The sequence below is a fragment of the Coccidioides immitis genome, assembly GCF_000149335.2.
Source record: "Coccidioides immitis RS genomic scaffold supercont3.1, whole genome shotgun sequence".
In the NCBI taxonomy this organism is placed as follows: Eukaryota; Fungi; Ascomycota; class Eurotiomycetes; order Onygenales; family Onygenaceae; genus Coccidioides; species Coccidioides immitis.
In genome coordinates, this window is record NW_004504310.1 from 375,750 (window position 1) to 436,697 (window position 60,948).

The window sequence follows — 60,948 nt, forward strand, 5'->3', positions numbered from 1 at the left end:
ATCAGCAAATCCATCAATAATCAATCTAACTAGGTAATCAACTTAGCAAATCTCAGCAGCTAGGTAGGGTGGTTGATTGGTAGGTTGGTTGATTTTAGAAGGAAAAATCAACATGAAAGGACAAACAAAGCCCTTTGATCTTGAAAGATTTTCAAAGCTATACCATATTTAGTTAGGAAGCCTGATCAAAAACCTGAGCTGGTGCATGATACATTCCAAATTTTATATGTTTCAGACCCTTTATACATATATGAGAAGAAATGGTTGCTATACTGTAGATCTACAGTTCTCAGTTGAGAAACTGGTGGTTGTCAGATAAATGCTTTCTGAAGGTTGTCCAGAAATCTCATTTTTCCGGTATGGCTTCGCATGTATATCACGTGACTATACTTGTATTACGTAATTTTTTCTCTTGGCAGACGGTGCTTATCAGCCAACAGCATTATTTGGTTCTTCAGCAACATACTGAGTTACATCCGGGAAGCAAGACTGAGATAGCATTTAGAGTTCCTGAATATAAGGAGAGTCAACTCAAAATTTGACTTAGCAGAATACAAGAGACATGTTGCTACACTACAGGAACTACAGGGATTATCCATTGACATTGTCAGCTTTTTTAATGTATATTTCAGAAGTATATCTAGCTTCAATTCCACTGTGCAAGCAGTGTTTTAAAACACAAGAAGATGGACAAGCTTTTTATAGTAATGTGAGGATCATACATGTGGATCAGCATGACAATGAATCTATAGGAGGAATTGTACATAGAAAAGAGTACACAAGATAAAGCTTCTGGTATTGGCAACTATATAAAACTTGTAGACAGGTGTTACAAATGTAGGTCTAGACCAACCTTGCATCAGACAACATTGGATATTTGGAATGCCATGTGGCCATACTCCTGAATGTATAAGAATTGTATGACTCTTATGAATTATAGAAACCTTAGTGTTCAGTCTCCTAGTTAGAGAATCCCTACATTCTACACATGACTCCCTCCCATCAGCTGCAGGCATTGTATCTATCTAGCTCTTTTGTATCTCTAACTCTGGGAAAACCTACATGATCTATAACTGGTTCTTCTAATATTCTGAACACTCCAACATACAATTATCTAAGTTGGTACAATACCACCAAGACCCACAAGATAAACCACAACAACATCTTACATTACAGATCTGACAGAGGTAGACACCAATGTGGAGAAAACAAGCATTAATGAAGATGCTGGTAGTAGTGGAACCACCACCAGTGAGACACCAGCAAATAACACAGACAATAGAGATGCACCTCTTAATATTTTAGATGAAACTCAAAGAGAAGAAACTTTTGAAGAAAAGAAGACACATTTGCAAAAGAATCTAGCAAACATATATAAATAAAATAAAATATATAGACTGCAGAAACAGATTGAATATAAACAGAGATTGACAAATAATAATTTTCTCTCAGAATTTCTCTTGCAGACACAACTGACAGAGAAATCAGATAATTTTGAAAATGTGAAATCTTCAAAAGTATCTTATTACCATGACAAATTACTTGGTGAGTATAAAAGGTAGCTAGTCTTAATAAAACAGTATTTTCATCTGAGAAAATCACTATAAAAAGTGACAGATGCTGTTAGAATTAACTGGACATCTAGTCATTTTTGTGATAAATCCCAGATGCATTAGCAGATGTTGGAAATAGAAGAAGAACAAATATCTATAGTATAAAAAAAGTTCAAAACATGATATAAGAATAATGTTAAATTCAAGATAACTTGCTGTCAAGATATAATGCAACAATATTATAATACTACTCAGTAGAAAGATCAATTAATATCTTCATTTTTCATATATATTACTGAACTTAAACAAGATCTGAAAAATCTACTGAATGAATTCTTCTGTGTACTCTTTCTACAGATAAAGCTCAAAACAAGTATTTGAGCTGAACTTAATAAGTTGCAATATTAATTAAAGATAGTTGCAGAACTATAAGAACAAGTAACTCTTATTAAGTTCATTCTAGAAAAGAAGAAGCAAAGACAGAATAACAAGAACTTGAACAAGAAGAAACAGAAAATCTCAATCTTTTAAGAAAAAGATGTATCTCAACAAGATAATAAAGAAAAACTCTTACAGTTAAAGAAGACACCTGCAAAACCACTTCTGAAGATATCTAAAGAGAAACACAAACAACAAATAGAGAAGAGACTCTGTCTAAGATGTGGTCAATTAGATTATAGGACAAAGTTTTGTTCAAACAGCTTCAACAAGTTCCAGCAGACAGATGAAAAGAATAAGAACCAGATAAAGACTAGAGCTGCAAAGCCCATGCATGAACCAGATCAAATATTAGAAAGATGGGGTGTCAACTCACTAAAGAAGATAAGCAGGTGCAGTATATGTCTGTCAATCATACTGACTATATCATTGGGTGGTTTTATGGAACAAGCTATACTGTTGGACTCAGATACTACAGTGGACAGTATTTTCTATAAACTAGTATTCCAATTGGACTGAGATCAGCTGGAGATGCTTATAGAAGTCATTGAGATGTTGAATGAAGCTGAGGCTGACTGGTATGGTATCTATAAGATTCAACTCACTATAATGAACTCTATGGAGATCACAAAGATAGTAAGATGAATCTTTGCAGTGATTAATATAATCAATATGAATATAGTTTTATGCATGCTGTGGTTGAAAGATTTCAATCTGGATATTGACTGGAAGAACAAGATGTGGTATTATTAATCTTTAGAGAAAACAGTGAAACTTCTGAGTGGAGATAAATTTTTTCAAGCAGTATACATCAAGAACAAACTCTTCTATACTATTTTTGTATCAGATAACAATCAAGTTCTAACAGAGGTGCCTGAGTAGTTGAGGGACTATAAAGATGTTTTCTCAGAAGAAAAAGTGGCAGAATTGCTGGAATTAATAAAGATCAGTTATCTGATTGTTCTTAAAGATGGCTGTGAACTCTTATACATGCCAATCTATAAACTATCATTCAAGCAGACAGAGATTCTATAAGAGTATATCAAGAACAAGCTCTGCAAGAGTTGAATACATCTGTTATAAAGTCTGGCAGGGGTTTTAGTGTTGTTTGTGCCCAAGACTGACAGAGAACTCAGGCTCTGTGTTGATGATTGTGATCTTAACACAGTTACAGTAAAGGACTATTACTTTCTGCTGTTGATAGATGAAATATTAAGGCAGTTGGCAGAAGCATATTACTTTTTCAAGGTGAATTTATGTAATGCCTACCATCAGATTAGAATCAAAAAAGAGGACAAATGGAAGATCACATTTCACACAAAGTTTGGGAGTTTTGAGTACCTTGTCATGTCTTTCAGATTATCAAATCCACAAGCAACCTTCTAGTCCTATATTAATAGAGTGCTGGCAGGCCTGGTTGATGTATGCTGTATAGTTTATCTAGATGATATTCTTATCTTCTTGATCTCAGAGAAGGAGCATCAGAAGTGTATTAGATTAGTTATGGAGTGTCTAAGGAAATATCAGTTGTTTGCAAAGCTTCCTAAATGTGCTTTTAAAAGACAAATAATCTTGTACCTTGGATATATTATTGATACCAAAGGTATTAAGATGGACCCAAAGCAGATAGAGACAATCATGAAGTAGTCTTTACTATAAAGCTTTCATGATATCCAGGTATTTCTGGGCTTTGTGAACTTCTATAGAAGATTCATATGTAAGTACTTAGTTATTGTGATACCATTGACAGATCTCTTGAAGAGTAGTAAAAATAAAAGAAAGAAAGAATCTTTTCTTCTGATATCTGCTGCCAGTAAAGTATTTTGTAAGTTGCAAGCAGCCTTCTCTAGAGAGTCTGTCATCTGGCACTATGATTTAGAATATAGAATATATCTGAAGATGAATGCTTTAGAACATGCTGCAGGTACAATATTGCTACAGCTGTTCAAAAATAGGTGGCACCCAGTTATCTACTGGTTATTCAAGTTTGATCAGGCCTAACAAGCCTATGGCACACCAGATAAAAAAATGTTGGCCATTATTCAAGTATTTGTTTATTGGTGGCAGTACTTAAAAGGAATGAAGTATTCTGTAGAGATTATTACAGATCATGTAAATCTTTGTTTATTCATAAAGTCCACAAACAAGATAGCATAATGACAACATGTAAGATAGATTGAGATTCTTAAAGTGTATAACTTTGAGATTGTCTACCACTCTGAAAAGTATAACCCAGCTGACACACTATTACAAAGACTGAACTATGTCAAACTAGAAGAGGACATTGGTCTGCTGATGTATATACTCAAACAACATGATACAGATAGTGTTCCAAAGTGGGACCCATTCAAAGGAACTTTCTTTGATAAAGAAGGTATTCAAAGATAATATAATACAGATAGTGTTGTAGAGTAGAACTCATTTAAAGAAACTTTCTTTGATAAAGAAGGTATCTAAAAACAACATGATGTGAATGGTGTTTCAGAGTGGAGCCTATTTGAAGGAACTTTCTTTGATAAAGAAGATATTCAAGAACATGCTGCTTGTGCTGTCCAAAGCAGCAGAGTAGAGATAGTGCAGAGAAGATCTGGCGGTATCAAGATAACACTTGAGTCAGTTCAAGAAGCACCAGTCAGAGATGCTGAGGAGACTCAATATAGAAATTGCAGGAGACTCTGGATTCCCTGTGTGTGTGCAAATATAGTGACAAAAGACAAAAAGGCCTATAATAAACTAACTGTAAGTATGTTGGATCTGTTGCTAGAAGCACAGAGAAACAATCTCTCTATACAAGTGAGATTTGCTGAGGCAGAATTCCAGCAGTCAGAGTAGAAGATAGATAAACAAGATCTTTTAATGAAGGACAGCAGAATCTATATTTCCAGTGATCCAGCTCTTAGGCAGGAACTACTATAAGTCTATCATAATAATTTATTTGCTGGTTACTTTAGTGTGATGAAGACATTTGTCTTGCTCTGGCAAAAATACAAATGACACTTAATAAGACAAGATATTCAGATGTATGTACATGAATGCCAAACCTGCCAACAAGAAAAGTCTCTGATGCACAAACTATATGGGCTGCTTGCTTTGTTGCTGACATCCAGTGATCTCTGGCATTCAACAGCCATGAACTTTATAATGAATCTTTCTTCAAGTGAAGAGGAGAGAAATCCATACAATACAGTTCTGGTTATTGTGAATTGATTTACAAAGCTTGCATGTTTTCTTGTGTGTAGAAAGAAGATTGATGCACCAGAGATAGCAAATCTCTTGCTGAAAAAGATGTTCAAGAACTTTGGATTTTCAGATGATATTATCTTGAACTAGGGATCTGTCTTTACAAGTAAATATTGGTCAGAGCTATGTTTCCATATGAAAGTTAGATGAAAACTTAGCATGGCTTTTCACCCATAAACAGATGGCCAAACAGAGGTACTGAACAAGATCTTGGAGAAATATCTCTGTATCTATTATGGTCATAGGCAAGATAATTAGGAGAAATGGCTTGTGTATGCAGAGTTTGCATACAACAAATCAGTACACTCTATAATGCACATGTCTCCATTTAGAGCAATGTATGGCTTTAAATCTAGAGAACCAGACAAGATCCAGAAGTCAACCAACAACACACAAACAATGCTTGATGAGAGACTGAGAATAATCTCTGCATTAAGAGATAGTCTGGTAGAACATTTGATAAAAGCAAAAGAAGACCAAGCATGATTCTATAATTACAAACAACAAGACAAGGTGTACACATTTGATGATGAAGTGATGTTGTTATCAAGAAATTTACAAACAATACATCTTTGTAAAAAGTTAGACAACAAGTACTATAGGCCCTTAGTGATAGAGACTGTAGGAAATAACACATATCAACTGAAGCTCTCTTCAAGCTATCAGATTCATGATGTCTTCTATGTCTTATTGTTGGAACCATATTGCATGAGAAAGAGTAAGGCATCAATGTGTTCTTCTGTGGTACTAGTGAATGACTATCATGAGTGGGAAGTAGATGAAATCTTGGATGACAAAGTGCACTATTGTAAGAAACATTACCTAGTGAAATGGAAGAGATTCCCTATTGAGGAATTAACATGAGAATCTGAGAAAAATCTTGAAAATACACAAGAAGTTCTTAAGAATTATCTACAAAAAAAGTAAAGTCATTCTAAGATAAATAAACCTATATACAAAAAGAACATTAGACATGCTAAAGATTATCACATGTAATAAAACCAAAGAACTAGTAATGAGAAGGGGTACCACAAGAGTGCCTGAAATATGGCTGTGACAGAGATGAACCAGTCAAAGACAGATGTGGTTCTGAAGTTGCTGGAACCAGTGATATGACAATGGATGGTACTGCAATAGAAGTAGGCTTAACAGACAAAGAACCACAAGAAAAATGAATTGTGTCTGCAATGTTCTGGAAACCAGAGGAGACAACATTAGCCAGACAGTTGATGGAAGACATAAGATTGGCCTAGACAGAGAGCTTTGGCTTCATCTGTTAAACAAGTGGTGAAATGATCAAGTGAAACTTGAATGTTTCTGATTTCATTTTCTACCTGAGACAGAATGGTACAAACTGGAGTTGTTGAATGAAGAAGCTCAGATGAACTATCTTTGATAGATTCTGTTTTGAACATAAGGTTCATGGTTTTGGTTTCATAATGTAATGCAGAATAACAGCATTTTATAGAAGATTCTTTGAGACAAGAAGTAGCCTGGTGACAACAGTATTTGGCAGCTCCAGAGTTGAGCTCACAAAACTCTTGCATGAGTATACTCATGCACTTTACATTGTACAGGTGATGTGAATCAGCTATGTCAAAACTATAATATTTCTCTCAATGTCTCAAAAGCCAACAAACAAGCCTGATGGTGGATTCTGGAACCTATACTCATGTCAGAACAACAAGAGAGACAGATGAAGAGATACATATATCACAACAGATTCAAGTCTGATATTCTAAGCAATGTGCACATGATTCTTTACTGGCATTCCATGTACATGATGTGAATTCATCTAAGTGGTCTGTAAATATCAAGTATATACAGATAGAATACAGAAGAGCATCTTTCTTATTATAAGAAATAGAATCTTTTGACAACAATATTGTGATGAGCTAGACTGAAGAGATAACAATGCCCACATTCAGATAAAGTAGAAGAAAGAGAAGAAGAAAGAGAGTGAAGAACTCTCTATTTATACTCACACAGCAATGCACTAAAGTTACTAGTTCTATGACTTGTTGATAAACAAACACAACAACAGACAACAGACAATATAACAATCAGACAAGCAAACAAATAAAGAGATAATAACATGATGAAACACTGGACTTTCATAATAAAACAATTAATATTCTATAATGAAGAATACAAAGAATGTCTACTACAACCAGTAGCAATATGTATGTGGGATGTCTATATAGACAAGTGATAGAGATGCAAAAGCCTGCACATTCAAGAACCTACAACACTCCACCAATGATAGAGGAACTATGATGATGTATGAAAAAACCATCTTGATAGCTCTATGTCTTGGAGTCTGAGGCCTCTGAGAGAGGAGATAGTATTATAAACATAGGTCTAGACCAATCTTGCATTAGATAATATCAGATGTTTGGGATGCCACATGGCTATACCTCTGAATGTATAAGAATTGCATGACCTTTACAGATCATGGGAATCTTAGTGTTCAGTCTTCTAATTAGAGAACCTCTATATTCTACACACAACTCTCTTTCATCAGCTGCAGGCATTATACCTATCTAGCTCTTTTATATCTCTAATCCTGGGAAAATCTACATGATCTACAACCAGTTCTTCTAACAACAGGATTGCCACTGACTTTTAACAAGAGATTTACACAGTGATAGTCTTTTATGTGTGCTTGCAAGCACATGACTTAGTATCTTGTAAGAATATATATACTTCCAACAGCTCACAAGCTAAAACTCTGAACCCTTATAGATGTTGTTCATTTATATAAGAGGTTCACAGGCAAATTCTTACAGATTTCCCTCTCTTGTAAGTCTTGGTCTCTCAAGACAGCTGTCTCATTAAAAATCTTCATAAGTAGAAAAACAAAATCTCTTGAGAAAAATAAAAATTTTCTTATAAGAAAAAGAGTACAGCCTCACTAGAGATGTGATATCAATATAACTCTAATAACATAACATAACAATACAACAGAGCTCAATAACACAATAATATATAGAGAGTCTCTATTGTTCTCACTAGCTCTATGTCACTATTAAATAATAAACACTAGCTTAAGAGAGAGTTTTCTCTTACTTTTTCTTTCTTTTCTTTTCTTTTCTTTCTTCTCTAATCTATATTATTATTATTCAGGTAAGTGAACGCTTCAAGCACTTCTTTGTATGAGAGACAGGCTTGCAGAAGATCTCTAATATTTGAAAGAAAATTATGACTTTACTGTAATATTCTGTGTGTTTAATCTTACAGCTACAAGCTGGTGAGTTTACCTCTGATTGTATCTTTACTTTGTGTAATTATGAAGTTTTACCTTTATATAGAGTTTGATTTATAGAGAGACTGATGCTTGCTAAAAGTTTCTGCTGATTTGAAGTCTTTCCTCTTTCTCTTTCACAAGTCACCATCACTCTTCCCTCTTGAAAGAACACCTACACCATCTTTTTTTAAAGAAGAGATGTCCAGGTCTTTGATAAGTAGACTTTAGAGACTGAGAATTGTTCATAACTAATAGTTCTAGAGCACTACTGTTTCTCTCTCTTTTTCTTCTTCACTAGCTGTTGCTCTCTCTCTGCCAGCTCCAGCTGTAAGTACTTTTTGTGAGCTGATATTTAATTCATATACTGGTAAAGTTTAGAGTTCTGCTGCTCTGTCTTTCTTCTCTGTGGTTGTTGTTACTCCAGCTTCAGCTGGAAATGTAAGTATTCTCTATTATATTTCAGTTTGTAGCTAATCTTCTATAGATTATTGTTGCTATTTTGTCTGCTTCAGCAGGGTTTGTGGGTGCTGTGTACAAGACAAGTTACAAATTAACAGACACATTATTAGAAATAAACAAGATCAAGCAGTCTACATGAACTTATAATTAGAGAAAGATGCAGCTAAGATAATGCCCTTCTGGGTCAAAGCTCACTATAATATAATAAACTACACATCCAAAAAATTCTTCAAGCAGATAAGACTAATCTTCAGTAATTGTACATACTGACAAAACACTTTGTAAAGTTTATACTTAATTTAGCCAGAACAGATCTCTTTCATAATCTTTTTGTCTGAGTTCAATGATTTTCTTCTCAAATCAGACATGCCAATGAACAACTGATTAAGAAAGAAATATCTATAATCAGCCAAACTAATAAAAAGAGCTATTGAAATACCTACAGCTGAGATCTTCAAGAGATACTGCATACAATTCTGTCAGATTGACCACTAGATACAAGAGCTAAATTAAATCAAATCTTATGCACATGTGTATTTCTTCACCTCCAGCTTCAAGACTAGATTCTACATCTCAAAAGAGTCTGCTCCACTTTCTGCTGGCAATTCCATAGATCTTTTCATCAGTGTCAGAATACAGCTCCAGCAAGCTGAACTAATAGACAACAAGAAGATAGAGCTATAGCAGTAAAAAGAACTCTGCCTACATTGTAACATGCTTCAGTAAACTGTTGTTCTGATCTCTTTTTCTGAATATGTTGATGTATTCTCACAATTCTTCTGGTAGAGTCTTCTTGATTTTTTCATTCTGATTATTCTTTCATACTTGCAGCTGCATCAAGTCATTGAGGTTCTTTGTAACTTGATCTGCTTTGTTGTCATGGGTTAGATTTCCATGAATTTCTTCTGTATTGATTAATTATTCTTTATGCAGTATTTTTCTGTTGACCTGACTTATTACAATTAGTGTCTCACTCAAGTTATTTCTGAGTATGGGTCTCTAATCATGATGTACTAGTTCAAGAGAATATTTACAGTTTGTCAGTCTAATCTTTTCTTCTCACCAGTTAATTTCTGGATTAGATTACATGATATAAGTCTGCTCTTATATTTTATCTCAACACCCACAATATCAAGCCTAACCACAATTTATAACCACTGCCTACATCACACCAAGACTGGAAAAAGAATATACAATAAAGAATGACAAGAAGAAGAAAAAAAAATAGCTTTTGTTAAAAAGCACTGGCAGAAGCATTACAAGAAGCTTATATAAGAGAAGTAAAGAAAGTTTGAGAAGATATCTGCTACAGAAATCTTTATCATGCATGTAATTATTAATAATACAGATGTTGCTAAGACTATAATAAATAATAGATGTCAAGATTACTTTCTTATTACTTTCCAAGTCATACAGAAGTATAAGCTTGAGCATATACTTATCTTCAAACAAATACTGAAGAGATTCAATGCAAAGAACCACAAGATAATAAGATATATGATGAAAATAAATCTGAATAATGGGGGGCATAAAATACAAGAAGTCTTTGCATATAAAGTCCCCCAGTTAGATAGATGTAATATAATACTAGAATAACCCTGGCTGCAGTCCAAAATGGCCATACTGAATAAAGAAGAAGACATTCTCTGATTTAAGCTTTTTGACATCACACTATTTACCAAATATCTAGAGCAGGCAGGTTGAGATCTGGAAGTGTTACAAATCTCAGCCAGCAGCTTGATAACTTAACATCAGAAACAGAATATTAAACAAGCTCATATTTTTGCTGCTAGTTTAACCAATATTAACAAGACTCTTTATAGGAAGAATTATCCAGATTGTCAAGTGAAATTATCAAGACACTACCACAAATTTCTAGATATTTTCAGTATGAAGAATGCTAACAAGCTATCTCTCTATTACAGACTCAGAATCAACCACCAGATCAAATTAATAGCAGAAAACAGAAAGAAATCTTAGCTGTTATAGAGATCACTATATAGCATGTTACAGAAGAAGCTTTTAGTTCTACAGAAGATACTAATAGATCTACTAAATAAGAGATTTGTTTAAGTCAGCAAGTTTAGTGCAGCTGCACTAGTTTTCTTTATCAAGAAGTCTGATGACAGTCTATATTTCTGTATAGATTATCAAGAACTAAATAAGCTGATCAAGAAAGATCAATATTCATAGCTTCTAATTAACAAAATTCTGAAATAGATTGGACATGTCAAATGATTCACAAAGCTAGACATTATTCAAGCATTTCATCAAATACAAATATCAGAAGACAATAAATGAAAAACAGTCTTTCAAACATAATACAGACTCTTTAAATAAATAATTACTCTCTTTAATCTTGTAAATACTTCAAGCATCTTCCAGAAATATATTAGTTAGATGCTTTATAACTATCTGAACAAGTTCTGCTCCATCTATATAGATGATATCTTAATCTTCTCTACCAGATTCTGCAAAGAACACCAGAAGCACATATAGAAGATACTACAACAGTTATAGAAAGCAGACTTATATATTAATATTAGTAAATACAAGTTTGAAGTCACTTCAACAAAATATCTGGAATTTATTATTGAGACTGGTAAAGATATACAAATGGATTTCAAAAAGATGCAAGCTATACTGAAATAGAAAGCCTTTACAATAGTCAGAGATATACATGACTTTATTAGATTTATAAACTTCTATCAGCAGTTTATAAAAGACTTCTTCAAAATAGTGATACTACTCACAACACTAACTAGAAAAGACAGTAAATTTAAATAAACTAAGAAATGCAATAATATCTTCAAACTTTTAAAGAATATGTTTACCACTGTATCTATTCTCTTATAGTTTGATACAAGCTGTGAAACAGTGATCAAGACAGATTTCTCAGACTATATAATAAGAATTGTGCTTCTGCAATACAGCAGAAAGAGCATGCTACAATTCTATATCTATTTCTCAAGAAAGAACATATCTGCTGAATGCAACTATAAGATTTATAATAAAGAACTGTTAGCTGTAGTGAAGTATCTACAAGAATAGAACTCCAAGCTCTATAGTGTTAAGAAATTCAAAATTCTTACTGACTACAAGAATCTAAAGTACTTTATAATACAACAGTGTCTTAATAAGAAGCAGATATAATGAATGAACATTCTGAACAACTTTAATTTCCAGATTGATTATCACTCTAAAAAGCTTAATACAGAATCAGATGTACTTTTACACTACAATTAAGATATGCTAGTCAACATTAACAATGAATAGCTGAAGAATCAAGAAGCACAGCTACTAAAGTTTTATATAGTTACAAACAGTGCAATGATCTGCCACATCACTAGGGTGAACAATACAATAGAGCTATTATTAGTCAAATACTGGAAATACACATGTACTACAGACATACAACTTCAAGAGATAGAACAAGTTCTTAAGAATAAATACTTATAATTTCTCTCTGAGCTTCTAGTAAAGATACCTATATCAGACTGTTTACTTAATAATAATAATAAGCTCTTCTTTCAGGAATAGCACTGGATTCTGGATTTCAAAGAGTTATACAAATTATGTAAGAAACTTATGATTCTGTAATAACAAACCATTTAGATAGGGAGCAAATAATCTCTATACTTATATGTGAATATTTCTGGCCTGGATTTGCTAAGAATATACAGCACTTTATACAGAACTGTGATCTCTGCTCAGCAACAATAATATAGAGAGATTATCAGAAAGAGATGCTAAAGCCTCTGTCTATTTCTGATTAAATCTCATCAGAACTCTTAATGAACTTCATTATTAATCTATCAGAATCAGAAAAATATACAAATATTATAGTTATTACAGATTAACTCACCAAAAAAGTTATCTTTAAACTATGCAAGAATATTAGAGTTGAAACAGTAGTTCAAGTCTTTATACAAAGCATATACCACCACTATGGACTATCTACAGCTATTATTTCTAATCAGAGATTACAATTTGTAGATAGCTTTTGAATTCATCTGTGCCAGCTGTTGAAAATCCAGAGATATCTCTCTACAACTGTATACTCTGAAATCAATAAGTCCACAGAATGCATGAACTAAACATTAAAGACTTATCTTAAAAAGTTTATTAACTTTACACAGAATGACTAGGTCTAATAACTGCCACTAGCTAAATTAGCAATCAATAATTATAATACTATATTAACAGAAGTGAGCCTCTTCTTCCTGATACATGAGTATAATATAAGTTCTCTGAATCTTAAAATCAATGTCTTATTTATAAGTCAGTCTCCATGCAATTCTATTGAACAAGCAGAGATTATTATACACAAAATATGGACTGCTAGCAAATAAGCCCAGTCTGTAATAGCTGCTGTTCAACAGAAACAAGAGAAGTACATCAACTACAACTGTGAATCTTTATAGAACTTCAAGATAACAAATAAAGTCTGGCTAGATCTGCATAATATCAAGACAGATCATGCAAGCAAGAAGCTAGATGCAAAGAATATCAAGTTTATAGTTATTGAAATGATTAGCTTATATAGCTACTATCTAGATATATCATCAGAGATTTACAATGTCTTTTATGTGCAGCTTCTCTATCTAGCTGTTATAGACTCTTTCTCTAGCCAGCAACAGTTAAATTGGCAGTTACCAGAAATTACCACCAAGAAAGAGAAGAAGTATGAAATAGAAAAGATTCTCAAGAAGTAGAAAAATCATCAACATATTAAATATCTTGTCAAATGGAAAGAATATACACACCCAACATGAAATGATGCCACACTTATAAAAAACACAGTAGCTCTTGACAGATAGAAATGCTGTAAGTATTAAGACAAGATCTCTAGCACTTGTAAATACTAACAACAGCATAATGCCTAAAGAGCAGGAGAGAGATATTCTAGAAGATTAGACCTCTACTCTTCTTAAGCTGAACTCTCAATGGTATACTGTGTAGGAGATCTCCATGCTATTTCTCTTTAAGCTTAGTGCCATGTACTAATATTGTGAATATATCATACATATGCTTGCCTACCATCCTTTCTCTCTCTTTTTAAGTAGTATGTTTGTATATATAGAGCCTTAGCTAGCAACTTCAGCTAGGCCCATAACAGTTGGTCTAGACCTATATTTGTAACATGCAGACATATTTCAATTATATTTGATCATACATGACAGCCTCTTGTATAATATAGAAGTGAGTATCAATATGTTTGAATTCACCAGATGATATGGAGTTCAATAGAGCTTGAGTAAATTGAATTACACTCTGGTTATTGCTGTATAAAAAAATAAAAGAGAGAGATTTAAGTAGAAGTTCAACATAATTCAGAATTATTGTAGAAAGAATTAAGTGAATATAATTAAGCTTGTATGTGGCATTTGCTAATCTGATATATTTAACATTGTAAATTAAGCAGATAATAAGAGATTGCTGCTTGAATTTTCAAGTAATTAAGACTTTGTGATTTGACTACAAAATCAGAGTTACTATAACTAATAAGAATAGTGCTTCTATTCTTTAAGATTATATAGATAATTGGAAAGTTCTTAGCTCTATTAATATATTAAAGAGCTTAAGTTAACATCTGTAAGTTCTTCTTTGTAGAATTTGAAGCAATACAGATGAACAACACCTGCAAGAGTTTAGAGCCTCAGCTTGCAAGCTGTTGGGAGTACATGTATTCTTATGAGACACTAAGTCATGTGCTCACAAGCACACATAAAAGAATGTTACTGTGTGAATCTCTTGTTAGAAGCCAGTGGCAATCTTGTCTACAAGTTGTATATAGTTACTAATACCAGATCTTTACTCTTGTGTACTCTTTTCTATATACAATTTCTTCTATAGATTCATTGTCATGCTAATCCACACATACAATTCTCACACTTAGTATCACACATAAATGTTGTGAATATATTATATATATGCTTATCTACTATCTTTCTCTCTTTCTTCAAGCAATATATTTATATATATAGAGTCTTAACTAGTAACTTCAGCTTGGCTTATAACATTACATATTGCTTTCTTTCACTCTACAAGATAGATGCTCATCAACAGAAGAATAGAAAGAACAGAACTACAGAGATGCATCTCAGAAGTCTTTACACACACTAGTAATTATAGCTGTATCAAAAGTACAATACCCCCCAACAAAATAACTATGGATTTATATATACCTTCTGATTTCAAAACAATGACCAGCTTGAATCTTCAAATAATTTCTAATACCTAAAAATAATCAGTTTTATCTAATTGCTATTTACATCCAAGCTTTAGCTTTAGTCTCTTGGAGAATACCAGTTAACAAAGTCTTTACTGCTTTAAGAATTCCTGCTAGAACTCTCTAGATAATCGAAAAACAAGCTAAAGACTACAGCTATAAGTCTCAAGAGAACCAGCAAATTGACATTTCATTTGTTGAAGATGCAAAGCAATCAGGACACTCTAAAAAGATAAATTCCAGTAAAAAATCTAAGATATTGAATTTGATTTGTAAGAATAGAGCTGGCTGAGAGAAATCCACTGAGATTCTTGTCTTTGAATATAATATATCCCACTCAAGTGTTTGGTGAATTCTGCAGCATTATAACTTTATTAATGCTAAACCTACTTGGAAACCTGGTCTAACTAAGTCTATAAGAGAGAAAAGGCTGAAATTTGCTACTGCTTACAAGAATTGAACTCTAGATAACTGGAAAAATATTATCTGGACAGATAAGACTTCAGTTATCTTGAGACATTAATAGAAAGTTCTTTATATATGAAGAACAACTTTGGAGGCTTATGATTAAATCTATATCTGGTAAAGATAGAAGAAGACTTCAACTTTCATATTTTGAAGCTGTTTTATCTATAAAAAGAAGACTTCTTGTTATATTTGAACTGCAGAGACTTCTGCAGAGAAGCAGCAAGCTTCAAAGAAATTGAATAAGTTTAATATTGCAAGAGAAGCTGAGACAAAAGAGAAATAAGAGCTTAATACTGCTATATAATAAATAAAGCTTTATGAAATCTTTGAAAGAAGACCGGTCTTTTGATTTACAGAGAAGAATGGAAAGCTGGTTTGCAAAGATAATAAAAAAGTAGATTGGTATAGATATCAGAAGATCTGAATATTTTCTGAATTTCTACTGAAATAAAGACTAATTCCTTGCTTTATTCTAACTAGAAGATTCTTATTCCCAAGCTTATTCTCTTTGCAAAGAAGTGTCTTAAAGATTGACTGAAGACTCTAATGCAAAAAGATGGAGCACCAGCATATATTTATTTTGTGCAGAGAAAGTTATATAGTTTACATGGAAGAAAGCAGCTGCTTTAGCCAGGGAATTCACAAGATTTAAATACAATTAAGCCTGCTTGAATATAGATGAAAAGACATACAACTTCTTATAAAGCTTCACATGAAATCAAGACTGCAAGAAAGATTTGGCTGCAAGTCTGGAATAAGCTTTTGCAAGAAAAGATTTAACAGTAGATTAAGTGAATTCCACATTACATTAAAGAGATTATACAGCTTGAGATAGAGAATAAGTATAGAGATGGTGGTTATAAGGGTTCTCAAGAGTATAAGGATCAGTGTTTAAAGGGAAAGATCTCAAAACACCAGAATCTAGAAAGAAATTGCTTAGCTAGTAGATTAGAAGCTACAAACTGAACAAAACTACATTTATTTGAAAGATATGTCTTTCTCTAACAAGCTTTCCAATTTTCATGTGAATTATCTTGCTGGTTGTTGAGATATAAGTGGAAATAAATAGTGCCAGCCTTATGCCTGTCAGTAACACTTCTCATACTATTACTCAGCAACCACATGATCTTTTTATCTGAATTTTGAGAGACAAGCTCAATAACACTTTTTAAACAAACTACCAAATTCTCTTTACTATATCTTTCCTATTTGTTGTGTTATTACACTCTTTTTATCTGAAAAATCTCTTAGCACACACTTTCTTATTTTGATTTTTCTTGCCAAGACTCTTGCTTACTCACATTTGTTGAGATGTGCCAAGCTAAGCTAGAGTTTTTATCTTATCTTATCTACTTCCATCTTATCTCTCTGCCTCTTTTCATCTGATCTTTGCTCCCCAGGCTTCACACCAGCACTAAATCAGCTCTATCAACTTGATATAGAGAGTTGGACCCCTACCCTTCTCAGGCCAAACTCTTAATAGCATGCTGTGTAGGAGACCTCCATGCTATTCCTGTTTTAGCTTAGCACCACACATCAATATTGTGAATATATCATACATACACTCATCTACCAATTTTTCTCTCTCTCTCTAAGCAATACATTTATGTATATAGAGTCTTAGCTAGCAACTTCAGCTAGGCTTATAACATTACATATTGCTTTCTTTTTCACCATACAAGATAGATGCTTATGAGCAGAGAAATAGAAAGAATAGAATTACAAGAGACAGTACTAAAGAGCCAGTTTTATACTTATATTTTAAGATATCAACAGTAGCTGTGAGAATCACAAACTACAAACACAACCTGAATGCTTATGTTTGAATCTCCAGAGTCTCTTCCAGACACCACAACTAGCTACAAAACAATGGAAAAGTTAGAGAGAAATGCACTGGCATGGTTCTTAGATTATCAACATGTCTAGAACCAGATAAATAAGAATCTGCATCAGCAGCTGAAAGTTATTCAGAATAATACTGACTTTAATTCAGCTAGCACTAGCAAAACTTCTGTCAAGTGCTCTCATTACCAGCTCTCTAATTACATCTGATTTAATAAAAAGAACTTGAGTCTGTATTCAAGCTTTAAAGTAAATCTACAAGACAAGTTATAAATTGACAGACATATTATTAAAAATAAACAAGATCAAGCAGTCTACATGAACTTATAATTAAAGAAAGATGCAGCTAAGATGATACTTCTTTAAGTTAAAGCTCATTATAATATAATGAAGTACACACTTAAAGAATTCTTCAAGCAGATAAGACTAGTCTTCAGCAACCCTGCACATTAATAAAAAGCTTTGCAAAGTCTATACTCAATTAAACAAGAACAGATCTCTTTCATAATTTTTTTGTCTAAATGTAATCATCTTCTTCTTGAATCAGATATGCTGATAAATGACTAGTTAAGAAAGAAATATCTATAATCAGCTCTGAGCATCAAACTGATAGAAAGAGCCATTGAAATATCTACAGCTGAGATCTACAAGAAATACTGCACATAACTTTATCAGATTAATCATCAGATACAAGAGCTAAATCAGATCAAATCTTGTGCATATGTGTGTTTCTTCACCTCCAGCTTTAACACTAGATTTTATACTCTGAAAGAGTCTGCTCTGCTTTCTGCTGGCAATTTCATGAATCTTTCTATCAGTGCCAGAAGGCAGCTCCAGTGAGCTAAACTAGTAGATAACAAGAAAATAGAGCTATAATGGCAAAAAGAACTCTGTCTATATTGTAATCAGTCAGATTACATGATATAAGTCTGCTTTTATGCTCTGTCTTGACACCCACAACACTAAGATAAACCACAATTCATAACTACTGTTTATGGCACACCAAAACTGAAAAAAAAATATACAATAAAGAATAATAAGAAGAAGAAAAAAAAGTAGCTTCTGTCAAAAAGTACTAGCAGAAGCACTGCAAGAAGCTTATATAAGAGAAGTGAAGAAAGTTTAAGAAGATATCTACTACAGAACTTTTTATCATGCATGTAATTATTAATAATACAGGTGTTGCTAAAACTATAATAAATAATAAATGCCAAGATTACTCTCTCATCACTTTTCAAGTTATACAGAAGTATAAGCTTGAGTGTATATTTATCTTCAAATAAATACTAAAGAAATTCAATACAAAGAACTACAAGACAATAAGATATATGGTGAAAATAAATCTGAATATTGGAAAACACAAAACATAAGAAGTCTTTGCATATAAAGTCCCCCAGTTGAATAGATATGATATAATACTAGAATGATCCTGACTGCAGTCTGAAATAGTTATGCTAAATAAAGAAAAAGACACTCTCTAATTTAACCTCTTTGGCATCACACTGTTTATTAAACATCTAGAGCAGGCAGCTTGAGATATGAAAGTATTGCAAATCTTAGCTAGCGGCTTAATAACTTGGCATCAGAAACAGAAGATCAAACAAGGTCATGTTTTTGCTACTAGTCTGACTAATATTGACAAGACTGTCTGTGAGAAGAATTATCCAGACTCTCAAGTAAAATTACCAAGATACTATCACAAATTTCTAGATATTTTCAGTATGAAGAATGCTAACAAGCTATCTCTCTATTATAGATCTGGAATCAACCATCAGATCAAATTAATAGCAAAGAATGGAAAGAAATCTTAGCTGCCATAGGAGCCACTATATAGCATATCATAGAAGAAGGTCCTAGTTCTATAGAAGACACTAAAAAATTTACTAGACAAGAAGTTCATTCAAGTCAGCAAGTCTAGTATAGCTGTTCTGGTTCTCTTTATCAAGAAGTCTGGTGATGATCTATATTTCTGTATAGACTATTGAAAACTAAATAAGCTGATCAAGAAAGATTAATATCTGTTGCCTCTAATTAATGAAACTCTGGAACAGGTTGAATACACTAAATGGTTCACAAAGCTAGATATTATTTAAGTATTTCATTAAATATGAATATCAGAAGATAATAAAAACCAGTCTTCTGAATATAATACAAACTCTTTGAATTAATGATTACTTTCTTTAGTCTTGTGAATACTTCAAGCATCTTTCAGAAATATATTAATTAGGTGCTTTGTGACTATCTGAATAAGTTCTGCTCTGTCTATATAGATGATATCTTAATCTTCTTCACTGGATTGTGCAAAGAACACCAGAAGCACATATAGAAGATGCTACAATAATTATGAGAAGCAGGCTTACATATTGACATTAGCAAATATAAGTTTTAAGTCACTTCAACAAAGTATTTGGGATTTATTATTGAGACTGGTACAGATGTATGAATAGACCCTGAAATAATGCAAGCTATACTGAAATAAAAAGCCTTCATAACAGTTAGAAGTATGTGTAACTTTATTAGATTTGCAAACTTCTATCAGTAGTTTATAAAGAACTTCTTTAAAATAGTGGCACTGCTTACAATACTAACTAGAAAAGACAGCAAATTCAAATAAATCAAGAAATATAATAATGTCTTCAAGCTTCTAAAGAATATATTTACTACTGTACCTATTCTCTTACAGTTTGATACAAGCTGTGAAACAGTAGTTAAGACAGACTTCTCAGACTATATAATAGAGAGCATGCTCTTGCAATACAACAGAAAGAGCATGCTATAATCATATATCTATTTCTCAAGAAAAAATATATCTTCTGAATGCAATTATGAGATTTATGATAAAAAACTGTTAGCTATAGTGACGTGTCTACAAGAATGAGACTTCAAGCTCTATAATATTAAGAAATTCAAAATTCTTACTGATTACAAGAACCTAGACAACTTCATGACTCAATAATATTTTAATAAGAGGCAGATATCATGGATAGACATCCTGAACAACTTTAATTTTCAGATTAATTACTGCTCTGGAAAGCTCAATACAGGACTGGATGTGCCCTTATAATGTAATTAAGATGTGCCAGTCAACACTAATAATGAACAGCTGAAGAACTAAGAAGCACAGCTACTAAAGTCTTATATAGTTATAAATAGTGTAATGGCCTGCCACATTATCAGGGTGAACAATACAATGAAGCTGTTATTAGTCAAACACTGGAAACACACATGTGCTACAGACATGCAACTTCAAGAGATGGAACAAGCTTTCAACAATAAATGCTTATAGTTTCTCTCTAAGCTTCTAGTGAAGATATTTATATCAGACTGCTCACTTAATAACAATAATAAGCTCTGCTTTCAGGAACAGGACTTGATTTCAGATTCTAAAGAGTTACACACACAGATTATATAAGAAACTCATAATTTTGTAATAACAGACCATCTGAATAAAGAGTAAATGATCTCTATACTTATATATGAATATTTCTGGCCTGGGTTTGCTAAGAATATATTGTACTTTTTACAGAACTGTGACCTCTGTCAGACAACAATAATATAAAGAAGTTACTGAAAAAAGATGCTGAAGTCTCTGTCTATTTCTAATTAAATCTGATCAGAACTCTTAATAAACTTCATTATTAATCTATTAGAATCAGAAGAATATACAAATATTATAATCATTAGAGACTGACTCAGCAAAGAAGTTATCTTTAAACCATGCAAGAATATTAGAGTTGAAACAGTAGTTCAAGTCTTTATATAAAGCATATACTACTGTCATGAACTATCTACAGCTATTGTTTCTGATCAGAAATTACAATTTGTAGATGGCTTTTGAATGTGTCTGTGCCAGCTGTTGAAAATCAAGAGATATCTCTCCATAACTGCACACTCTGAGACTGATGGATTTACAGGACACATGAACTAAATATTAAAGACTTATCTTAGAAAGTTCATTAACTTTACATAGAATAACTGGGTCCAATGACTGCTACTAGCTAAGTTAGCAATCAATAATCATAATACTGTATCAACAGAAGTGAGCTTTTTCTTTCTGATGTATGGATATAATATAAGCTCTCTGAATCTTAAAACTAATATCTTATTTATAAGTCAGTCTCCATGCAACTCTACTGAAGAAGTGGAGATCATTATGCACAAAATATGGACTGCTACTAAATAGGCCCAGTGTTAGAAGAACTGGTCATAGGTCACATACATTGGCAAATCCCCATCAGGCCCGCCACACCCCACAAATTTTAGTATAATTTTTCGCACTGTAGACAGTCTTAGTGCCCTTGGCACCACATAATTGCTCTGGTTTTACTTCAGGCCACATTTTTGATTTTCTTGTTGCTCTGGATTAGCTTTGGTTGAGTTCTTCTATCTGTAATGGCTCTGGGCCTGCCAGGCTTCACCAAATTATTCTTTAGTTGCCTCTTTTACTCATCAAGCCAAGGTGCCACTCCTGCCAGTACTTTGTGCTCTTAGCTATCTGGAAGTTCTAACTCTACACATTAAAATAGATAATTTCAAAGCTAGTAGCATTCTTATTTTTTGTAAAAACTCATGAAGCTACATTTAGATGTGAGTAAAAAACTAAAGTATATCATAAATTCTCAGAAATTCTTGATCTCTTAGTGCTATACAGAGACTGTGTGCAAAGCAGAGTTTTACACTTCTAACTATTAGTATCTGATTTCTCAATTTCCTTGTTGCTATTTTCTGTTCCATCTTCTGGTGTCTCATTTTTCTTGTCATTGTTGTCTGTTTTATCTGAAGATAGCAAGCTGCTGAAATCTGTCAAGAGTGAATCATCAAGATCCATATGTTCAAGCTCAATAATAAGTGGTGTACTGGGTGCTAGAACTCTAACAGAGGGGTAGAGTCTTATAAAGATTTGTGTAGACTATCTGGTGTCTTTAAATCATCTTTTGTGATTTCTGTAAGAGTCTTATTTTCTGATAGGTCTGCATGTTGTAAAGGCTGCTCTGGATCTGACTCAGCAGACATCTTATTACTAGATTTTACTAATAATTATGTCACAAGAAGAGTCTTGCTGATTATGACCAGCTTCTTTAATAGAACTAATCTGAGCATTTACTAAATCTTTTTTATAATGTTGTTATCTAATTCTAAGTCTGTTATATTTTTGTATTTTAAATGTGAACAAGTCTGTCTAAATATTTCACAGTAGAAGATATCTGCTTGTTTGTGCATAATATTCTCAGTCTTATTCAGTAGGTTTGCTGTAGTATCATCCTGTCTCTTGTTATCTTTCTGAGTCTTAACATCTTGAGGGGGTTCATCTAGCCATATAGCTAGTTTGTCTTTGAGATTGTCAAACATATTCTGTGTCATGCTAATAATTTAGGGGATCATCTTGTTCACTTGATTAAATTTAACAAAATGATTAAATGTATTTATACTATAAAGAATTCAGATCTGTTGCTTTTCTGTTTAACCAAGATAGTGAACTCTTCTCATGATCTGTAAAGTGATGTTTGTGTTAATTACTGGTTCAAGCATGGCAATGTCTGAGCAGCAGTGATGAATATTAATGTCAAGAGAGCAAGTACTGTAAGTAGTGACCAAAACTTCAATATTGCTGTCAGAATTATTGAAGACATCTTGTATTTTTTGCTGTTTCTAGGACAACTGGCCTGCTTGCAGTGAAAGAACATTATACTCAAGAAGTTTCAAGAAGATTTTGACATGGAACTCAACAGTCAGGTAAGCAACAAAGACTAAAAGATGATATCTCTTGATGTCCACAACTTTTTAAAGAATCTTGAGAAACATCAAATATTTCAGTGTTGTTGAGCATAAGAATTCTGTAATTCATATACAGTTGGCCAGAATACAGAAAATATTGATATTAGTAATCATTCTGCTTATAAGCTACACAATTCTCTGGAATGAGTGACACTTTCAGTTAATGTCTTGAGAAAGATTACTCTTGCACTTTGCAATGGTTGAAGTAAAAAGATTTTTCAAAGCAAATGAAAACAATGCATGTCTGAGCTGGTAATAAACAGCTATATCAAAACTGCTGTTAACATTATTTTCATTTTCAGAAGATTCTTGAATATCACTAACAGTCTCTTTCTTCAGTATTGAAACAAGATGTAAGTGGATACTGTAATACTGCACCAGCTGTTTTATCTGTATTATTTTACACTTGATTATCTGTACACTATAGCTTGAAATGTCCCTGCCAATGGTAATGACTCCATGCATACTACCAAGATTTATTTAGTGACCATATGTCTGACAAAGCTGGATGTGGTTGAGAATTTAAGATAAAGCAATCATTGCAGAGTATGACAATATTAAATCACATTAAAAAAGCTGATTGTAGAGCAATAAGTGCAGAATATGCAAGCAATCTATACCAGATATGGGTGCTTTCTCATAAACTTTGAGTGGGTTGTCAATTGCTCAAAAATCAAAATCTGTATGTAAAGATTTCTTATTGATAAGCTGCATAAAACCAGACAAATCAGAGACTCTGTTCATTATAGAAATTACTGACACAATTCAGATATAATCTCTTGAGATCAAGGCAATGGCCTTGTGAACAGAGGTTCTTGAATTTTTAACTTTATGTTCTTTATCAAGTATTACACATTCAAAGAAGTTTTCAGTTAGCCAATCAAGTTTCCTGTGAAGCTGCTGAAGCATGTCTCCAAATACACCAGGAGGTCCATCTAGCTGTACAGCAGCATCTAGAGTCTCATGTTGTACAGCTAGATCATTGGAGCTCAAATACATGCACTATCAGAGAAGAACCAAACAATCTGATCAATTCAATTAGTGATCACTTCATTCAGACAGATAATTAGAGTAGAATAATATAGCCTAGTCAACTTTTGTTCTTTCACTTTGAGAATTAAAGTGCAGTATTGTGCAGTCTTTTCCAGTCTTACTTTATTAGCAAGAATTTCATCTCTTACTGGTGACAGCTCTTGTGTTAATTTCCAAGCAACCCCAGTAACTTGCCAAGATTTTAGTGTAAGATTTGCAACAGAGTTCACATTCAAGTCAGAACAAGTAGTAAGATAATCTGGAGCTTCTGCTCCAGTTGTATTGAATGTGTAATTCAGCTTAAAGAGAGTCTCACCAGTATTCTTAACAGAATCTTTGTTGTCATCATCATCATCACTTATTTTAAGGTGTTCCAGATGTTCAGCATCAGCTATTAGTCTATTGTTGGATCTGTGCTTTTCCACAAACAGTATTTCAATATTGACAGCATTTTTGGTAAACTCTTCAAGTAAGACTTTTCTTGTATCTTTATCCATAGAAGACAAAGAAATATCAGAGCTCATCTCATGAATAATCTTGTTCACAGTTTCAACAGCATTATTGATGTTCTTCTCAAAATCAGCATCAACATTTTCATCAGTAAAATCAATTTCAATATTGCCTTGAAACTCTTTATCAATGGCTGCAGTAATAGCAGTCTCAGCTTCTGTCTTTATAGCAGAGTCATCTTGCACATTCAGATCTGCATACTTTGGAATAATTACTTTATTATCTTGCTTACAGTCTTTTTCTTGTTTAAGCTGCTGACTGGCAGATCTTGTCTGTACCATATATTTCAATAGAAGAAGAAGTCTATATATGTTCTCAGAGTTATTATCTTTGAATCTTCTCTCAGATTTTGCAATTAATTGCTGAACAGCCCATAATAATACCACAGTAGAAACATTATCAGTAGGCTCAAGATTCTTAAGATTATTATCAAGTAAAGAAATTTCTGCCTGTATTATTAGAAGCTTCATTTTCTTCATTACATTAATACAGATTAAGATTTTAGATCTGTATGCAGGGCCAGTTCTATCAAAGAAATTACTGTATTTCTTGTGGAATATAGTCAAAATATAGTTGATTTCATCTGATTGCATCTATTCTTACAACATGCCTGTTGTTGAGAAGCCTAAATATTCTGCAAGCTTTGCTTAGTTTTCATAAATTCAGCTACCACCAAGTACATGAACTCTAGTGATTGTACTTGGGTGAAGATCTTTAGCCTTGGCTGTCTTGCAGGCCTTTGGTGTGCTTATTTTCTTTAATGAAGTTGGAGAATCTATTTCTCAAGCTAGATTAAACTCTATATTAGAATAATAACCAGTCACTCAATATAGTAGATATTGGAGCATGCTAGCTGTATGATGAGAATTTCAAGTTGGAAGATGTATTGCATATCTAGATGTACAACACACAATATCACAAAAGAAGTCTTCAAATGGTGTCTAAGTTCAATATCAGCTTGTTGCTTATGAGGAAGAAAGTGCTTATAGAGCTTGTTTTGCAAAGAGAATCTTGCAGAGAAGTCTGTATATTGCTAATCTCTACTTAGCAAGCTTATAAGCTCTTTCAAGATTGGAATTCATGGCTATAAAGAGCTTACCTTTACTGATTTGGAGAGCTGGCAAGCTTGTAGCATAGCTGGCAAGACTGAATAGGTTAGTAGTTAGAGAGAGAGTTGAAAGGGAGATTATAGCAATAAAAATAAAGTGTAGATTCTTGGCCTAATTAGAAAATCCAAAACAACATGTTTCTGTGCTGTACAGCTAGAAAAGTAGCATGAGATCTAATATTCTCACATTTGAAGTAGAAGCTGTGAACCTTCAGCAGCATTTCTAAAATACATGCTATGTCTTACAGCTAGATAATAGCTCAGTAGATCAAGTAAGCAAGCATGATAACAAGAAAATAATATAGAATCTCTATATCATATTACAACATCTCAATACTACATGTGTATTTCAGAATGGCAAGTATAAGAAACTCTATAGCAACTAACTTCAATCTAAAGTCATGCATAATCATGATGATATTGAGCTTGTTCAGGATATAGAAAATGTTAAAATCAGTAATAAAACTAGCATTCTTGGTAGCTTGATGCTGGGAATTGTTGAAGTAGGCTGGCATAGTTATGCCAGCATTGTTAATAGTACCACCAAGATGAGATTCAGCTGTCTTCCCCATCTTGGTCAAGACTATGAAGGAGATCTCCTCTGGTGGAAACTGCTTTATTATTGAAGTAGACTGGCATGGTCACACCAGCATTATTAATGATACCACCAAGATGAGAGTCAGCTGTCTCTCCCATCTTGATCAAGATATGAAGAAGATCTCCCCCAGCAGAAACTGCTTTATTATTGAAGTAGACTCGCATGGTTATACCAGTATTGTTAACAGTGCCACCAAGATGAGAGTCAGCTGTCTCTCTCATCTTGATCAAGATATGAAGAAGATCTCCTCTGATGGAAACTGCTTTGTTATTAAAGTAAACTGGCATGGTCATGCCAGCATTGTTAATGATGGAGGTAATCTTCTCTGGTGTAAATTGTTTGGTCTTGTCTTTGAATTCAAGATAATGGACTTGTTGTTCTTATTAATGATCTTGAAGAAAAAGTGTTTTATGTCAGCTTGAACCTTAGTATTGTTGAATTTATAACTAATGAGATGCTTGACATTGAAGTCTGTGTTTACAGAGCTTATGGCAACTTAATTCTTTGCAGCATCACTAATTAAATGCTTGATATCTGTAAAGACAACAAATAATAAAATAGTGTGATTTCTCTGATTGTTTGCAATGGTTCTGATATGGCAGAACCTTTATAAATATTAGCTAGATTCTTATAAAAGATGTAATATTGGTAGAACTTATTAAATGCTGCTGTTAAGTGATCAAGCTAGCAATGCTCTCTTTTCTGCAGCAGGAGCAGCAGCTGCAGCTGCAGATTATAACTGCCACAGCAGTATGGCTAGATATAATATTGAGAGTTGTGAAAGGTGGAAGAGAAGAGATATTTATATCTTGTATGGTGCTGTCAAGCTAAGCCTAAAATAAACTAGCTTGTAAATATTATTATAATATTATAGTAAAAATACACTGCTCTGTAAGTGAGATCAAAGTGAGTGCAAAGTGAAGTCAGAGTAAGTATAAAATAAAGTTTCTATTATTGTGCAACAATTTACTAGCAATCAAATTTTTGAATAATGTTTTTCTATTGCTGTTGTACTGCTTGTAGCAAGTAAATCTTTCTATTGAGTGGATTAGAGAGGCATCATATAAAATGTTAAGTGTTGCTTGACTATCTTCAAGAATTCCAGTCTTTCCAGACTAAATTGACTACTCTGACAGACTCAGAGATTCAAGAACATGCTGATAATCTTGACACTACTGAAATCTCTACTGGTGAATGAGATTTTGTTCATGACAACTATAGTAACTGGTTGGCCAACATGGGAAAAGAGAACATTGAGATAAATGAGCCAGAAATCTTGTTACTTGAAAGTGCAGTAGCTAGTAATCTTCCATCACAAGAAGATTTGATTACAAGTAATGTTTATACTAATGACAAGAGAGAATGTACAGAATCTGCTGTCAAAAAAAGCTTAAACTTTTATATTCTAGTTTCATCAGTCAAGCTTTCTGTCACATCTACAACCCACACCATCACATATGAGATGACTGGTTGAAGGGCAGGTGTATCTGTTGATATCCAAATTGAATCTGATTCTGAATATCTGAAAGAACAAAATCCATTTTATTCATTTTGTAGTGAGATTAATTAGAGAATAGTAAGTTTCTTTTTCAGAGCAAAACTCAGCAAGAGAAATATTAATAACTTCTTGAAGAGCCCTTCTCTATACAGCATCACTATGCAACTGAGTTTTCATAATGCAGACAACCTCTTCTTGAAAGTTGCTGGGATCTCACATGGCCATACTGCAAGAAATTGGGTTCAGGTGAATATAATGGTTCTCTTGTCAGAATCAGATTTATACTTTAAGATACACAAGCTTCAGTATCAGAAAGTTAAATATATTATTTGATATCTTCTTGGCCATAAATCATTCTGGAAACATCTGATATATGAACCAGTGCAGCACTTTAATCAGAGCAATGATCAAGTGTATACAGAAATGCATACTGGAAATTAGTGATGAAATATACAGAAGAACTTTCCTGATAATGCAACTATAGTACCAGTGTTGATTGTGACAGATAAAACACAGCTTACCAACCAACATGAAGACTTGAACCCATGATCTGTATATCTCTTAATTAGAAATTTAAGCAATATGGCAAGGCAGTCTTATAATATGAATGATACAATACTTGTTGGATTTCTTTCATTACTAAAGAATACATCACAGGAACTCAAATTCTGAGTGTATTATAAGTTTATAAGAATTATACTGAAGTGTAAGTCTTACTTTAAAGCAATACAGGTCTCTGTTATTGCAATATATAATCTAGCTGTATGGCTAGATATATACTGAATTTGTTGGCAAAATTGACTGACAGTTGCTTGAGTTAATTAACACTTAAACACTTGTATAAAACAGGCTTCATGGTTAAATGTGCTGATGGGTGAGTTTGAAACTGTTTTCCTATTCTCACCAGAATAATAGCTGACTATGAAGAACAGGTGTTGATAACTGAAGTCAAAAGTAATAGATACTGCACCATTTGCATTGTTCTATCTAATGCACAATAGAATCTGACAGAATTCTGGCCAATAAGAATCTATAAATACACACTGGCAATGCTTCAGAACCAGCAGGATGCAATGATAACCAGAAGACTTGATGAAATTCCAACAAGAACTAAAGAAATGTAGATTTATGCTGTTCTGAACTTTATATGGCACTATTTATTAGTAAATATTTACAGTATTATAATGATTGACATTCTCCATCAATTGCTTAAATAGCTAGTGAATTATTTGATTGACTGGTTAAAGACTTTAATCAAGAATATCTTCAAAGCAACCTGCCAAGACAAGAAAGACTCTAATTCCACTGTTACTATATCAGATACTGGAGGTATTGCAAGGCTTGATGAGTGGTTTTAACAGATTTCTGTGTATCATTCACTTACTTCAAGAAGTTCAGCACTATAAGTCAATAAACTAGAGTTTAACAGAGAGCAGTTGTGTGACAGTTGATTATAGTCATTGCTTTAATACTGACAAAGATAAAGTCAGCTGCTGTACTATTTACTCATGCTGTACTTGATCTGCTTTTCCTCACATGATATTGGTTGCATGATAAGAATACATTAAAATATATTGAACATGCACTGTATTGAATTGACAGACTTAAATAAGCTTTTAGTGACTACCAGACAAATAATAAAGATTCTGCTGAGAGTAAGTATTTTAACTTTCTGAAGTTCTATGTACTTGTTCACTACACACAATTTATTTATGAATTTGGAAGTCTTGATGAATTTGACACTGAGAATTATAAGACATCACACAAATATTTAGTCAAAAAGCCATTCAGTAGAATTAACAAGCAAGAATCATATCAGAACCAAATAATCAAACACAACATCCACTATATAAACATGATGTTAATCAAGAACACAGCACTTAATAATAAAATCCTGAATGAAGAAGCAGTAAGAACAGCCAATGAGCTAGAAGCCAAGAATACATGTCCATCAGAGACAGTATCTATACATGACTTGGGGTAGCAGGTGTCTGGACTGAGTTCTAGAAATCTTCCCAAGAATTAACTCACTGCTGCAGATCTAGCCAGCTAATTGGGAAGCCTGAATAATAAATTTCTTGAGACACTTGCTGTATTTGTTCAAGAAATGCGAAAGCAATTGAATATTACAAAATCTGGAGAAACTTGTGCTTTCAGCAATGAACAAGAGTCTTAATCAAATTGGATCAAGACATACTGCCTTCAAATTCATCAATCTATTACAACTTGGAAACCAGATAGAAAGAATGACTCAAACTTAGAAAGATTGATCAAGAAAATTGTACATTACTCACCAGCATGAATGGGAAAAACAAATTTCTGATGGCAGAACTACATTTGAGTTCAAGTATATGAACTATTCCAGACAAGTAAATTCATATTGGATGGCAAGTTGGTTGGCCAGCTTGTGGTTGTGATAACAGTTCTTGATCATAAATAGACAAAATATACAAGAAGCTAAAAGACTAATATATTATCTGTGTGACTTGCAATGTACAGTGGCATATTTATTAACATGTTACAGATCTATACTAGAATTCCATATAAGATTCATGGCATGGTTAAGATAGAATTGTCTGCAATATCTTAAAAGTCTTTGTTAAAAAGCTACAATCTTGACAAATAAGAAATCTACTTTATAGAGAATATTATCTGTAATGCACATGTTATTCCAGCAACAGAAGACAAGTCTTTGCATGAAGACAAAAGACTTTTTTATGTGAACAACTATATTAACTGAGACCAGTATACAAGTCTATATAATCTGGATTTTATGAACACCAGTACAGCACTAGCAAATAAGTTTTCCTCTAAACTTTGACAAGAGATGGTGAATAGAAAAGCAAAATCTGATGGAGAATCTGAAAAAGAATTGACTGAGTAATTAAAATATTCAAGAATACTCATCAGTAACTGAAAAGTTTCAGTAAATTGTTGAATACATTCTTTTTACTGCTCTACTTAATAATATTACAATAAATTATTTATGTCAGAGATAGGGTAGAACATCTTTATGGTGATTATATAGTTAGTTAGATGGCCATAATATCTAGCTATACAACAGATGTGCATATTTGTCAGACTCTTGCTGTACAGCTAGATATATATTCTAACATGACTTTAAAGCCCTGTTATCTGTACTCTGTAACTATATTGGTGAAGATCAAAGCATTTTCCACAGCTGTACAGAATACAGAGTAACTAGTTACCTAACTGGCTAACTAGTTACAAAGTACTCTGTACTCTATAACTTAGTTAACTAACTTGTTAGTTAATCAGTCATGTGATCTATAATATCTCTCAATCTCTTACAGTGGCTTTACAGGCCTCAGTTCATGTTTTGCATTCTGAAACTTGATGAGTTGCATGTTTTTTTTTTTTTGATTATTTATTACATGTGATTTAATTTGAGAATCTGTTATTTACTAAGTGATTTTCTTGAGTAACACTGACAATGGTTCTCAGAAATACATTCTTCAGGCAAAGCTGTGTAACTAGCACCAGATTACTGGAAGTCAAAAATTGGAAAGTGTTGGTGATTAAACATGAACTGAAAATTAACTGTAATATATATTGATTACTATATTGCTCTGTTGAATGAGAAATATGCCTACAACAGATATTTGGGGAGAAGCTTAGCACACAGAAGAACAGAAAGAAACTACTTGATGTTATTCAGTAAATAATTGCTCAATATAATTCTATCTTTCATGATTATCTGACTTCCCAGACACAATGTTATCTAACAGTAATAGCTCAGAAATGCAACAACAATCAAAAGCATCACCTATCCAGAGAAAAGCTTGCACACCTAAACTCAATTACTTTATCAGACAGTAATTATTCTTAGTCCAACTCTGTTTCTTCTGGTATCAATATTGAAGGTATTGTTAGAGTACACAAATAGACTTAAAAATAATAGTTTCTGGATGCTGCTGCAAAGCTTCAATGTGTTGTTCTTACTGGACAGAATAATAGCAGTGGTGGAATGAATGATACTCTGCTTGAATTAACAAATATAGTTATCCAACATTTAGAACAGAGAGGTATTATAATATATAGTGTGGAGAATCTTGTCCGCAATTGTGAGAGTATGCTAAGAAAAGAACAAGTATGGCAGATGACTTAGCTCTGATTTCATGCATCTTCTTTCAATAATTAAGAACACTGCTTCAAAATAAGCTTGGTCTTGACTGAGAAGATACTTGAATTTGGTACTTTGAACTACTGAACAATAAGTTACTGAAAATCTGTAGAGAGCATTTGTTCTGAACAGCTCTCAAACAAATGTATCACTTAAAATAGCACTGCTTTCAGCTTTTTCTAACTAATTTGAACAGAATTGAAGAATTGCTTTCTAATAAAAGTAGTGATTAGATGTGTATGTCTCCTTCTGCTAGAATAACTATTTGGCTGACTTTTTGAGTTTGTGTTATGGAGCAGATACACAGGAGTTCTGACTTTGAAATGACTTATAATTAATAATTGTTATCAAAAAGATTGCTAGTCTAGTTGCTAAATACTGAACTAGCATTTCAGAGACTTTAATTTCCTCAACAATTCTTCTTTTTTATTTCAGCATTCTGGTACTGAGAATTCTCCTCTATATCAATAATTAATGCAAGATATTTCACAAGTTAATTCTCTTTGACCTGTTGTTGTTCACACATATTATACAGTGAATTGAAAGGTGTGTTAAATGTGAATTGTTTTATATTAATAGAATTGAACATTGACTCTTATGTAAGAAATTGCATACAATGGTGCCCTTGTCACAGAAGTAGAAGTTGCCATCACAAATTTAGTTAGACACTACTCAGTACAGAAGTGCATCTGCTACTTCTTAAATGATAAGAAAGAGAATCAAACCAGTAAGTACTACAAGAGCTTTTCTAAGATCAGATAAACAGTTAATGCAAGTAATAGGCAGTCAAATACAATACATTAACTAAACAGTCAGTGGGTTCTCTGAACAGCAGACAGAGTTAGTCAGATTTTGATAATACATTACAGACATAATTCCTAATTCAAATGTAATTAATAGGCAGAGATGTATTATTAATGCTACAGAATAGTATGATGCAAGAAGCAATAAACTTGACAAAGAATAATGATATTAATATATTATTTGACAAAGTAAATTGCAATCACAATGCATCTGCTAGCACTAATAATATTCAATATGATAGAAGCTATTGCAGATGACTGAAGAACTTTAGCAAAATTCTGACACTAAAGTTAGAAGCACTGCAACTTCAGAAAATACAGTAGATATATCTTTCAGTATCCAGCTGCCTGCTTTAAAGTGTGTGATATAATATGATGTCAAGTGGTGTTGTCTGGTCAGATTACTGAATGCAGTTAACAAAGCAGTGCTTTCCATTGCAAAGTAACTCTGGAGAGCACAGCTAGAGTGGTATCCGGTTCCGGGATTTCCCGTCCCGGTCCCAGATTCCCATCCCAATTCCTGTCCCAAGGACGGGATCAGGTTGAAGCTCAGCTTAATGGGATGGGACCAGGTTGTTTAACAGCATATTGGGACAGTTCCATGGGAACTGGGATTGGGATGGGATTGGGACTGGGATCAAAATCTAGCTAGTAGAACAGGCCTGGGACCTGACATGACAAAATGGGATAGGACCAGGATTTCAATATTGTATATGGGACAGGACCAGTAAAGTGTAGAATGGGACCAGAAACCCCAGTCCCATTTGTGTTGTCAAAAAGTAACAAAATTTGGTAACAGTCCTAACATAATTTTATCAATTTATTCAACTTCAGAAAAGTACCAAAATTTGGTAATGCTCTTTGCATAATTGGATCATATTGCAAGCTATTAGCTACTTGAATCTATCTATTGATAACATTGACATATTTTCTGTTCCTTATCTGGATTGAGTAGTGGATTTAGCAAGCTTGCAATCTCTTCCTGTACAATCTCTGGAGTATCTTGATCATCTTGATTATCTTGAATGACTTCCTTGGCCAACTCCTCATGCAATATGAGTGCTTCATCCAGCATATGTACCTTATCTCCATGTTTAAGCAGCATGATCTTCTTGATTGTAGATGCATGGAGCTGCAATCATCAATAATGACATGTATCCCAAGCAACATTGAAAATCTGTTCTACTCCAATCTCTGTTAAAGATATAGCCAGAATGTCCCTTGCCATCCAAGCAACAGTTGGAAAATCAGGCTCTAGCATCCTCCACTGTTCCAGAATTGGAGCTCAAGATGATGTCAAATTCTTGTTATTTAAATATCACTCCATTTCATTTTGGAAATTTACTCATCTTTAATGGGGTCTCTCAAAAATCATTTGCTCAATATCCTAGAGAAGTTAGCAGAGAAGAAATCAGAATAATACTTATAACAAACATACATCATTCACATCAAGTATTACTTCTCTTGGCTGTTCATATTTCTTATAATACTTTTTGTAAAACCTCAAAATATATTGTTGGTATATTTCACACTCATTACTGGTTCAATCCTCTGAATCATATGCTCTCATGCAGTGTGATGGATGGAGGGCAGCAGCTACAGCTAGCAGCTCACTCTTTGGATGCTCAGTATCACTATAGTATTTCTGGAATTTCAAGTTGGCAGCTTTGATAGCTTCTTGAATGTTCTCTCTTGTTGTCAACTGTTGGGCCTTGTCCTCCTCTCTTTCTAAATACTGGAAAAGATGATTGTACATTACCCATACTAGATGAATTGTTGGGCCTGTTGTTTTGAACAGTATCTTGGTAAATTAACTGAATGGCTGCAACAGTCCAACCATATACTCTAGCTGCTTCCAGTCATGGTCCAATAAGTGAAGCCTTTGGTATTTTGGTTATGAATCCTGGATCCATGAGTTTACAGCTTGTTGAAGCAACAAGGCACAAACACACATCTCATAGATGAAATTTCATCTTGTGCAAATATCTTGAATCATCTTGCACTGGTTCTCTTGTTGATATTCTCAGAAACATGCAGCAAGTTGGGGGGAAGCATTGGTTGCATTGGCAACAAGATGAATCTATTGTCAAGCAAAGATTAGTAAATCAACTCAAGTATATCAAGACTGTTATCAAATTTCATTATCTTTCTAAGAGTATTTGCAAATGTGTCTGTTGATGCTAGATCATCAGTAATTGAGCTCTCATCAAAGATAGTGGGTAGAGTATCATTGTCTGGCTGAATCTTGAGATTGCAAACCAGCTCTCAAACTACAAGTTGAATCACATGAGCAAGACAGAGTATTGTTCCACTCTCTGCATCCCAATCAGTTATCTTGTTCAACTGCTGCAATGCTGGCCTCAACTGATATATAAGATGTGCTTGCATGGTACCATTGTTTGACACATTGTCACTTGTAATTGCAAGAAGATTGCTCTCAAGCCTCCATGCTACTAGTGATTGTTGGAGAATCTCTGTCATATTCTTACCAGTATGAGCACCCTCTAAACTTTCAAAATCCAGTAAATGCTCACAGTACTCCCAATCCTTTATAATGTAATAACCATTAATTGCCATAAAGGCAAGGTTATTGGGACTTGTCCAATTATTCACTGTCAGAGATACCTTGGTTGTTGGGTCATGGTCAAAGAGAAGATTTCAGAATAGCTAATTGTACATATCATTCATGACCTGATATAATGTTCCTTGTGTGGGTATCTGTAAAGCTATTGCAGGATTGAGCATGATTATTAATGTGCAGAATGCTGGATTCTCAATAGCACAAAATGAGAGATTCAAGAATATTAATGTTTGCACAAGCTGCTGGAGAAAATTGTCTTGATTGCATTCAGAAACAGGCAGATCTGAATCTGTTTGAGGATGCTTTGAAAACTGTTGCTAAGACACCAGAATCATTACTAAAATTCATTACATTTGAGAAATTAGAATTCATGACCTACCATCATGTTAACCAGAGTGTTACTCTGTCCATCACCAGTTTTTATATAATCTTTGCTTGTTAAATGCTTCTTCAGACCACTTGTACTGTTTTGAGAAAAGCTTGAATGGCTGAGAAAGGTTTGGCAATGCTTGCAAATCACCCCTGGAGTGCTTTTAGAATGCTCTGCCATCTGATCAAATTTTGACCAAAAATCAGAATGGTGTTGCTTTGTCTTCCAGTTGGGGTCACCACACTTCTTATCATTAACTAACTGAGCAGCTTCAGTAGTCAACCACCAAGTAACAAACAACTTATGATGCAGCTCCTTCCATAATACAAATTGTTTTTTTCCATGTTGAACTATGATTAATTCTGAAGAAACCTCTGTAGATTTTGCTTGTTTGCTGGCTTCAGCCATTAGATTTTTCTTTTTTTTTTTTTTTTTTTTCACAATTAAATTAATTTTTCTCTAAGTTCTGCCTTAGTCAAAAAAGTAACAAAATGTGGTCAGAGCCCACACAAAATTTGATAATCTCTAGATAGTTAGCCTCATTTTACTCTGTAAGTACAGCAACCAACTACAAAATCTTCTTCTTCTACAAAATGGAACATTCTTCTTCAGGAAAATAAAACATTTTGCCAATTTAATGACACCCCATTCTCAAATTAATATGAAAAAAGAACTAAAAACCTAACTTTCTCCTCTAGATATCAATAATCCAATCATCCTCCATCTCATTATCCTCCTCATCATTCTCATCAGAGAACACCACAATCTCAAAATCATCTTCCTCCATCTCCTCTGGGGCAGGTGGGCTGTTGTTGTCTTCACTCAGACCCTGTAATTGGCCCAGGAATTCTCTCATCTTCTTCTCAACCCCCTCTCTCAATACACCAACCACAGCAAGACAATCATGATCATGGGCCATGATCTTGGCCTCAAGCCTGGCTATCATTTGGCAGAATCAGGCCTTCTTATGTGCAGCAATAGGATGCTGTACCTGACTTGTTTTGGCCTAAATATGTCAGAACTATTACCAAATTTCATTACTTTTGAATCCTATCTTCTTTTTCTGCTGAGCTTCATTCTCAGTCTCTGTAGTCTCTTCTCAGCAATGCTTCTTCTCTTCCTCCCTCTTCTTTTGCTGAGAGACCATGAGCTGGTGCTCATGATACTCCTTTGACTTGCCCTTGGCAAATTACTTGACCATCAACTCTTCAATAGCTTTATCTTCAATCATCTTGCAATCCTTCTTGCTGCTATTCTGCCTGCAATAGATGTCAATATGATTCAACACAAATCACTGAGAGTGCATACCACTCATGTTTTGCTCAGATCTTCTTCAGCATGTCATGGCATGCCTTGCAATCCACCTCTCCTGTCTTGAATATGTCTTTTTGATGGCCTTTCAAGGCCTGGCAGTGCTCCTGTGCCACATGGGTCTTCTCTCTTATTGAATATTGTTTTGGCCCCATCTTCACAATTGTATGTGATGAGTTGAATTGCTGGCTACAGAATAATGAGATTATAGAGTATATTAACCAAGTACTTGCATAGAATGATTACTATACACATTGTTTACATTCTACAGGCACATTGCTATGGGCAAGCTCAATGTATTGTTGCTATGCTGGCTACAGAATAATGGGATTATAGAGTGTATTGACCAAGTACTGTAGAATAGTTACTATACATATTGTTTACATTCCACAGGCATGTTGCTATGGGCAAGATCAACACATTGTTGCTATGCTGGCTACAGGATAATAACATCAGGTCAGTCTCTCTTCTCTTCTCTTTCTCTTCCTCTTCTTCTTCTTTCTCTTCAGGGCTAATATTGATGATTCTCTCCTCCCCTCCCCCCTCCACCACCTTTTTATTTACTGCACTTCAACATCCACACATACAATGAACATATACTGTGACAAAATGGGTCACATTAAGAGGTGAGTGCTTGCAGAATACTACTCTGGCACACATTATTTACTGACAAGATGTTAGTTTTCCCCATGCACATCCATTTCACACAGCTGGAGAGAAGCAGCACAAGGCTACATTGAAAGAATGGGCCCTGAAGAAGAGTAATTGGCATAAAGCTAATAAAGATGTTGACCTGGCCAACTTTGATCAGGAGAATCCCCACCCCTGTCCCCCCATTCAAAATTGGAAGGCCAGCACTCATATGTCAAAAAGTAACAATTTTTGGTAACAGTCTTGATGCTAATTGGTGAAAATAGATGCCATCAAGAAAATCCACCACTTCCAGAGCTCTACCAAGCTAATCTTGCTGGTGGCCCCATTCCAGCAATTAGTTCAGAAAATTACTTTGTCCTGTCATCAAGAACATGAATATTACTGGCAACATACTGCCATTGAGTCACTTCAGAAGACAGCTGAAGCAATCTTGTGTGCTCTGTTTGAGTGTAAGTCATTCTTAGCAATAGCACCAACAATTATACTGAGTAATATAGGCTCTGTTATGGCAATGGCGCACCATAAGCACATTATGGTCAACACCAATGATATGAAGCTCATTCTTGGCATCAGTACCAAAATCAGGTCAAACTATTTCAGCCCAATTGATGCACCTGATTACTCCACCCCTGCCACCATCACCCATCACCCACATGCTGCCCTCATCCCACCAACTACTGCTGCCACCTTTCTGTCTCCCCCCAGCATCATCAGGATCTCCACCCATCAAATGGTGGGTATTAGAGCCCCTGTCTGGTTCACAAAGCTGGTTCTGGAGGAGCAGGAGGAGGAGAAGAAGAAGAAGAAGAAGAGAAAGAAGGAGAACAATAATAATGATGAAGATGATGATAATGATGATTAACTTGTCATTTAGGCAGTTCCTGTTTATTTGCTGGCTTCAGCCATTAGTTAGTTTTAATACTTTGTTTCTTTTGACAATCAAATTGATTTTTCTATGGGTTCTGCCTTCATCAAAAAAGTAACAAAATTTGGTAACAGTCTACACAAAATTTGATCAGTTTGACTCTTCCCTATGAATTTGACATAATGAGACCAGAAATCCTGGTCCCATTCTGGTCCCACTATGGACCCAGCCAGAATGGGAAATGAGAGTCTACCATCTCTGCTGGAATGGAATGTGGGACATAATTTTCTATTTGAGGATGGGACCGGGAAATAATTTCTGACATAGAGATGGGAACAGGACCTCAAGCTCTTGAGTGGGATGAGACATGGGACTGAGATTTCATATTTGGGATCCCGGCTGTTTCTAAATTCAGGACAGGGACCAGATTCAATGGGAAATGGGATCCTGTCCCGGTCCTGAATACCAGCCTAAGCACAGCTGTTTTCTGGTTTGAATCTTGACAGAGTATCAGATGATTAACTAACACCATGATCTGAATATCTTGCTGACACAGATTAACTTAGTGAAATGATTGAGAATGTCTGGATAAGAGCAGTGCAGATATAATATAATAGCAGATATAATATCAGTGATATATCAAGTACTTCATCTAATAAATGAAACAAGACAGAAGCTAAAAAAGTAAGTCTTATTATCTTTGCAAGATACAACAAGTTTCTAATATTATATATTAGCTTTGCAATATTGCAAGTTTTGTACAGAGGCACTTCATGAAAAAGACTTGTAATATTATAATAGAAAAACTCTCTGAATTAATAGCTGAAGAGCAGAAAAAGACTGCTGCAGATCTTTTTTTTAAAGATAGCTTTATATGTTTCAATCTAGAGAAAAAGATACACAACACTTTTCTAAGGCACTCATCTGATGAAATCTACTACTAAGAAGTCTGGAATGGCAGAATGGCAAGAGACACTTTCTGAACCCAATAATATATGTTGCTGTTGATCAGTTTCTCTATAATAGAGGTATGTACAGCTCTGCTGTGAATGAACACACTATATATCTCTTTGATTCTCTGCCTGCTGGTTGCATCATTTGAGTGTTGACATGTTTGTGCCATACTATCAAGAAGTATGAGACTGGTAGTTGTGAATATATCAGATTTGAGGGCCAAGCTGTGCAGGGTAAGCTGCTTTACAGATACTGAGTTAATTGATTTGAAAGCTAACTAGTACTATGCTTTAATAGATGTTTTTAAATGCCTATAAGCTGTTTGAAACCAACAGACAGAAGAATGACAATCATATATTTGCAAAATCATTCTTGACAAAGTAAGAGCTTATATAGAATAGAATGCTCAGAAGAAGAGAGAGCCTGCTGCTGCTAATATTATTAATAAGTATGAGAATGGTTTGGATGATTTGGTAGAGCTAGACTTTGTGAAAGATACTAGCAATAATAATAAGTGCATATTGCAGTATAGTAATATTGGGACCCTGAATGACAGTACTTTAGTTGGTCTGACATAAAGTTAACTCCAGTTTGTTGAATTGTACTAACAGATGTGAATCAAAAATATAGAGCCTTGTTAACATTAAGAATATTGACTTGGAGCATATTTATGATAAACAAGATATCTGATGTTGATGGAGACAATAGGAATAACAGGGATAATAGAGCTGATAGAAACAACAGAGATAACAGAGATAATAAAGATAATAAAGATAATAAAAAGAGCAGTTCTCATGTTCTTGAGAATACAGAGTATGAGAAGGCCAGAAAATAATAATTGATGGGTAAAGCTTGCTAATCTAGCTGTACAGTATAAAATAGTCAGACTGTACAGCAAGATTAATAGTATTAAAAAGTGTATATAAGATTCTGTGTAATTATGTTTTTCATGTCAGTAGTAGTGAACTACCTGGCTGCATTACTAGATTTATTTTCTACAGTAAAGTTAAGAGCAGCATATTTATTGTCACCTCTGGTGTTAGCAGCAGCAGCATGAAATAGAACATTAATGCATTTGATAATAGTGTTGTTTATATTAATTATAATAGTAATTATATAAGCAATATCATTAGTGAAGTGAATAAAAATATTAATAACATCTTTATTGCTGTTATTTACACCAATGTGAAAGAAAGCAGCTTGCACAGATCAATGAAAAATAACAGATCTAGTAGACACAACAGAGTTGTTGAAAATAATAGCATCCACAGAATATACTAAATTAACAGCAAATGCAGTAAAGGTGCTCATTACATTAGAAGTTGCCTGGGACCATGGCAGAGAAAAATACTTACCAGGGTGAGTCCTGTGCCTGCCTGGGGTGAGTCCAGGGAAGTGACATAAGCACAGACACCCTGGCCGCCCAGACGCCCGGGGCTAGCCCTGGGCCTGGTAGGGATTTGCCAATGCTGCCTCTGCCCTGCTAACTACCACTACCACTGCTCCACCACCACCACTATCATCTATCACCATCTCTCTGCCTTTCCCTAGCACCATCACAGTCTTCACCCATTAAATAATGAGTATTAAAGCCTTTGTCTGGTTCACAAAGCTGGTTCTAGAGGAGCAGGAGGAGGAGAAGAAGAAGAAGAAAAAGAAGAAGAAGAACAATAATAATGATAAAGATGATAATAATAATAATTAACTTACTATTTAGATAGTTTCTGTTTATTTGCTGACTTTAATTATTAGTTAGTTTTAATATTTTGTTTCTTTTGACAATTAAATTAATTTTTCTAAGAGTTCTACCTTTATCAAAAAAGTAATAAAATTTAATAACAGTTTATACAAAATTTGATCAGTTTGACTCTTCTCTATAAATTTGACATGATGAAACTAGGAATTCTGGTCCCATCCTGATCTCATTATAGACTCAGCTGGAATGAAAAATAAAAGTCTATCATCTCTGCTGGAATGGAATATGGGACATAATTTTCTATTTAAGGATGGGACTGGAAAATAATTTCTGGAATAGAGATGGGAATGAGATCTCAAGCTCTTAAGTAAAATGGAACATGGGACTAAGATTTCATATTTAGAATTCTGGCTGTTTCTAAATTCAGAACCAGAACCAGGTTCAATAGAAAATAGAATCCTGTTTCAGTTCTGAATACCAGTCTAAACAGATTTGAGTCTGATATTCTAAGCAATACATACATAACTCTTTACTAATATCTTATATATATAATATAAATTTGTCTAAGTAATCTGTAAATATTAAGTATATACAGACAGAATACAGAAAAGCATTTTTTGTATTATAAGAAATAAAATCTTTTAATAATAATATTGTGATAAGCTAAATTAAAAGAAATAATAATACTTGCATTTAAACAGAGTAGAAGAAAGAGAAGAAGAAAGAGAGTAAAGAACTTTTTACTTATATTTATTTTATAATGCACTAAAGTCACTAGTTTTATAACTTGTTAATAAACAAACACAACAACAGACAACAAATAATATAGTAATCAGACAAGTAAATAAACAAAGAAACAATAATATAGTAAAACACTAAACTTTTATAATAAAATAATTAATATTCTACAATAAAGAATACAAAGAATGTCTACTACAATCAGTAATAATACATATGCAGAATATTTATATAGATAAGTAATAGAGATGCAAAAGCCTGCATATTCAAGAATCTACAACACTTCACTAATAACAGAGAAGCTATAATAATGTATGAAAAAATTATCTTAGTAACTTTGTATATTAGAGTTCAAGATTTCTAAGAGGGAAAATAGTGTTATAAATATAGATCTAGGTCAATCTTGCATCAGATAATATTGAATGTTCAGAAAACATCACATGATTTATATTTCTGAATATATAAGAATTACACAATTTTTATAAATTATGGAAACCTCAGCATTTAGTTTTCTAGTTAGCAGATTTATATATTTACACACAACTTTCTTTCATCAGTTGTGAGCATCACATTTATTTAGCCCTTTCATACCTTAAATCTAGAATGATCTACAAAGTCTATGTCAGGTTTCCTTCTAACACTACACTAATAAAATAATAACAGATATTCTCACAAAGCTGTTATCTAAAGATCTTTATTATAAGTATGTTGTAGAACTGAGCTTGAGGTCTTTAAAGAATATAAAGACAGATTTCTCAAAATAAAGAAATACTTATAAAATAGCGGTCATTTATCTACTTATAGGCTGCAGAATCATGGGAGCTTGGGGCATGCGGAGAAGGATAGGGCAAATTATGCTGATACATTGTAGAGCCTAAGTAAGAGGTATGTAGCTATGGCAGAGGGAAATTATCATTCTGTATATAAGATGAAGGCGGAACCGTAGATGAAGGAGGTGGCAATGTAAAGTATCTAGACAGAATAGTAGATACGGGGGACAATACTAAATGGTAGGAGACACTTGGAGAATAATATAATTTTCTTATAAATTTTTCTCTTACAGAGTTTTATCTGTAAGATTTTTATCTGATTTGCATGTAATTAGCTTATTTTCTCTATTGGAAGCTTGTATGAATCTCTATAGTGAGAGATTTCAGAATCTTGCTAGTGATAAGCTTTAAAGTTTTCTCTTAGCTAGCAAATCAGTTACTCTGAGAGTGAGTGAGAGTATTTACACATTTCTCTTTTGGACTTAGTGTGCATGTGATCTCATGTGATCACTCTTAGTTCAACTCTTTTCTACTGCCAAGCTCCATCTCACTGTAAGAGATGAGATCTTGCTAGCCTCTTTTGTAGCAGCACAACAAAGCTTAGTTTTCCATGCTCCAACAAAACCAGCATTGCTTAGTCATGCGACCTTAGATTTGTCAGGTGATACAGCTCACCCCTCATGCACGTGACCCCCCCCCATATGTCCACTAGTTCGACCACCGTAGCCTTCCTACCAAATTGCAGCAATCAATCCGCTCTATCAAGCTTGATGTGGCCTGACGGCCAATCCACTCCTCAAACTTCCCACATCACCCTGCTTGCATTACCTTTGTGAGACGCAATTTGTGCTTTAAATACTGATGGCTGGAACTTAATCCCTAAATCAGAACAAGCAACGACCAACAACGCTTCCAAGATGCCCATCGATCGAGCATCCTGGAGGAACGTCTGGCTATATGAAGCTTCGACTGGGAACTTACTGGGAGGGACTCATCAAAATGGCTCCATGACAGAAGCGAATCTTCTGTCGATTCTCGAGGGTGTTCTTCTTGTTGTTGATGATCAGTGGAGTGTGAAACATCGAAATTCTGCGCTTGCGATTGGATCAATGAATGCACCCCTTCAGCCGGGCGAGTACGAAATTTACTGCCAAAGTAAGTTATCACTCACACAAACAATCACAGTTAATAGGTGTTAAGTCCCCCTTCAGGCTCTATTCGCGTGAACAACGAACCATGGGTCGCTCGACTCATTAGTCACAGCATATCCGGTCGAGTCGATGCATTTCGTGACGGTGTCCGCGCGCGCGATGGAAAGTGTGTGGTATCCGGCATTGTGAACGTTCGGGCCCCGTGGAATACGTGGTCTGGCTTTGAGGCAGCCCATGTGTTTCCACTGGACTGTGAAAGTGTCTGGATCGAGTTCAATTACGGGCGGTGGATTACAGACATGGACGGCACAACTGGAGTCTCAACGATCAATTCCATCCAAAATGGATTGTTGCTGCGAGGTGATCTACACTCAGACTTTGATAACTATTTGTTCTCAATCAACCCGGATGTAAGCTAGTACCCTGGAAACAAAACTAAAAGCAGGCCATTCTAACAAATATGGAACAGGACGGCTATAAAGTCACCTATTTCGGTCCAGATCCATTTGGACTGGATGGTAGGACCCTGGATCCTGTTTGCCGTAACCCACAAGACCCTCACTGTGTCTCTGATACACTGTTGCGTTGGCATTTCCGACAGGCAGTTCTAGCAAACATGCGAGGTGCGGGCGAACCGATATTCGAGCATGATTTCCCGCCAGGCACGGATATGTTGGCTGAGTTGCGTAGTGAACCTGAGCCCTATGGAAAGCAGCGTTTTGAGATGGAGATGTCTTCAAGACTAAGAAATGGTGCACCTAAATCAACCTGACAGAGTAAGAACAACATGTGCCGGTTCTACAGAAATGTGCTGATAAACTATTTCACAAGCAGAAATTCCCGCACGTGGCCACTCATATTTCTGGAGTCCATCATCTGATTCTGCCAAGAGGTTTGGAGGTGCAAAGGAAGTGCAATGCAGACGCGCAGAAATGCTGAAGTCGCTAGGGATTTAGTTACATACAGGTAACCACTTGTCTGCCTCCTGATGTCACCTTACAAAATATCGATTTGTTGTGCTAACACTAGAGAGCAGTCGACCAGTCTCAGTTATCAGCTAGATCGCTGCCCTGAGGATCCGGACGCGTGGCCGCCACAAGGATTGAAACATTCTTGATGGCAATGTTCTGCTTTCTTTTCCTCCTGTCCTTCATGATCCCTTAAAGTATCCCAGATACTGTCTTGAACGCTCTTTTGAGACACACCCATCTCTCTGCCATGCTATATCTGCGTCGTGGCGCATATCAGCAGAATGGTCATACTTGCATTGATCCTCTCGGTAGCAAGTCCTCCACCTTAACCTGGTTAAGTCCAGCGCTCCTGATCTGGGTTCCAGCAACTCATTGAGTTTGCTTGAAACTCCATGCACCTCTAATCACCCAATGCAGCTCCTCAGTATCCGAACTGTCAAAGGGGAGTGGGCCGATGTAAGCAAGATCATGGTGCTCATGGTCCTGGCTGGACACGATCAAGCCTCGAGCGACAGGTATGTTTGTGAGGTGACGGAGAAATTGCACCTGGTCAGGGAGGATGAGTTGCATCACCAAGAGAAGAATCCTGTCGAATCCCTTTTCTGAACCCTCTTGCACAGATAATTTGTTGAGATTATGTATATCCCCTCTCAGAAAGCGTACAATCCGCAATTCTGATAATGTCATGTTGCCCCTAGCTTGTCCGAGACAAAACCTACTGGCATCAATGGCGATGGCTTGACCCTTTGCCCTACTCGGGAGGCTGCTTGTGCAGTGACCCATCCAGCACCGCAGCCAAAACCTAGGACCCTCCGGCCAGAGCACAAATCTGCAAATGAGACAAATGGACCGATATCAACAGCATGGTGCTGAAAGGCCTTGTGATAGAATGGCACTATAATGTCATATTCCTCAGCGGCGGCACTGCCTGTGGGAGCCGCCTCAACATAGCACTCGGTTCCTGGGCTGGGTCGGAGCCATCGTGATTGCTGCTGCATATAGAAAATATCAGTCTCTTACGTCCCATACCACCAATTAATCACTTGTCGATTCCAAATTCAAGCAATACTCAAGAGATTATTACAAACCATGCAAATCTTTATTCATTCATGAAGTCCACAAACAAGATGGCACAACAATAATACATAAAATGAATTGAGATTCTCAGAGTGTATAACTTTAAGATTCTCTACCACTCTGGGAAGTATAACCCAGCTGACATATTATCACAAAGACTGAACTATATCAAACTAGAAGAGAACATTGATCTTTCTATATATACACTCAAATAATAATATACAGATAGTATTCCAGAGTGGAATTTATTTAAAAAAACTTCTTTTAATAAAGAAGATATTTAAGTACATGCTGCTCTTGCCATTTAAAGCAGAGAGATAGAGATAATACAGAAAAGATCTGATAGCATTAAGATAGTTAAGTTAGTTCAAGAAGCACCAGTTAGAGATACTAGAAAAACTTAATATAGAAATTACAAAAGATTCTGGATTTTCTGTGTGTATATAAATATAGCAACAAAAGATAAAAAAATCTATAATAAATTAACTAAGAGTATGTTGAATCTGTTGCTAGAGGTACAGAGACATAATCTCTCTATACAAGCAAGATCTATCAAGACAGAATCTCAGCAGTCAGAGTAGAAAATTAGTAGACAAGACCTATTAATAAAAAGTGGTAAAATCTACATCTTAAGTAATTTAGCTTTAAGATAGAAACATACTACAAGTTCACTATAATAACTTATTTACAGATTACTTTAATATATTAAAAATATTTGTCTTACTCTGACAAAAATACAAATAGTATTTGATGAGACAAGATATTCAGATATATATATATATGAATGCTAAACCTGCAAATGAGAAAAGACTTTAAGACACTAATTATATAGACTACTTACTTCATTGCTAATACTCAGTAGTCTGTGGTGTTTGATATTTATAAATTTTATAACAGATCTTTCTCTAAGTAGAAAGAAGAGAAATTTATACAATACAGTTCCAGTTATTATAAATTAGTTTACAAAACTTGCATATTTTCTTGTGTGTAGAAAGAAAATTAATATATTAGAAATGATAAATCTCTTATTAAGAAAGATATTTAAGAACTTCAGATTTCCAGACAATATTATCTCAGATTAGAAATCTGACTGTAGAAATAAATACTGATCAAAGCTATATCTTCATATGAAAGTTAGATAGAGGCTTAGTATGATATTTTATTTATAAATAAATAATCAAACAGAGATACTAAACAAGATCTTGAAAAGATATCTTTATATCTACTATAGTTATAGGCAAGATAGTTAGAAGAAGTGGCTTATGTATACAGGGTTTGTATACAGCAGATTAGGACACTTCACAATATATATGTTCTTGTTTGGAGTAGTATACCACTTTGAACTTAGAAAGTCAGACAAGATTTAGAAGTTGATCAAAAACATACAGACAATATTTAACAGAAGACTGAAAATAATCTCTATATTAAGAGATAGTTTGATAGAATATTTGACAAAGGTAAAGAAGAATTAAGAACAGTTCTATAATCAGAAATATTAAGATAAGATATATGTATCTGGTAACAGAGTAATATTATTATTAGAAAACTTACATATAATATATTTCTGCAAGAAGCTAGATAAAATGTACTATGAATCTTTCTTAGTAATGAAGATTATAGAAAATAATGCATATTAACTAAAGCTCTTATCAAGCTATCAGATTTACAACATTTTTTATATCTTATTATTAAAACTATATTATATAGAAAAGAGCAAGATGCTAATACATTCTTCTGCAGTACTGATTGATAATTATCACAAATAAGAAGTAGATAAAATCTTAGACAATAAAGTGCACTATTGCAAGAAGCATTATCTAGTAAAGTGAAAGAAATTTTCTATTAAGAAATCAATATGAAAATCTGAGAAAAATCTCAAAAATACACAAGAGGCTTTTAAGAATTATCTAAAGAAGAGATATAGCTATCACAAGACAGATAAACTTAAGTATACAAAGAAGAACACAATATTACAAATCTAGATCTAAACCACCCAAGCATCAGACCACATCAGATGTTTAGAGAATATCATGTAGTTCATATCTCTAAACATATAAGAATTGCATAATTCTTATATATTGTAGAAACCTTAGCATTCAGTCTTCTAGTTAGCAGATCTATATGTTTTATGCATGACTCTCTTCTATCAGTTGTGAGCATTACACCTATTTAGCTCTTTTGTACCTCCAAAATCTAAGACAATTCATGAAATCTATATTAAGTCCCTCTTTTAACATTTTAAATGGTCTGACATATGATTGCCTAAATTAGTAGAATGCTACCAAGATTCATAAGATGAACTATAACAATATCTCACATTGCAGACCTGACAGAGATAGAGGCTAATGTGAAGAAAATAAATATTGATAAAGGTGCTGGTAGCAGTAAAGCCACCATCAGTAAGACATCAGTAAATAATACAGATAACACAGATGCATCTCTTAATACTTTAGGTAAAACTTGAAGAAAAAAAATTCTTGAAGAAAAGAAGACATGTTTGCAAAGAAACCTGACAGACATATATAAATAAAATAAAATATGCAAACTGCAAAAACAGATTAAACATGAATAAAGATTAACAAATAATGATTTTTCTTTGAAATTTCTCTTGTAGACATGACTGATAAAGAAATCAGATGACTTTAAAAATGTGAAATCTTCAAAAGCATTTTATTGCCATGCCAAATCACTTGGTGAGTGTAAAAGATGATTAGTCTTAATAAAACAGCATTTTTGTCTGAGAAAATCACTATGCAAAGCAACAGATACTGTTAGAATTAACTAGGTGTCCAGCCATTTGTGAGAATCATACATGTGAATTGGTGTGACAATGAATCTATAGGAGAAATTGTACATAGAAAAGAGTACATAAGGTAAAGGATCTGGTATTAGCAACTATATATGACTTGTAGACAAGATTGCCACTGGCTCTCAGCAAGAGATTCACACAGCAGCAGTCTTTTATGTGTGCTTGCAGGCACATGACTTAATGTCTTACAAGAACACATGCAACTCTTAACAGTTCACAAGCTGAGGCTCTTGACTTTTACAGATGTTGATTTGTCTGTAGAAAGAATTTGTAGCAAGTTCTTATTCATATAAGAAGTTTGTGGGTAAATTCTTATTCATGTAAGAGGTTTACAGGCAGATTCTTACAGATTCTTCTCCCTTGTAAGCCTTGGTCTTTCAAGATGACTGTCTTATTAAAAACCTTCATGAGTAGAAAAAAAAAATCTCTTAGGAAAAATAAAAATTTTCTTATAAGAAAAAGAGTACAGTCTCACTAGAGATATGATATTAACACAACTCTAATAACACAATAATATAACAGAGCTCAATAACACAACAATATGTAGAGAGTTCTTATTGTTTTCACTAGCTCTGTGTCACTATTAGATAATAAGCACTAGCTTAAGAGAGAGCTTTTTCTTGCTTTCTCTTTCTCTTTCTTTTCTTCTCTTTCTTCTCTAGTTTATATTATAATTACCAAGGTAAGTGAACCCTTCAAGCACTGCTTTATGTAGAAGGCAGGCTTGCAGGAGGTCTCTGATGTTCTAGAAGAAAAAAAATAGCTACATCTTGATGCTCTGCCTGTCTGGCCACAAGATCACAAGTTAGTGAGTTCACCCCTGGTTGTACCTTTGCTTCACATGGTCATAAGGTTTTGCTTTCACATGAGATTTGGTTCACAGAGAGGCTGATGCTTGCTAAAATTATTATTATTATTATTATTATTCATTATAGTCTTATGCAGTCAGTAACTATAAAGACTACCTAGCAGCTGATCTGTTAGGCTTTATTTAGTGTATATTGTAGTAGCTGAAAAATAGAAGAATCACAGTATTTCAAGGCAATATAAGATGTTCTTTCTCTACAAAAGTCAAATAACAGATAGTATATAAAATAAATTTCAAAGAAAAACAAAATTCTTGTAGCAGTGTAACATAAATTAAAGAAATAAAGTTAACATGTTTGAGAAAGCCACTGTCTAGTAGCTATTCCAGTATATTTCAGAAATAAAACTAGCTATCTTAGGCCTAATTCAGTTTCAAAAATAAAATTTAAAGATAGTTGAGAAATATTAAGCTCTTGTTGAATTTTTCTTCTTTTAGTTTGATAAGCTGAGCAGGATAATAATAGATGCTTTGGATTTTCAACCCAATTGCAGAAACAGAATAAGTTGGAAGAGTAGTCAGATAATCTTACTAAATAAGATCTGAAATATTCATGACCAAGCTTTAATTGGCAAATAGTTGACCATATTTTCTTGAATATAGAAAGAGCTGATGCTTTCCATCTGAGCTTTATTTTGAATTGAGAGTAGTAATTTGTAGAGCTTTCTCTATTAAAAAGATCTTCATATCACTTTATTATTGCTTGTTCTTTTATTTGTCTTTTTATATAAGTAAGAGATATATATCTCTCTGAACAAACTTGATTTAATTCTGTAGCTTTTTTTGCTGCTAGATCAGCTTCTTCATTTCCATATATATTTACATGTGCAGGAACCCAATGAAGATGTAGATTAATTTGTTGATTTTTTATATACTTAGCAGTTTTTCTTATAGATTGAAGATAATATAAGCCAGAATTAAGATCTTGATTTATGAGTCTCTGAATAGCAGCTTGGCTATCAGAAAACATCCAGATATCTGATATTGATCTTGATTGAGCCTCTGGCCCTACAGCTGCCCTAGCTCTGGAGTCTCTAAGGCCCGTCCAGGGATCAACCAGGCCTGTAAGGAATGCAAATGCAGAGAGATACATCTTAATCTATTATACATGTGCCTATAATAACCAACCACTGCAAACTGTCCTCTCAAGCCAGCATTAACCATTTTGATTTTAGTTAAGCCACTACTGCCTAGCCTACTGATCTAGTAACTAGTTCTAGAAGCTAACTAGTCTACTAGCTACTAAACCCCGCCTTCCAGTTGCTAATCTCAGCATCCCAGCCTACCAATTACCCGTCACGATCTCGCCATTAATGACTAACCAATTATCTCAAGAGATAGTTGACTATCTCAAGAGATAACCAGGGGTGCTCTTGTTGGGTGGTTTTCAAATCCATTCCCCTGAATTGGCGCCCCACTTTAGCCACTCAATTATTAGTTATTATTGGATCACTAGGTTGAGTAGCTTTTAGTAGTGCAGTGGAGCCTACCCACTTGCATCATTTTAGCTTCACCAGATGCTAGATGGATCTACTATCTCTACCCAATCATCAGTTATCATTAGGTAATAAATAGTAAGTAGCTTTTAGTAGTGCAGTGGAGCCTACCTACTCACATTCATTTTAGCTTTACCAGATGCTAGTTGGATCTACTATCTCTATCCAATCATCAGTTATCATTAGGTAAAAGATAGTAAGTAGCTTAGTAAAGCCATGAGTATACATGGATTGCCTTTTACACCACAACTTTGGTGGGTAAAAGAGTGTGCCAGTTGAAGGATTCAAATCCAGCACTCTAGAGTGCACCTGCAGCTCATTTTACTAGTGAGCCACCTGGCAATGCTTGCTAGAAGTTTGTGCTGCTTCACAGTCTCTTTTCTCTTTCTCTTACAAGTTATCTCCACTTTTCTCTTTCAGAAGAACATCCACATCCCCTCTCTTTAAAGAAGAGATGTCTAGGCCTTTAGTGAGTAGACTTTAGAAATTGAGAATTGTTCATAACTAACAGTTCTAGAGCACCACTGTTCCTTCTTCTCCTCCTCTCTCATCAGCTGTCACTTTCTCTCTGCCAGCTTAAGCTGTAAGGGCTTTTCACAAGCTAACATTGGTTTGCATGCTTATAGAGTTAGGGTCCTGTTCTGTCTTTCTCTTCTGCAGTTCTTGCTCCAGCTCTGGCTGGAAATGTGAGTATTCTCTATCACATTTCAGTTTACAGCTAATCTTTTTCAGATTGTTGTTGCAATTCCCTCTGCTCTGGCTGGGTTTATAGATGCTGTGGTTCTGTAGAGTGTCTGGAATAGCCCAGCACCCTCTCTGTAAGACTGACAATGGTGGTTCCAGACTATCTTCATCCCATTACTGCCAGCTGCTACTTTTACTGATGTGTTGCAGGCCAATCTGGTGATTCTCCCAGGCCTCTTATTCTATACTGAGGCACAAGCTTTGTCTGCCTGTGAAAGAATATGGTGTTGTGAGCCTATTCAAAAATCTGTGCTTATTGCTGGTTTGGATAATTCAAACCAGTTAGCTGTCTGCACCCAGCTTTATGAAAGTATTCTTGTAACTAGAGCTGGAGCCCAGCTGCTACTAGAACAGAAGTGCTTTGTCTGGAACAAAGCTCAGTAAGACTATAGTAATATAGTCTTTGCAAAGTGCATCTTCACAGACATGGATTAAAAGTGTAATCACTGCCTATACTGTAGGCACCTTACTTGCTCTTTCCAGCAGTAAGATTATAGGTAGTTGTTACAGATCTCTGTGAGAGGAAGCTGGAGGCTCTTATATAGTCTTTAGCTTAGTTTTTCTTCTTGAAATCAATCAATTTGATTTGACTATACCTTTTCTCTCCCTAACTCATTTTCTAGTTTCACTACCTCCATTCATCTCTTTTGCAAACCAGGCTTGTCTGGGTTTTTACTATGGAATTGTTGGAGTAACTTTCTCAGTAGATGGACATTACTTGTGAGAACCCATGTCTTGTTCTTCTTATTATTATAATCTTTCCAATGCACTCTGTGCTACAGCTCACAACCCTCTCTCTTTGAGTTAATTATCTTGTGGACCTGATACTTTTTTTTATCCTCATCTGCCTCACAAACTTTGTGATGAGGTGAGCTATTGATTTCTTTGCAGGTCTTGTGCTTGTGGACCAGGGATACATGAAAAATATTGTGAGTTTACAGACCTGGAGGCAGCTCCAGTCTATAGACTCACAAGTCTATCTTCTCCATACTTCTACAAGGCCCATGTCTCAACAAATCTAATTTTTTGTTAGACCACATGATCTTGATATTGCAAAGGTCAAGCCACATCTTGTCTCCCACCTGGAAAGTCTTTATAGTATGCTTCTAGTTATAGTACTTCTTCTGGTAGGCTTGTGCCTTCACAAGTGATTTCTTAGTCTTTTTACAGAGTGATCTTATTGCCTTTGCCTGATTCTTTGAATTCTTGCACATATAGCTATATCCATCAGAGTTCAAGATATTTGTTTGTAGATTCAATTCATATATCAGCTGAAAAGATGATTTCTGTGTGGAAGCCTGCTATGAGTTATTATATGTAAACTCAGCCATTAGCAATCATGTCATCTAGTTATCTTGATTATAACTGATATAGCTTTGCAGATACTGCTCTAGCACACTATTCAGTCTCTCAGTCTAATCATCAGTTTGTGGGTGGAATGCTATGCTTATTATTCTTGTAATCTTCAAGATGTAAGTTAAATTACCTCAAAATTTACTTGTGAACAGAGATTCTTGCTCTGTTATTATACTTGTGGATAATCTGTGCAATTTCACTATCTTGTAAACAAAGAGATGAGCTAATTTCTCTAATGTCAGCTTTTTATTGTAGAGATAAAGTGAGCCATCTTTGTAAGCTAGTTCACTATAACTAGAATACAGTTAAACTGCATCTTTTCAAAATTCAGGCTTGTGGAAAGATCTGTAATAACATTCATGCTAATAGATTTCCAAGAGTAATTTGAAATTAGTAAGAGTGATAGTTCTTCTTAAAGTTTTCTGCAAACTTCTCTTGAGCTCTGGCAGACTCCACAGACTTTGCAACAGTTCTTCACCAGTTCTCTTATTCTTGACCAAAAGTATTTGTGAGCTATAAGCTTGTATATTCTTGCTATAGCAAAATGCTCTGTGAGAGATAGATTATAATGATGCCTGATCAGCTCTATTTGCAAAGCCTCATTCTAAGAGATGTATATACAACTATCTCTATACAGAATGCTCTTCTTCTCTTTCCATATTGTGAATTTCTTTATGCCTATCTTAATGTCTTTGCAGATCTTGGCTGCATAGTTGTCACTTTGCAGTAGATTTAGCAATAATGCCAACAGATTGAAGCTGCCCTTCTTATAAAAGTTCTTCTTGTAAATCAGGTCTTTAGTCTTCTGAACCTGTATTGTGATCTTCTTCACTTTGTATATGTCTTTCAAGATAATCTTTGTGAGTAGTTTCTTGGTTGCAATCTGAAGCTTTATGAAGATAAGTTGTGTGTTCTCATATTCTCTCTTCTCTCTCTGGTTAGAAGAAACTTAAGTTATCAGTTCCAACTTTTCTGGAATCTTTTGCTTGTTTGTGAGCATCACTCTCAGTTGATTTACAGTCTTATGATTCTTTGTGTCATCTAGATCAGGCTTCTTAACATAATCAGGTCTTTATAAGGGTTCATCTGCCAGATTCTTGATTTCTTTCACATGGTCAACTGTGAATCAAAAGACTCTCAGTCTCTATGCCCAGTGGACCTGTCTTCACAAGAGATCTTGAGTAGTCTGGAAGTAGCACAAGCTATCATGGTCTGTAAGAACTTGAACTGATGTTTGCAAGTCTTTTAATCAGCAGTGCTAATATCTAAATAACTCTACAATCACAAGCAATTCTTAATTATGAATGCTATAGTTCATCTTTATAGGTTGCATCTTCTGTAAATAAAATCCAACTGGAACTCAAATGCCATTCTTTACCAGCTATAATAGAATATCACATACTATAAAGTCAGATGCATCTGTTTCCAACCTGATCTTCTGTTCCATATCAAAATAGTGAAGCATAACAGCTTCCACAAATGCTCTTTTCAGATCTCTAAAGACTTTATGATCTTTCTGAGTTATGAAAGTATTTGTTTCTCTTCTCATCTCTCTTTATATGTGTCTGCTTAGCTTTGTCTTTTCTCTCTTTAGAAGAGCAGTCAGGCTGCAGGCTATCTTAAAGAATCTTGAGATGAAGCACCTGTAAAAGTTTGTGAATTCTAAAATGAGTGGAATCTCTTTCTTACTGATTGGCTCTGGCCAGTCAAGAATAGTATCTATAATGCTCTTCTCCATAAGAACATTCTCTGGTGTTATAATATACTCAAGGTAGTCAATCTTGTAAGCATTGAACTTGCACTTTACCAGCTTGCAATAAAGATCTGTATTCTTGAGTATCTTAAGTACTAATTTCACATACCTCTTATAATTTTCCTTGTGAGCTGAGTACACAACCACATCATCAAGATAGACTACTGTGAATACATCTAGGTATCTGCTAAGTGTCTTTGTGATCTATAATTAGAAGGCTGCTGGTGCATTTGTGAGTTCAAGAAGCACTATTAAGTACTCAAATAGCTTCTGTAAAGTCTGAAATGCAGTCTTCCACTCATTCTCTTTGTGAATCCTCAATTTATGGTAGGTATTCTTGATATCCAACTGAGTGAATATTGCAGCTTCTGTAAGCTTATACAATACATCTTCAATCAGTAGTAGTATTGTGTTGACTGAGGTCTCCTGGGGTTCTTTGAGGGTTTGAAGGGTATCAAAGAGCTCTAGGAGAATAACAACAGATTGGAGTGTAGTGATCAATAGTTTAATAATGCTCTGGTTAAGTGGACAGTCTTGCTCTGATGACAAAAGGTTTCTGTGCAGGTATATCAGAGTCAGGACAAGGCTATTGTGCCTTCTCAAAAGTAATAATATCAGATATAATTGTACAGTATCACAAGACTTCAATAATATGGAAAGTAATCAAGATATGAAGATATCTGATTCAAAGATATCTGTAAGATAATAAAAAAGATTGATCATAATAAATGAGTTCATCAGATCTCTGATAATAAGTATTCTTATATATATGATGCTTTCTGGTAATAGTTCTGCTAAGCTGTCCTATTCATTCTATTGTAGTATGCTTGCTATATTCTCTGATCAGTTCTATTGTACTCAGTGTAATTGGTCAGCTTATCAGTTCTATTGCTGATTATGTGACTTTCTGTTCTAAGGTTTCTCCACAACAGTCTGTAACTCTGTCTTGTCAGGTCTTGTTCAATTGTTCTGTCTCTTCAGCTGCTGTGCTACAAGATTCATAACATCATTCTCTTTTTTTACAGTATATTGTTCCCAACTGCTCTGCTTCTTGTCTTCTGAAATATAAAAAAGTAATCTTCTATTCTTTTTTGAGCTTCTGGATTTTTTCTTTGTTTTCTTGTTTCTAGTAAGTGTTTTCATGGTTTTCTTTCACCATGCTGTCTACTTTTAATGTTTGTAAGAATAATCTTCTTTTTATTATTAAGTAATCTGGATTTGTTATGCTCTCTCTCTGCTCTCAATATTCTTTACTGGGTAAAACTTGTCTAAAGTTGAGTTATTCTTCACAGTGTAGCAAGTGTGTTTATGCTGATTGTTGTTGTATTTATAATGATAGTTCTTCTGCTGCTGATTGACAGAAGTTGTTTGAGACTCAGAATAAGCTTGAGCATACTGAGCAAGAAACTCTCTCTTATCTTCTTTATCTTCAAAAGCAGAAAAAGTTACTTTATAATCAAGCCAGTAAATTTCTTGAGTCTGAATTAAAGTCTGTAGAAGATCTAGAATATCTTGAAAAGAAGAAACAGAAAAAAGTGGCTGAGCAGACAGAGATTCAAAACTTGCTTGCTTTATTAAATAATTTTCCTTTTTTAGATTCTCTTTTAGTTATTTCTGATTTGTTTGTTAATGCTTTGCTAAGTGAGAGTATTATTGATGATATATCTCAATAATTATTCAGACATTTCTGAGGTTTTCTGTTGATTCCCAGGTGTTTTCTGAGATATTGTACTCTTTCCATTTCACTAGATAGTAAAGTTTTCTGCTGATCTTCTGATGATTTAGTATCTGTTTGACTTCATATTCTTATTCTTCATTGATTTCTGTGGGCATTTCTTTAGTGTGTAGCAGTGCTTTTTTTAATAATAAGACATGAAATACTGGGTGTATTCTCATCTTTTTGGGTAGCTGAAGTTTGTAGTTGACTTTTCTGATCTGCTTTGTGATTTTGTATGGTCCCAATTTCTTGAAATCAAAGTTTTTTGCCTGGTCTTTTGATTTTGATATTCCATTGAATTAGAAATACTTTTTCCCTCTTTTTCAGAATTGATGCCTTCTGATGCCTTCTGTTATAGTAGTATTTTATTCTCTTATTCAGGAATTTGATGTCTAGTTTCATCTGATCTTGCAGTTCTTGTAGTTATATTGCTGTAAGTTCTACTGCTTGAGCTCTTTGCTATGCAATTCTTAGTTGCTTCTGTATTTCTGGTTCTCTGCTATAGTTTATGTAACATGATATCATTCTTATAGTGGTGTTTTTTACTCCATTGTATGCCAATTGTGCCATGAATAGTAGTGAAATCCAATTATTCTGCTGGTAGTTGATATATTCTTGCAGATATTGCTTCAAGATTTAATTCAGTTGCTCCATCTGTCCATCTGTTTGTGGGTGATAGACTGTTGACATCTTTTGTTCAATTCCCAGTTGTGCCATCAGTATTATCCAGAACTTGCTTATGAATCTGATATCTTGGTCTGTGATTATCTCTTCTGGCATTCCATGGTTGGCAAGTACATTTCATGGTACTATCAGTATTGTGTCTGGTGCTGTTTTTACTTTTCTGAACAGTATGAAATATCTGTACTTTGTCAATCTGTTAGTGATTATTAGTATTGAGTTGTACTTTTTCCCTTCCATATTCTTTGAATTTGAGAGTTTTGTGATAAAATCTATTACTATAAATCTTCATGGTCCTTGCAGTTGTAGTATTGGCTGTAGTCTTTTATATGGTTAGTGTTTGTTAATTTTGCTTTGTGCACACATCTTACATTCTTTGACATGTTGTTGAATATCTGTTCACATTTCTGGTCAATAGTAGGTTCTTGTGATTCTTTCTATTATTTTGTTGATCCCAAAATGTCCTGCAGTGATTGTGTCATATTCTTGTACCATCACTTGCTTTCTGACTTTTCTGAATACATATATCAATCCATAATATAGTATTATTTTATCTTCTTTGTTAAAGTTGTTGTTTTTCTTGTTAATCTTTTTTGTATATTCATCTTTCTTTATTGCCTCTTTAATCATTTTTTTGATATCTGATTCTTCTGTTGTGATTCTTGTGACTCTTAATATCTGTCAGTTCAGAATTATATTCTTTGTTCCTTCCAACTTCTTGAAGAGTATTCTTGAATCTTATTTTTTTCTTATAAGATCTGGTCTTCAGCTTAATGTGTTCACCCAGACATTCTCTGTGCTCTTGCAGTATTGTATTCTGAAATTATAGTGTACTAGTACATCTGCATACCATCTGGCTTGTTGTCTTGTAAGCTCTTTAGTTGTTATAAAGTATTACAGATTGTTGTGGTCTGAGATGATTTCTGTCTGGTGTTGATTTTCTTGTAATTCAATCTTCTATTTCTTCAGTAATGCCACTATTACAAGTAATTCTTTATTGTGAATATTGTAGTTCTGTTCAGCTGGTGTCATCATTCTTGCATAGCATATAACTAATTATAGTTTTTCTTGCTTGTCTGGTTGCTGCAATCTTCCTGCTATTGCACAGTTCAATGCATCCATGTCAATCATATATCTTTTTGTTGGATTGTAGTGTTACCTCATTTCTTCTTTTCTGAATTTGTCTTTTATTGCTTCAAACACTTGTTAACATTCTGTTGTTTATTTAAACACTTTGTCTTTCTTGAATAGCTGTGTGAGCAGTCTTGCTTCTTTCAAAAATTTATGTATGAACTGTCAGTAGTAATTTGCTAGTCTGTGAAACATCTGAACTTCTTTGACTTCTTTTGGTGTTGGCCATTGTAGTATCTTATTGATTTTTTCTGGCTCTATTTGTATTTCTTCTGTTGACACAATGTGTTCAAGTGTAAGGATTTGCTGTGAACCCCTTACACAGACAAACAGCACCCGCGAGGGCCAGAGGGCTTGGCTTGCAAGCTGCTGGGAGTTGCATGCATCCTCACAAGACACTAAGTCACATACTCATAAGCACACATAAAAGGCTGTCACTGCAAAAATCTCTTGCTGGAAGTCAGTGGCAATCTTGTTTACAAGTTATATATAGTTGCCAGAATACAGATCTTTTATCTCATGTACTCTTTTTCTATATATATTTCTTTTAAATATTCATTGTCATGCTAATCCACACATACAATTCTCACATTTTGCCACTCTTCTTTGGTGATGCCTGACAATGGTATTGAAGTGGGGTACAATGGGATGCCTCATGAAGGTAGGCAAGTTGGTTGATATGGTGAGAGCACAAGAAAGGTGAAAAATCACAATATAGTAAGAGTATGGTCAAGTAGTAAGTGTAGAGATAGGTATGTTCTAACAGATGCCTAAGCTCATAAGAAGTAATAGTACTAAAGAGCCCTGTACTAATACAGGCAGCTCTAATGAGAAACAGTAGCATGTTTCATGAACAAGAAATCTTCATATTCTCTAACTAATAACTGAACTAGTAGTAAGAAATGAGTGTGTAGAAAAGAGCAATGGTGTGTGAAGATAATAAGCAAGAAGCAGGAGCTACAGATGATTTATATAGCTCAAGAATAGTAGCTTGGGGTGGTTTGTGCCTCAGACTGGAACAATCTTTATTCTAATGAGATACTGAAATCCCCACTACATTTTCTTCTGGTCTTCAATGTTGGTGTCCCCTGACAACAAGCAATATATAAAATAAAATAAAACCAATTTAGTAAAATAAGAGAATAATAAATAGTAATGAGCAGTCTGGTAAGAAAAAACATAGGAAATAAGAATAAGGAGAGTGATAGCAGCAATCTCTAATAGTAATCATCATGATTCTCTTCTTCCACCAAGTTCTCAGGAGAAGGAGAAGGCTGAACTGATGCTGGATTAATGTTGTTGTGCACACAATGCCAATAGAATTTATTATCAAAAGCTTTCTTTTCAATTTGGTAAGTATTGGCAATGACATCCAGAGCAATTTGCATGGCCTTTAGACACCAGTTATTAATGAAGTCCTGAGCCTTTTTGTCATCAGGGCCAAAGAGAATATCAAGTTCCTTAATTACCATGGGGTTGTCCCACCTAATTTGTCCTACCAGGGCATCTGATATAGCTCCTAAGTCTTGTAATTGAATAGTGGTAGGGAATTGATATGGAACCAATGCATAACAATTTGAATGACTGGATGGAGACAAAGGCCCTGGAACTAGATCTCTATGTGCAGTGGAGAGCTGGAATTATATATCAGCTTTATTGATTTCTAGATGTTCATGGTCCTCTTGGATTGCCACATACCAGGGTAGCATAGTGCATCAGACCTTTTTGCATGGGCCATGGGCTCTATAGGGTAGTAGAGAGCTTGTAACTCAGACATCACCAGGCTTGCAAATGACATTGGTCCATCTAATATCAAATTTTCTTTTATTGTTTTTGATATACATTGTATCTTTAATGTGGTGAACATAGCTATCAGTAGATAAGCCTTGTTCTTTGACTAGTCCCCACTAATTCTTTAGATGGTTATGCATTTCTGGCAAGATTTCTGTACAGTTGCTGGACTCTTCTGCAGTTAAGGTCAAGGATTCTTGTATCATATTAACACCTCTTCCAGTAGTAATAGCATCTGGAACATTGACATTGATATGGTGAAACCCAGTTTTATCCCCTGGCTTAGCATACTTGGTGTAGTATGGGTAGAAGATTAATTTTCAAGTGTGGTTGGGTCTTGTTAGTATGTATCATAGATAGTATGCAGAGTCCTGGCACATAAGTTGTTGGCTGATACTGTGATACATTATTCTCAACCATCCATAATTGTTGTGACCTCCCATTATTTGCTGATGATGGTAGTACATGTTGTATTTGCTGTTGACGCATGTGAGTACTGTAGTGGTGGCATCTTGTAACT

General features: G+C 34.4%; 10 protein-coding genes across 11 annotated transcripts; 6 read left to right on the forward strand and 4 right to left on the reverse strand.

The window, feature by feature from the left end:
* Positions 1-13,466: 13,466 nt before the first annotated feature.
* CIMG_12589 (uncharacterized protein) lies at positions 13,467-13,854 on the forward strand (the record flags this gene model as incomplete). The annotated part of the gene is made up of 2 exons (XM_004445490.1): positions 13,467-13,621; positions 13,812-13,854. 2 exons carry the CDS (start codon positions 13,467-13,469, stop codon positions 13,852-13,854), a joined length of 198 nt encoding a protein of 65 aa, XP_004445547.1.
* A 10,165-nt stretch (positions 13,855-24,019) lies between these two features.
* CIMG_12590 (uncharacterized protein) lies at positions 24,020-25,266 on the reverse strand (the record flags this gene model as incomplete). Its single annotated transcript, XM_004445491.1, has 2 exons — positions 24,020-24,256; positions 24,409-25,266. The coding sequence occupies 2 exons, from the start codon at positions 25,264-25,266 to the stop codon at positions 24,020-24,022; spliced, it is 1,095 nt and encodes a 364-aa protein (XP_004445548.1).
* A 958-nt stretch (positions 25,267-26,224) lies between these two features.
* Positions 26,225-26,476, reverse strand: CIMG_10353 (uncharacterized protein; the record flags this gene model as incomplete). Its single annotated transcript, XM_004445492.1, has 2 exons — positions 26,225-26,240; positions 26,292-26,476. 2 exons carry the CDS (start codon positions 26,474-26,476, stop codon positions 26,225-26,227), a joined length of 201 nt encoding a protein of 66 aa, XP_004445549.1.
* Positions 26,477-27,192: 716 nt separating this feature from the next.
* Positions 27,193-27,700, forward strand: CIMG_12591 (uncharacterized protein; the record flags this gene model as incomplete). The annotated part of the gene is made up of 2 exons (XM_004445493.1): positions 27,193-27,313; positions 27,639-27,700. The coding sequence occupies 2 exons, from the start codon at positions 27,193-27,195 to the stop codon at positions 27,698-27,700; spliced, it is 183 nt and encodes a 60-aa protein (XP_004445550.1).
* Positions 27,701-37,818: 10,118 nt separating this feature from the next.
* Positions 37,819-38,725, forward strand: CIMG_12592 (uncharacterized protein; the record flags this gene model as incomplete). The annotated part of the gene is made up of 4 exons (XM_001249187.2): positions 37,819-37,835; positions 37,891-38,081; positions 38,127-38,312; positions 38,361-38,725. The coding sequence occupies 4 exons, from the start codon at positions 37,819-37,821 to the stop codon at positions 38,723-38,725; spliced, it is 759 nt and encodes a 252-aa protein (XP_001249188.2).
* A 998-nt stretch (positions 38,726-39,723) lies between these two features.
* CIMG_12593 (uncharacterized protein) lies at positions 39,724-40,586 on the forward strand (the record flags this gene model as incomplete). Its single annotated transcript, XM_001249186.2, has 5 exons — positions 39,724-39,756; positions 39,980-40,062; positions 40,215-40,237; positions 40,294-40,495; positions 40,565-40,586. 5 exons carry the CDS (start codon positions 39,724-39,726, stop codon positions 40,584-40,586), a joined length of 363 nt encoding a protein of 120 aa, XP_001249187.2.
* A 3,060-nt stretch (positions 40,587-43,646) lies between these two features.
* Positions 43,647-46,065, forward strand: CIMG_10348. Of its 2 annotated transcripts, XM_004445497.1 has the most exons (6): positions 43,647-44,041; positions 44,098-44,447; positions 44,507-44,660; positions 44,728-44,813; positions 44,869-45,003; positions 45,074-46,065. In XM_004445497.1, exons 1-4 carry the CDS (start codon positions 43,804-43,806, stop codon positions 44,781-44,783), a joined length of 798 nt encoding a protein of 265 aa, XP_004445554.1. In that variant the 5' UTR covers positions 43,647-43,803; the 3' UTR covers positions 44,784-44,813; positions 44,869-45,003; positions 45,074-46,065. The 2 variants fall into 2 exon arrangements, with proteins under 2 accessions (XP_004445554.1, XP_004445553.1); XM_004445496.1 differs by having other exon boundaries at positions 44,507-44,813; positions 44,872-45,003.
* On the reverse strand, positions 45,091-46,099 carry CIMG_12594 (uncharacterized protein; the record flags this gene model as incomplete). Its single annotated transcript, XM_001249184.2, has 4 exons — positions 45,091-45,258; positions 45,417-45,554; positions 45,728-46,000; positions 46,097-46,099. The coding sequence occupies 4 exons, from the start codon at positions 46,097-46,099 to the stop codon at positions 45,091-45,093; spliced, it is 582 nt and encodes a 193-aa protein (XP_001249185.2).
* A 5,610-nt stretch (positions 46,100-51,709) lies between these two features.
* On the forward strand, positions 51,710-52,383 carry CIMG_12595 (uncharacterized protein; the record flags this gene model as incomplete). Its single annotated transcript, XM_004445499.1, has 3 exons — positions 51,710-51,724; positions 51,888-51,941; positions 52,150-52,383. The coding sequence occupies 3 exons, from the start codon at positions 51,710-51,712 to the stop codon at positions 52,381-52,383; spliced, it is 303 nt and encodes a 100-aa protein (XP_004445556.1).
* A 7,471-nt stretch (positions 52,384-59,854) lies between these two features.
* On the reverse strand, positions 59,855-60,435 carry CIMG_12596 (uncharacterized protein; the record flags this gene model as incomplete). The annotated part of the gene is made up of 2 exons (XM_001249181.2): positions 59,855-60,240; positions 60,336-60,435. 2 exons carry the CDS (start codon positions 60,433-60,435, stop codon positions 59,855-59,857), a joined length of 486 nt encoding a protein of 161 aa, XP_001249182.2.
* Positions 60,436-60,948: the final 513 nt, after the last annotated feature.

Coding starts and splice junctions, on each gene's coding strand:
- CIMG_10348 (XM_004445496.1), top strand. CDS start 43,804: ATGCCCATCGATCGAGCATCCTGGAGGAACGTCTGGCTATATGAAGCT. Junction 44,042..44,097: donor GTACGAAATTTACTGCCAAA/GTAAGTTATCAC, acceptor GTCCCCCTTCAG/GCTCTATTCGCGTGAACAAC. Junction 44,448..44,506: donor TGTTCTCAATCAACCCGGAT/GTAAGCTAGTAC, acceptor AATATGGAACAG/GACGGCTATAAAGTCACCTA.